Source organism: Oryza glaberrima, chromosome 12 (genome assembly GCF_000147395.1).
Source record: "Oryza glaberrima chromosome 12, OglaRS2, whole genome shotgun sequence".
Classification (NCBI taxonomy): Eukaryota; Viridiplantae; Streptophyta; class Magnoliopsida; order Poales; family Poaceae; genus Oryza; species Oryza glaberrima.
This window is the reverse complement of record NC_068337.1, coordinates 8,725,538-8,783,854: the sequence shown is the minus strand read 5'-3', so window position 1 is coordinate 8,783,854 and position 58,317 is coordinate 8,725,538. Positions and strand designations below refer to the sequence as shown.

The following is a 58,317-nucleotide window of genomic DNA, read 5'->3' as shown; positions in this document are numbered from 1 at the left end:
ACAACAGTTTATTCCAGATTTTCAACTAGACCCAATTCGCAACGAATAAAGATAAAAAATAAGTAATAGCATATAAAACGAGAAAACTCAAAAAATAGATTTATTTGATATTTTAGAGAAACTTTTATATAGAAAGTTTAACGCATCGTTTAGCTAGTTCATTGACAAAAATCAAGGCAAATATGTATTAATAAGAAAGGAAACTTTAGTCCTAATTCAGTAATCAACTATATCCCTCCGTCCCATAATATAAGGGATTTTAGAGGGATGTGACACATTTAGTACTACGTATGTCCATATACGTAGTACTAGAATGTGTCACATCCCTCCAAAATCCCTTATATTATGGGACAGATGGAGTAGTATCTAAGTCGTCCCATCTTACTACTCACTTGGTGAATATATATTGTGAATGGCCTAATGCGGCTATACTAGTGTCATTGTGTATGCAGATCCCTTTCTTCTACTAAAGTCATTCACTGTCGCGTCCCAAATCGACCCTAAAATACATCCTCTAAATCATGCCTAGAATGATTAAAATGCTTGTGAAAGCCTTCAAAAATTAAAATGTGCAAAGTTAAAAGTCAAATAGGGCTTGGAGGATTTTTGTATATTTCCTAAAAGCCTAAAATGTGTAAATAAATTTTAGTGGAATTTTCAGAGCACAAATAATAATTATTAAGAAATAAACAAAGTTAAAAAGGTTTTATAAAAAGAAAACCCTAAAAATCACCCTCTCCCCTCTGATGGGCCGAATTCGGCCCATCTCCCTCCCCCTCTCTCCTCTCCCCCGCGGCCCACTCGGCCCTCCCCGCGCGCGCGCCGCTGACGGGCCCGCCCGCCCGCCACCCTCGCTGACGGGTGGGGCCCACCCGTCATCCCCTTCCTCCCGCCGCTCCCGCCGCCTCCCTGCGCCCTAGCGCCGCCGCCGCCGCGAATCCCGCCGCCTCCCGCCGTCCCCGCAAGCAATAAAGTGGGGGGAATCACTCCCCGTGATCCCCTCTCCCTTTCCCCCCATTTTTCCCTCTCTCTCTCGCGTTCAAACGGGCGGATTTGCCCCCGCAAATCTCGCCGGCGCCATTGATGGCGGCCAGACCTCCCGCGCCGGTTTCCTTCCCCTCCGGCCGCCCTCTCTCACTCCTAACCCTATATAAACCCTCCCCGAGCTCCCCACCACCGTTTCCGCCACTCACCGCCCTCTCTCCTCGCCGGAATCGAGCTCGCGCCGTCGCTCTCTCTCTCCGCCGTCGCCGTCGAGCTCCGGTCCGCCGCCGTCGTCGCCCCGGACCACCTCCCATCTCGGCGCCGCCTCCTTCGGCCTCGCCGCATCCTCGCCGACCTCGTCCACCCCTCCGTTTCGCTCGCCGACCGCCGGAGCGCCGTCGACCCCGTCCACCCGAGCCGCGCCGCCGCCTTCCTCCGCTCCGGTTGCCGTTTCCGTCGTCGCCGTCGACCCGGGGTGAGCCATGGACCGCCGCTTCGTTTCCCCCTTTCCCTCCCCTCTCTCGGCCGCCGCTCCGCCATGCCTATGGCCGCCGCCGGCGACCGTAGGGGCGCGGGCGCGCCGCCTCCCGCCGGCCGCGCCGACGTGGCCGCCCCCGGGCGCGCCTAGCGGCTGCCGCGTGGGGCCCGGCCGTCAGCCGCCCGCGCCCTCGGGTGCGGCTGACGCGTGGGGCCCACGGCGCCGGCCGGTGTGAGCCGGGTGCACCCGGTCCACCGTGGACCGTGAGGCTGCCGCGTGGGTCCCACTCCCGTGGACCCGGTCCGCGTGCCCTCTCTCCCGGCTGACGCAATAAATATATTTTTAAATTAAAATTTAAATGAAGAAATTCGTAAATATTCATTTAAAGAGCATATAAACTTCAAATGGCCATAACTTGGCCATTTGAACTCGGAATTGGACCGTTCAAGTCTCTAATTTTTCCTTAAGAAGTCAAGAACCCATTTTTGTGCTTTGTTCCTGCTTGTTATATGGAGTTTATTAGAGTAAAAGCCCTTTTATTTTTCCGTTGGTCGTGTAGACGCTGCAGCTTCGGAGGATCCGCTCTTCGTGGAGGTCGAAGCCGACGTTTGGGAAAGCGAGCAAGGCAAGTCACATCATCCTTGAACATATTGAATCCCAGTTTATAAAGTTATTTTGATTTAAATTATTGCATTACCGCTTTATTTAAAATTCCCGCGTTATCACTGTTTTATTTAGCCATGCCTATTTACCTTTGTTATGAACTTATTATTGTTATTGTTATTATTATTACCTTGTTCACCCTAGGATAAACAAAACCCCAACTAGTGGACATTTTATTCATGGTTCCACCAGTATGAAGTTAGGTAGATGCTTCGCTGTTTAATAGGACAACATAGGGTGGTTTTATAACTCTAGACTTTGGGAATATTCATATCACTTGGACACCATGGAATAGTTGGATTATTGTGGAATTGGATTCACACCTCTCCCTCTATTCAAAACCCTCAAAATGGTTTTAGGCTGGGCTCGGGGTGCATGGTTTTGATGGTAGCACCTCGGCCATATAAGGACCGGTCTTCGGGCCTCTGTTGCAAAGCACTACCGTACTTCCACATGTCTAATGGGTAAGGCTTAGTTTGTGGCTCAGTCTGGTTATAAACAAAAGTACACGGATGGAGATGGACGAAGTCGGGGGTCGATGGACATCTCTAGGACAAATGAAGGCTACACGAGCCGCGGCCCGGTAGTCGAGATGTCATGGCACAGGACCGGTGTCCTGCTGCTAGGGGCTCAGTCCTGCCTACCTGTCCCGGGGGTTCCGGCCGTAGGTGGGGTTGGGTCGGTACTCTTGTCTATGGCTAGGATGGGTTGGAAACTATGTCATGTCTTCCGTCCATATGCCGTGGTGGTATGTGGCACGTGGTTGCACGTGAGGAAGATGTGTCTTGTGGGCAAAGATGTACACCTCTGATCAGAGTATAATCTATTCGAATAGCCGCGCCCTCGGTTATGGGCAAGCCGAGCAATGTACCCAAGTTAGTGTTTTAATTCTTAAAACCTGCTTAACAACTAAAATGTGGAATGGTTGGCCTGGGTTGGCTTGGGACGAGCTGGGACCCAGGGTCGGGTTGCCAGTTCGGTCTGAATCATCGTAGGCCTTGGGTTAAGGCAGGTTCGTGTGGGTTCACGGCCTTGTTTAATAATATTAAATAGTTCTAGGATCGTGTTTTAAATTTAGCTTTGAGCAACTAAGGGTTTTTTTTTAAATGCTGTTTATTGCAAAACCTAACCCCTATACTATAACTTCATTGTACTCCTTTGCACTTATGCTGCACTTGTGGGTGTGTCTTGTTGAGTACGGTGGTTATACTCAGTCTTGCTCAATTTTTCCCAAACCCAGAAGAGGAGCCCCTGGATGATGAAGGCTTTGGTGTCTAGCTCGTGCCTGCTGTCAAGCGCCTGTGGTCGTCGCCTTAGTCTTCCGCTGTTTTCCGTTGTCTTTGAGTGGGTTGGGCCGTCGCTGCCCATGTAATAATTAACTATTTACGCTTCCGCTTATTAAACTCTGAATTGTATCAACTTCTGGTGTACCTTGCCTCTTGGGACAAGGAATAATACACGCACGTAAGGAATGCCCGTTGGGTTATTTCCGGTCGTGACATTCACAGTGCTCCATTGTGCCGTTTGGCCAACCCTCGACATATCAGAGATTCGCGACCAACTAGGTGTCGCATGTGACCAAACGAGGTCTACAGAGTCTAGATTGGGCATTCGTTGTTCTGACAACCCAAGGGAGCACGGCGTGGGGGAGAATGGCGTAGCCGCGTTGTGGAGGTCATGGCCTTGCCGCTTCGAGCCTGCTCGCGCGTGTTCCCCTCCCCATCCCTCGAGCTGGCGGCGGAAGAAAAGGAAGAGACAACAGTGGAGGAAGAGGAGGCGGTAGATATTGTGCCTACCTTGTTGATGTCCCCCTCCCGCTCGTTATCATGCCTTGTTCTAAGTCGCCGAGCTTGTCATCTTCCTCTGATATGCACCACTGCTCGTTGTCGTCCTCCGCTCCAAGCATGGTGGCCTCCTCGACCCCTCTATAGCCTTGGTGGCCTCCATGACCCATCCAGATCGAGGGGCCACCGAGGAGAGGGTAGAGGTCGTGCCGCCACTCGTTATTGTTGCTCTAAACTGCGGGCACCGGCGAGGAGAGGGGAGAAGGGATTTGGCGCCGGCGAGGAGAGGAGAGAGGGAGATCTGGCGAGCCCCGGGTTGGATTTGGCCGCGCCACTGCTCCGCTTGGTGCCGTCGTTGCTTGGGTCACCGCTCCCCCATCGTGGCGCAGTGGAAGGAGGAGAGCGCGTGGATTGAGTGGAGAGAGGGGGTGAAGCGTCGGTTGAGGGGAGAGAGAGGGGAAAGCTGAGAAAAAGGGTTCCTTTATTTGTGTGGACCTCACTTAAAACCTTTTACAAAAGATGCGCCACTTAGTAGTTTGGGAAGCGTGCACGTAGAAAATGAGGAAGTTAAGTTGGGAATGCAAGGGAAGAAGTAGAACGCAGTAAAGTTTCGGCGTGTCACATCGGGTATTATATAAGAGTACATCGCATGGGATGTTTGGGCACTAATAAAAAAACTAATTACAGAATCCGTCAGTAAACCACGAGACGAATTTATTAAGCCTAATTAATCCGTCATTAGCAAATATTTACTGTAGCACCACATTATCAAATCATGGAGCAATTAGACTTAAAATATTTATCTCGCAAATTAGTCGTAATATGTGCAATTAGTTAGTTTTAAGCCTATATTTAATACTTTATGTATGTGTTCAAACGTTCGGTGTAACATAGTAAAAAAATTTAGTGTTGAATCTAAACAGGGCCTAACTCAATGGCTCCCCAGTCCATCCCGAATCTTCCCATTGCAGCAAGGCAACAAGCAACCAAAAGTTCACGCTAAAATTGGAAGTTTGGTTGAAATTGGAATGATGTGACGAAAAAGTTGAAAGTTTATGTGTGTAGGAAAGTTTTGATGTGATCGAAAAGTTGGAAGTTTGAAGAAAAAAAATATAACTAAACACGGCCCAAGAAGTCACTCATGGAGAAAATATGAGGAAAAGTCACAAAAGCTTGCTGCAAGCAACCAAGAAGTCACCCACGTGGAGAATATCAGGTACTACCGCACAGTGGCGTGCTACTATACTACCAACCTAAAAAAAATACATCAAAAAAGTCAAAAACAATATGAAAATAAATTCTGAGATGTGCAACACTATGACATTTGCCATCACACAAAACATCAACTCAAAATACAATGTGCACAATGAGAAAAAGAAACAAATTTGTTCTCCAATAGTGTTTAAACAAATCAGTTTTCTATTCCCCGAGATTTGTCATTTTTTCTGTGTATATGTCATATTTTGAGCTGATTTATTTTACATGTCATAGTGTTGCACCTCTCAAAATTTTTCTATTCTTTTTTGACTTTTTGACATTTTTTTTAAGATAATCCAATAAATACCATTGACAAGCGTCCAAATTCAAGAAATACCATCGTACAAACAACTTTATCTCTAAAATACTATCACTGTTAAGGTTCCGTCCATCCAGCGCCGTTAAATATACTGTTCATCCTATAGTAATTAACGTCAGCGATGATATTTTTGGGATAAAGTTATTTGTACGATGGTATTTCTTAAACTCACACTTGTCGATGACATTTCTTGAATTTAGACGCTTGTAATGGCATTTCTTGGATTATCTCTTTTTTTTGACGTTGGTAACACGCGAGAAAATGGACATTTAGCCACGTTCAGAACAGGGTTTCGCTATAATACCATCCCGAAAACGTGTTTCGCTAAAATGCCAATATGAAGCGTGTGCTCACCGCCACTTTGCCATTTTGGCCCTTTTCTGTATTTTCGAAATCATTTTCGCTTCTCCACCAGGTGATAAGACAAATTGCCCTTCGTGTCCTCCGTTCCTGTCATTGAGGAAGAGGAGCTCGTCCTCACCGGCCAATCTCCATGTCCACCACGAGCAGCTCACCGTCTTCCTCCCAGACGGCGAGGTGGCCGGTGAGTCCTTCGACATCTTTCCCTTCCTCGACCTCGTCACCTCCGCTGACTACCTTGCCGCGGTCAACGACGGTCTCCGACGAGGTCGCTTCGCCACGGTTGACGACGGCGGCTAGGGTTTCGAGGTGGCCCCATGGCCTTGCCGGCGACGGAGGGTTCGCCGGTGACGGAGGCGAAGGGGGACGTGGTGGAGAGGCAACAGCAGCTGCTGGCGAGCCTCACCGGCGACGGAGGCGGAGGGGCGATGGAGAAGCAACAACAGTTACTGGCGGAGATGGAGCGCAAGCCTCCGCCGCTGCGAGGCCTCCTCGACGACCTCACCTCCGCCTCCGCCTCATCGGTGCCGTCCGGTGGTGGTGAGCACCCGCGCACCCAAATGCCCTCGTCGGCAGCGGCGGTGGGCTCATCCGGCGGCACTGCCGGCCATCCTGCCCTCATCGACGGCAGCTTCTACGGGAAAGGATGGTGGATGGAAGGGCATTTTTGTCTCATAACACACTGAAGAAGCGAAAATGATTTCGAAAATACACAAAAGTGCTAAAATGGCAAAGTGGCGGTGAGCACGCGCTTCATATTGGTATTTTAACGAAACGCGTTTTCAATATAGTATTATAGCGAAACCCTGTTTTGAACATGGTTAAATGTACATTTTCTCGTAACATGGTAGCCCATGATAAATCCTCCTGAATCAACGCCTCGGAAATGGCGCCTTCGCTGTACAGCCTCTCGCCCTCTCCCGGTCTCCGCTCCCCCTTCTCCCTTCCATCCGCAAGACGGCGAGAGAGGAGAGGACCCCATCCACACACGGGCCGACGACCAGGGGGACTCATCTCCATTCTCCAGTGGACTCAAATGCACTGCTTCTCTTCATCTCTTCCCCCATCTCCGCCGGGCCGCCCGTACTGGTCCAACGTACAGTCCAACTCCGGCGGCCAACGACCCCTCAACTACCAGCTGCCCCAAAACTGGATCCGCCACTGAGAGTTAGTTACCACTTACCAAGGTATATCTCCCCCTCGTTCATATCGGCGGCCGGCGAGGGTGAGAAATTGAATGTGTCACCCTGTTCTTGGGCAGCTGCGGCCGGTAAAGAGAAGGCGCAGGTGGACGGAGCAGCAGTGAGCGTCGCCACCGGGGTGATGGGATCCCTCCTTGCCAAGCTCTCTGCGTTGCTGGGACAAGAACGCGGGCTTCTGAAAGGTGTCAAGGGTGACATCAGGTTCTTGAGAGATGAGCTGAGCACCATGAACGTCTTTCTGACGAAGATGGCCAGTGTGGAGGATAGCCTGGATGTGCAGGTGAAGGACTGGAGGAACAAGGTCCGGGAACTGAGCTATGATATCGAGGATTGCATCGATTTATTCATGCACAAATTGAATCGCGGGGATGATAAGGTCAACATTGTTCTCAAGATGGCAAAGAAGATTAGAATGTTATGGTCAAGGCATCAGATTGCTAACCAGATCCAAGAACTTAAGGCTCGTGTCAAGGAAGAGAGCGAGCGCCGTTTGAGGTACTACTTCAGCGAGTACAATGCACATGTCGACAGGACTAAAATTGATCCCCGCCTACCAGCGCTTTATGTTGAAGAAGAGAAGCTTGTTGGTATCCATGGCCCTGTGGAAGAGATCATTGAGTTGTTGAAGAAAGATGATGGTTCGGGGCAAAAACTCAAAGTGGTATCCATTGTGGGTTTTGGCGGACTCGGCAAAACTACTCTGGCTAACCAAGTATACAACAAAATCCAGGATCAATTTGATTGCTCAGCTTTTGTATCTGTTTCGCAGAGTCCTAACATAAAGAAAATTTTATTTGATATGCTTAAAGATGTGACCAGCCGAGACAACTCTGATGATTATAAGCAAATTAAAGTTGTTGGGGTCAAAGGAGATAAATCCGATGATGAGAGGCAACTCATTGATAAGCTCAGAGTATTCCTAGAGAATAAGAGGTACAAACAAATATCATTAGCTATCTCTTTGATTCATAGCACGTTAATCTTTAGATCCTAGAAATTAGTAAATGTAACCCTATCATTTGGTAATGTTGTCCTTTTATCTATGGCATAATTTTTGACATGCTAGTTTAAGACCTTGCAGTTATAAGTATTACCTGAATTTCCTGTGCAACAGCAAATTCTTTTTTGGTGCAACAGCAGATTTATATACTACTACATATGTTTGTTAGAGCCTATTTTGTTGTACAAATGAATAACTGTATTGAGTATACATCTTCATTTGCAGTGTTCTTTAAGTCCGAGCCAACAGAACAAGTTTTGTAACTCATACATATTTCCCTTTTTTTCCTCCAATTACTGAGGGAGCCAATATATATTAGCATGATTTTGTATTAAAATTTCTATAGATGCAACTCAGAATTAATTTATAGGATGCCAGTAATGGGAGAGTCAGTTGTGGATTAGAAGTGCTGTGGCCATGCAGCTTGAACAGTTGTCTTGGCTTGGTGTCACAGCATCCTCTGCTATTGGCTCTAATTAGCTTCATTGCAAATAAGCATTCCTTTTTGATGAGCATTATGGGCCTCGTCTGGTTTGAGGATGTAAATGACCTTTTGTTCTGATCTGACTAACAGAAAGGATAGAAATAAATAGTAGGGGGTATGGTCCAGAGTGTTATTTCACATATTCTTTTGATTCTAAATGGCATTCTCCTAACTGTACTGTTTTAAGTAGCATATACTACAAATACCTCATGTATGAGTATGAGTCCTAGGGATGCAAGCGGGGCGGGCTAGCGGGGTTTTTTAGCCCGCTTATGTCACGTCTAGTTCATTTTTTCTTCTAAATTTTGTACTACCATGTGGAAAATGAACTAGCAAGCGAGTTTTTATGCTGGTAGCGGGACTGCCCACTTGCATCCCTCAACATAGAATGTTCGACTGTGCTAGTTAAAATTTCTTGTTAAATCAAATTGACTGAGACCTGAGGGAGAGGCTCAAGACACATGACAGATAGTGATATAATTGGTTGGCACCCCACCGTGCTTTTTCCTTGCTTTATAACCCGAGTCAGCCTAGCTGCTGCCTGCTGCAACATTTCTTGAAATCCTGGCATATGCTACACATTTTGTAATTTTAACAACCCCAACAGCAGTGTACACCATCATTTCTAATACTAAGAATGCCAGTTTTACTCGAAATTTACAAAGAAAAATGGAGATCCATGCATAATAACCAAAAAACTGTGATAGCATCTGCAGTTTGGATGTAATGTAAAAGGAAAATACATGCAACATTGCAATTGAATGTAATGAAAAAGGAAAATACATGAAACATTGAAAATGTTTGCTGGCAGAGAAATCTAAATGTAGTGTACTAGTGTTTCATGAGAGTGAGAGGTACCAAGTGTTAGATATAGATGGCTGCCCTGCACATATTATATTTTCCTTTTAAAGTTTGAGGTGAAGAATACTTGATTAAAATTGAGCGATAAAATGTGGTAATATTGCATTTATAACACTATATATGTGTATTAAATTTGTCTTCCAGAAGCGTTCCGGACAATTAAAAGTGGCATAAATATCTAATATATACTTTTAGAGTGGCATAATATCTTCTGCAGTACTTCTCATGAGATGTATACTGCATTTTTAAGTTAAGGCAGACTAATAATCTCCTACATGTACATAGGTACTTCATCATTGTTGATGATATCTGGAGTGCATCTGCATGGGAACATGTGAGGTTAGCTTTGCCTGAGAACAGTCTTTGTAGTAGAATAATTACAACCACACGGAATGTCAATGTGGCAAAATCATGCTGCTCTGGTTTTCAAGGTTCTGTTTACAACATTCAACCTCTAAATGAGCAAGACTCTAAGAAGCTATTTCTGAAAAGGCTTTTCCACTCAGACTCCAATTTCCCTACTCACTTGGAAGAAGTTTCACACGCAATCATTAAAAAGTGCCATGGCTTTCCATTAGCGATTATCTGTTTAGCTAGTCTGCTAGCTAGTAAATCTGATACAAAAGACCAATGGGAGCAAGTGCACAATTCTATCAGTTCTGCGTTTAGTTCACAAGGGATGAGCGATATACTGCTGCTTAGCTATTATGATCTACCCTATCATCTGAAGACATGCTTGTTGTATCTTAGTGTATTTCCAGAGGATTATAAGATTGATAGAGATGAACTGATATGGAGATGGATAGCTGAAGGTTTCATCACTGAAGTGAAGGGTCAAACATTGGATCAAGTTGGAGGGCATTACTTTAATGAGCTTATCAACAGAAACATGATCCAACCAGTTGACGTCATATATGATGGTACAGCAAGTGCTTGTCGAGTGCATGATATGGTGCTTAACCTTATCATATCCATATCAGCTGAGGAAAATTTCCTCACCGTAGTTGACGGGCAAGGGTATAAATATTTGGGTAATAAGATTCGACGGCTCTCATTTCAGTCCAACTCTGTTGAGAATGACGTGAATGTGGTTCAAAAGATCATGGACAACTTGTCACAGGTTCGTTCGCTAAGCTTCTTTGAGGCCCCAGAGAAAATACTTCCTTTCTTAAAATTCCATTCATTGAATGTATTGTTTTTAGTGGATTATAATTTTTGTCTTGGTAATGAACACATTAAATATCTTGGAAGTTTTTTCCAATTGAAGTATTTGAGAGTCGCTTCTTATTGCATTACCCAGCTCCCAAATCAAGTTGGGAACCTCCATTACTTACAAACTCTGGATATACGTGGCAGTGGAATCAAAAAGTTTCCGCCAACCATAGTCCATTTGCATAACTTGGCTCGTCTACTTGTCGGCAATAATGTGCAATTGCCTGATGGTATTGGATATCTGCAATCCTTACAGGTGCTGTCTTCTGCTCGGTTGTATAAACCCCTAAAACTTGTGGAAGATCTCAGGAGATTGACCAAACTAAGGACGCTTGAGATAGTTCTTCATGGCAGTGACACACTTGGTGCTCATGAGATGGGAAGGTATGAGGAAGCTTTGGAGTCTTCTCTTACTGTGTTGGGCAAACACAAAATTCAGTCACTCGAAATTTCATGTTGTGATTACTTGAGAGATAAATTACTGGATTTGTTGTGCTGCACTGTTCCAAACATTCAGAAGCTTGTAATATCTGGCAATTGCATAAGTAGGCCTTCTCAGCAGATGCTATCTCTTGTTAATCTCGCTCACCTAGACATCTATTTCCAGAGGATTAAGCAGGAAGATCTCAGTGTCCTTGGAAGCATATCTACTCTGCTCTACCTCCGGTTGAAACTGCATTTTGTGCCTGACGAAAGGCTCTGTATCAGCAGCCAACGAAACTGCATTTTGTGCCTGACGAAAGGCTCTGTATCAGCAGCCAACAATTCCAGAGCCTGATGGAGTTCAGATTCATATATTATGAGGGGAGTGGCTTGAGGATGTTATTTCAACAGGAAGCAATGGCAAAGCTTCGACGGTTACAGATTCGGTTTAGAGCAGAGGAAATGGAGTCTAATGCAGGTTTCGAGTTCAGTTTTCATCACCTCTCAAGCCTGGAGGACCTTCATGCCACGATTAGTTGTTATAGAGCCACTAGAAGTAGCGTGGAGGCTGCAGAAGCTGCCATCAGGAATGCAGCTAGTATCCATCCTGGACATCTAAAAGTTTCAATCATAAGAGAGTGGGAAAGCCGCATGGTGGGGCTCAGAGAGATGAATCTTGAGTATAGAAATGATGTAAGGAGGATGTTCAGAAAGAGGACCAAATGGCAGTTTCTTCAGATTTTAGAAGTCCTTTCAGGTCCGTATTATCCCCCAGAACCGAAAATACATTGTTTTAGGGCCTATTATATTTTGATTTTGATCCACCCTACGATCTTTTTGGGAGATTAGTTCCACAAATGGTAGATCTGTACTGACATTTTTTTTTCTGTATGGAATTAACTTCCAATAAACTGCAGGACCAGCAGATTGGCCAACCACGTAATCTGATATATAGAGGATTAGAATCAGAGATCCATATCAGTGTCTGTCACAAGAATTAAGAAGCTATGCAAGGTATTGTTTTCCCTCTAGAGACAGGAATGGAATTCTTTTTAATGAATGAGTAGAGTCAAGGCGCGTGAGTTGCTAGTTCGATTGATTGAGCTTGCTACCTGGCTATTTGTATCTCCCTAAATATTTTTCCTCAAAATTACTTTTGGCACCCAATAAGGTGGAAAGCAGTTGTTACTTTCTCAGTTCCAGGCTATATCCAGATTCTGGTAACTGTTTTTCTTTTTATTGAGTGAAATGGCGGGAAGGTCCCTGCTGGAAGCTTTTATTAAGAATATTATATACAAACATAATTCCATATGCTGGCAGTTGTTCCAATGAACTGCATTTATTTATATATATCAGATGCCTTTCTCATCTTGTGATAAATTGCACCAGTACATAAATAGAACTTGAGATGTAGTTCATTTACATCACAACCATGGTTATAGCCTACTCGCGCTCTCCGTACTTTTTTTATCGATCTTACAAGTCACAGCCCAAAAATTCTTTAACTCAGGTAGACATGCCTCATTTATGCATTCTCCTTTTTCTTTTTTAATCATTTGTTGCATAAGTATGAAACTAGCTAGCCTAATTTAAAACCATACGATTCTGAATTGTGCACAATATGAGAGTCTGCAACAAATGCAAACAATGGAATATAGGAATCATTTTCAAGTTATTAGATTGTCTATAATTACTTAATATGATTCTTTTATGAAATTTTAGGTTTCATCTAGAACCTGTAAAAGTCCCAAAAATGCTAAAATTAACAATGGATTACTGTTCTCAAACAAAAAGCGATCGATATGCGAAACCTTAAAAAATGGAATCTGTACTCAAAAGTGTCCACGCATAAAATATTTTTAAATTTTCAGAAATATAAGCTATCCCTACTAGGCTGGTCATACTTGAGTCCACTTAAAACATCAAAATTTGAAGCTTGGAAAGCAGAATATGCCCTGCCCCATTCTTCACCCTATTCTCCACCACTGGAACTTACCTGAGTGCCAAAATCCCTGCTTTGCCCACCTGTTCCCTGGCCACCACAACCCAGCTAGCCACTTACCACAGCACCACATTATGTGACATGGTCCAGAATGTACTTCTCGGCAAAAGTGTTATATATGACAAATATGCGGCGCCTGAGGTGAATATGTGCACGCATGATATTGTGCATAAGTCGTTATAGAATGATTTACAAAACCGTCTCTGATAACCATGTCATAGAAGGAACCGTCTATACTGAGGTTTGTCAACAAAACCATCTGTGATCGTCTACTTTTACATATACTTCATCTATCCTGCATATATTAATCTTGCACCAGTCTACTGATGGTGGCTTTCACTTCTCAACCACCTTCTCTTTTGTAGTTTTAATCCTGGGTATCTTAAAAGTTTGTAGCAACTTGATACTTGGATGGGGAACAAGAAAAATCTTGGTGAATACCCATTGTGTTGTTGTTTTAAGCATTCTATATGGATAATAGTCTCTTCTTACTGACTATGCTTAACTATCTAGACTCTAAAGTATTTCATGACTGATGGAATTGACAGACTGACTCCTAAAAGGTAAGAATTTCAAAAACTGTAAGTCTACTGAAACTGGTGTTAATCTGGCATGACTTACAACCAAATGGAAAAATATATTCCCTTCCTGATGGAACAAAAATAATCTATGTTAAAAAATAAAAAAAATTCAAGTAAACCCCTTCTAGAAAAGTAGTAAATGACATGTATAATGTTTTTCCTCTGAGATTGGAGCTTTAATAGTGGTGAAACTGCTGATTGTAGTTAAGTGGGATCAGGTATTCTTGGCACCTAAGTACAGCTGGAGTATGTTGAAATTATATTACAGGCATGAATCATTAGAATAACAGAGCTACTCCAGTAAGAGATTTGTGAATAACCATTAACTGATTGAAAATCATTAATTAATTAATTAAGAACACCATGAACACCAGCACCATGATTCTAATCCACACCTTGTAACTTGAAGATAATGGAAGTAAAACCAATATATAGTTTAGTATATACTATGCAATGTAGATAACATATCACATGTATCCTTGTGACTTCTTTTTGGCAGAAGTGAACTATGCACATTTCAAAGCAGAGACAGCCCATGTTACAGTTATTTAAGGACAGCATGTTCTAACAAGATGCTATGTTTAAATAAAGCTATGGTGTGATGCATGCGGTCAACCTACTACTATTATATGTCAGGTGTGTACTTTGAGGCAAATAGTCAATTGTGGGCTGTTAACTTATTGTCGCGAGGAAGGGGTTGTGCAACACGATCCAACTTATTGTAGAACCAACACCGTTCTATCATCCACAGCCACTGCATCATTTCATTTCTGCGCTCCTCATCTACTATTGAGCCACTCAATTAGAGTTAGTCAGAGAGGGCAACATGGCTGGAGCTATAGTGAGTGTTTCAACTGGTGCCCTGAGCACCCTGCTTCCTAAGCTCTCCCTGTTGATCCAAGGGGAGTACAAGCTTCTCAAAGGCGTGAAGGGTGGGATCTCCTTTCTGAAGGATGAGCTGACCAGCATGCATACCCTTCTGGTGAAGCTGGCAAACAACGAGGAGAACTTGGATGAGCAGGTGAAGGATTGGAGGAACAAGGTGCGTGAGCTGAGCTATGCTATTGAAGACTGCATCGACCTTTTCCTGCACAAGGTGAGCAGTTCTAATGCTAAAGCGGGCCTTGTCCGGAAGACGGCAGCTAAAATTAGAAAGTTATGGTCGCGCCACAAAATCGCAAACCTAATTGAAGAACTTAAGGCTCGTGTTATAGAAGAAAGTGATCGCCGTTTGAGGTATAATTTTGAAGAAATTGCTGATAATTTTAGCCATGTTCAAATTGATCCTCGACTGCCAGCACTCTATGTGGAAGCAGAGAAGCTTGTTGGGATTGATGGTCCTAGAGAGAAGATTATCGAGTGGCTGGAAAAAGATGAATCTCAGAAACTCAAAGTAGTATGCATTGTGGGCTTTGGAGGTCTTGGAAAGACAACTCTTGCAAACCAAGTTTATCACAAAATGAAAGGTCAATTTGATTGTTCTTCTTTCATGCCAGTTTCACGGAATCCTAATATGACAAAGATACTAGCTGATTTGCTCAAAGAATTGGGAAGTCGTGTTGATACATCAGACGATGAGCGTCAGCTCATATGCAAGCTCAGAACATTCCTACAACGTAAGAGGTATGTAGAAAAACTGCGAATGGTGTTTTTCCATATATTTTGACCCTGCTTGCGTATATTTCCCATGTTAAAATAGCTATCAGTGTAAAGCTCTTGTAGAGTCTGACCTTCAATTTTTGCTAGATTGCAATATCTTTGCAAGAAAAAAAAAAGAAAAACTTGATGGGCACTCCGCTCATTGGTGCTTGCTTAACATTTGCATGACGAAATGTAAAATGAAAGGGGCAATCTGCACAGAAAAGGTAGAACCTTTAAGCAAAGGCTAAAAATAGTGATAGTGTGGCTTCTTCATTGGTCATAAAAATAAACCACCCATAGTTTCAGTGATTATGTTAAGGATTAGATATATAAGCAATGCAATACTGGAACGAATAACATGGCATTGAACTTAAGGTCTTGTATTTACATCTATGCCAAATATTACAAAAGTAGTTTGTTAAAGTTGAGAAGTGATTTGGCACAATTTATATAAAGTGCCGAGTTCATCGTAAAAATAATACTCCTTCCGTTTCATATTATAAGTCTTTTGATTTTCTTAGTCAAACTTCTTGAAAGTTTGACCAAATGTATCGAAAAATATAGCAACAATTGTAGCACTAAATCAGTTGAAAATATTGCTATATTTTTCCATAAACTTGGTCAAACATTCAAAAAGTTTGACTTGAAAAATGAAGACGACTTGTAATATGAAATAGAGGTAGTAATAGCAAGTCTGGTGTGTGGGCATCTCAGGCAGGGAATACATGCTGTAGCTGCAACAAATGACAAACTCCACCTTAGTTAAAAATTGGTTTCCTTTCACCTAAATGGCCAATCTATTAAACTTTTACAATCTAGTTCTCAAAAGGAATTGATGGTTTTTGGAGCAGGGCAGCATGGCATTTGCCAAAAATGACTGCACAATATATAGCTTGTTCATTTTAAACTCTATGATTTATTAACCAGATCACATTTTCTCAATGCTAACCAGGTACTTGGTCATTGTTGATGATATTTGGAGCGCAAAAGCATGGGAAGTTGTCAAATGTGCTCTCCCAGAGAACAATTTATGCAGTAGAGTAATTTCAACGACAAGAAATGCAGATGTTGCAACATCATGCTGCTCCTGTTTAGCAGGATATATCCATAACATGCAGCCCTTAAATGAGCAGGACTCTCAGAAGCTATTTTTTAAGAGTATTTTTGGGGACAAGTCAGCATGCCCTCCTTACCTTGAACAAGTCTCCCATGGAATCATTAGCAAGTGCCATGGATTGCCATTAGCTATTATCAGTATAGCTAGCCTGCTAGCTGGAAAATTACATATGAAGGAGCAATGGGAGCAAGTGCACAATTCTATTGGTTTTGTGTTTAGTCAACAAGGAATTAGAGATATACTGCTGCTTAGCTACTATGATCTTCCGATAAATCTGAAAACTTGCTTGCTATATCTTAGTGTGTTTCCAGAGGATTACAACATTGATAGAGAAGAGCTAATATGGAGATGGATAGCTGAAGAGTTCATCAGTGAAGTGAAGGGTCAAACACTGGATCAAATTGCTGAGAATTACTTCAATGATCTTGTAAACAGAAGCATGATCCAACCATTTGACATCAAGTACGATGGCAGGGCAGATGCTTGTAAACTGCATGATATGGTGCTCGACCTTATAATTTCCCTGTCAACACAGGAGAATTTCACAACCATAATGGAAGGGCAACAATATAAATGTTCTAATAAGATCCGTAGGCTGTCAGTACATTCAAAATATCTGGAAGATGAAGTAATGCAGGAGATTATGACGAATTGCTCGCAAGTTCGTTCCATCAGCTTCTACGAATTGCAAGATCAGGAAATTAGTCTTCTCTCAACTCTTAATTCTTTGAGAGTGCTAACTTTTAATAATTCCCACCATCTTGGTAACAAAAGCATTAAATATCTTGGAAGATTTTTCCAGCTGACATATTTGAGCATCGCTTCTCGTGGTATCACTGATCTTCCAGAGCAAATAGGAGGTCTGCAGAATCTACTGACACTAGACATTCGTGGCAGTAGTGTTGAAAAATTGCCATCAACAATAGGTTGTTTGAAAAATCTGGTGCGTCTACTTGTAAATGAAGCTGTGAAATTGCCCAATGAGGTTGGAGATCTACAAGCCTTGCAGCAGCTGTCATTTGCTGGTAACTATAATTCCATAGTATTTGTGGAACAGCTGAAGCGGTTGGCAAACCTAAGGGCGATTTCCATACGACTGCATGATAGCGCACGACTTGGTCATCATGATATGGCAAGGTATATGGAAGCTTTGAAGTCATCTCTTGCTGTGATGGATAAACAAGGGCTCCAATCATTGGACATATCCTGCTTTGATACAGTGATAGGAGAAAAACTCATGGATTTATTATGCTACACACCATGCCTCCAAAAGCTTGTCATACATGGTTGTTGTATCGGTCTGCTACCAAAGCAGATGGCGGTGCTTGTTAACCTCAGGCATCTTGAAATATGGGTTAGAAACATTAAGCAGGACGATCTCTGCGTTCTAGGAAGCATACCCACTCTGCTCTTCTTCAGGTTATTTGTAGTATGTGGACCTGATGAAAGGCTTGCCATCAGCAGCCATCAATTCCGATGCCTCAAGCAGTTCATCTTCGTAAGTTACGGAGGTGGGCTGGAGATGTTGTTTATGCAGGGAGCAATGCCTGAGCTCCGATGGTTGTCTCATGAATTCCGCGCACATGAATCAGACTGCAAGATGGGTTTTGAGTTCAGCTTAAAGCACCTTGCAAGCCTGGAGCACCTCAAAGTCACAATTTTTTGCCATGTTGCCACCAGAAGCCGGGTGGAGGCTGCAGAAGCTTCGGTCAGGAATGCAGCCAGTGCCCACCCAGGGTGTCCCATATTTGAAATCAATAGATGTGGGGAACAAAACATGGTAGATGATAAGGTCGACAAGGAGGAGATACTCAAGGATATAGATGCTCATGAAGTGGTTCGGCGTGACATGAATAACTGAAATTGCAGTTTGCAACACCCTATGTGAGATTCTACTTCTACTGCTGCTTATAATTTGCCTGAGACAGAGGCTAAACTGCTAGCCACATGATCACTATTGATGCATGGAAACTAAGTAATCAGACCTTCCAATTCAGAACCATCATCATTTGGTTTTGTCTAATTACTACCAGTAGTACTGGCAAGTAGACCTTCTAGCTTGATTTGTAAACACATTGAGCTTTAATATTTCAAAATGCGGGTAGCCGGACTGCCAATGAGCATCTCTTGCTTCAGTTGTACTTTACTCTATGTACGCCGAAAGTCTGCAAGCTTTGAGTAATCTCTTCTGCAATTACTTCTCCGAAAGGACCAAGATAAGAAAACATTATGTTTCTAAACGTTTGATGCTGTTGACTTTTTAAAACATGTTTAACCGTTCGTCTTATTCAAAAAATATAAGTAATTGTTAATTCTTTTCCTATCATTTAATTTATTTTATATATATATATATATATATATATATATATATATATATATATATATATATACACACACACACACATATATAGGGACGCGCTAAACCGCACCCAGGGTGCGTTATAACTAAACTACTCCCCTCACAATAACCCCTCCCCCCCACCCCCCCTCCTAGCGCCCCCCCCCCCCCCCCACCCAAATCCATCCCGCACAAACTCCCCCATCCCTCCCTCTTCAAAAAATTCTTCATTAAGTAAATCAATTACTATCAGCGGATTTAGTTCGATAAGTAAACTTGTTACTATCAAAATGTTTCCCACACCATCAATCCCATATAACTAGCCCGCACCTTTTTTCTTTCCTTTCGCACTTCTTTTGTGGTTAGCCCATTAGTAACAAGATTACTGAGTCTATCAGTAAATGGATTACTCCCAGGTTGTTTTCAGCCCTTCTCAATTTGGTTCCTACTCTCAGTAAATGAATTATTCTTAAGGTCGTTCTTAGCTCTTCTTTAGTAAATAAATTCCTTAGGATGGTAGTACTCCCAATTGGTTCGTATACCTTCTCTTAGTAAATAAATTACTTAAGAGTTACCGTATTGGTACCACCTCAAGATTTTTCTTAGTAAATAAATTACTATTACACTGATGGTTTTTAATATAACATATTGATCTTGCCACAAAGTTTCTCATAGTAATCAAGTCCACAAAATTTCTAGTATAGAACTGCAAAAGAGTCCACATTACCATGCATCAGCAAGCATACATATATATTGTAATGCATTCATTGAAGCCACTATTCAAATATCCGGAGGTTACATTTGAAGAATACAAGTCCAAGTATATCCTCGACTCACAATATCAACTGCACATCCAAAACAACGAAACATCTCCAAATAACCAGAAGGGGACATTTCATAAAGGGTCTCTCGTAGCTAATGTATTGGCCCAACTGATATAATGTTTTTAAGCTAACTAGCTAGTCAAGACTAAAGAACTAAAGTATCAATAAAACCCATCATATGTGAGAAATCAAAGGTTGCAGCTCGAAACCATCAAACGTTGTGAAGTATCTGCCATGAAAATTGAAAGAATCAGCATCAGTGTCCAATTAAACAAAATGTAGTATAAAGGAGTATCAGTCTTAAGTATAATACTGAACACACTCAGGTTTTAAGAAAAACCTTGTGACAGAGAGATTACAGTAGCATCACTCAGGTATTTTGTGGGGAAGTTTATGGCAGTGCCTATGCAAGAACTTGCCTCTTCAGATTTTGATCCTACAAAAAAGATATTAGCTGCTACTCTTTCCTGCAAGTCGCTCTTCTGCCACCACAAAAGCATGATAACCAAGGTGGATAACCAAGCAGCAAACAAAGCCAAGCACATGGACATGATAAGTAATAAAGATTGCCCTCTCAGTTAAGAATTAGTTCTTCTTGACTGAAACAACATGTACCCTAACAGAAGAAGTGCGAGTGAGATTACTGTTGACTGGGCCGGGTGGGCAGCTGCAGACCTGTAGTGCGCGGTCGTAGTGGCCTTGCTGAATCCAGCGGCCTTCCTCCTTCCCTTATCGTGCTGCCGCCGCACCCTCTCTCCTCCTCGGCATAAATGAGAGAAAGAGGTTGCTCCCCGAACAACGGCGCACAGGCAGCGGAGAGATTGCTCCCAGAATTCTTCAGTATGTATCATCCACAAATCTTTAATAACCTACGACAAGGAGGAGCAAAAATTCCAGCCAGGAATCAAGTATGTTTCCTCTGAATATAGTTAAAATTGACCAGTCATGCTACATGGCTGGCTATATACTAATTCTTGAACCAAGACAACACTAAAACAGATGTACAAGTCAGAATTTGCACTCGTAAATGAACTACAATATTGTTTCAATGCTAAGATCCAACCTAATTTTTACCCAGCTAGTGCGCAATTCACACACATGCTTCCTTGGTTCTTCCAAACATACAAATTCTTGAAGAAATCAATGCATAAATGACACATTACATACAAAAGAACAATAAGAAGTTAGAAATGAGAGGCTCACATTGGTCGCGTGCGCCCAGAGGCAGAGCTGTCCATAGCAGCGGATGATGTGCTTCTTGGACTAATCCTAGTCCCTCATCGCAAAAACAGCTATAGCAGCAGTCCTGCTCATGCATGAAAAAGAAAAATCAAATGAGAGTTATTCTTTTTTTTTTTTTTGCAAAAATTGCACAAGATCTAATGATTGAAAAAACGGAAATTTACATGAGTAGGAAATTGATGTACAGCTTGATTTCTGAACAATGCCCCACACACGAATCCATGACTGAACAGAAAAAAATTCAGATGAGTCTAGTTTTGCGAACATAACCCAAGATTTCATGACTGAACAAATTAAAATATAGCTGAGAGCAAGAGGAAAAGGTTGTACTGAATGAATAACAAAAACAGCACCCTAGCTGCAGGCTTGCCCATGCATGATCCCAGATCCCTGTAAAAACATCAATCATGAAAAAACAAATATAGAAAAGAAAAAACGAACAGAAAAACAGAATATCAGATCGGTGTGTACTGCTATCACTGAAGTTCATTTGCTTGGGGTGGATGAGTCTGTGGATGCTAGCCTCAACCTCACTGGTCGACGATGGGGAGGGGGTTGCAGGGTGACGACGACCTGTGGAGGAGCGGGAGGCAGCCACCGTGCCGATGATGGGGAGTTGGTTGCAGGGCTTCGAGGCGACCACGACTAGGGTGAGGAGGCATGGCATCCCGGCGTCGATCTGGCGATGGCATAAGGCAAGGCGGCGGCGGCGACTGGTTGAGGATTGGGCGAGGATGACTTTGACTGAGGATCGGCAGTGCCCGCGACGATGACTCTCCTCCCGCCGCCGCTGGTGGATCCGTGCAGGGCCGAGCGAGGGACGGCCACCGTCGCCCAACGCTGCCGTAGGCCATCGCCGTCGCCGTCGCCCGTCGCTGCCACAAGCCGAGATCCATAAAAATCGGAGGGGAAAAAAAGGTTGGACCCGTAACCGAATGTGTATATATATTGGATAAGGTGAATAGTAAACAAATTACTGAGTGAATGTGTTGTGGGGTGGATGGTGCTGGTTGTATGCGACTTGGGGGATGTTTTTATATATATATATATATTTAAAAAAGTCAAAGACGTCAAACATTTAGAAACGGAGAAAGTATGATTTATCGCTGCAGCAATGATAGCTGCAAAACAAGAGGATATCTTGCTGACATTGCCTTCTGATACTATAGATATATAAACCCTAGTTTACTAAATGTGAGAGTATTATCTCGTCCTAGTAGAATCTCAAGCATTTTCCCAGCAATATTTTTGAATTAAATTTAGAAATATACTGTTCATTCATTTTATTTTTAGAAATATTCAGAATTCAAAACTTTTTATAAAAATATACCGTCGATCTCGCACAACCATTGCGCGAAAGTGACGTGGACGTAACATCATGGGCAGTATCGCATTGGGAAAGAGCGAGACCGCGCGGTCTCGCGAAATGGAAGAGCGAGACCGTTCGGTCTCGCTTAACTAATCAGCGATACCGGATTTCAAAATGGTTAATTAGTGATTAATTACCATGATTAATGATTAATTAATTATTAATTAAACGCTAATTATTATTAGTTAAATAATTAATTAGGTCATTAGTCACTAACCTAATGCAGTTTAGGACGGTGTCGCTCTCTGCTTGAGCGAGACCGCTCGTCCTTCCCGCGCTCTCGCGCCGTCGCCGCGCGAGACCACGCGGTCTCGCGCCCTAGCAGCGCGAGTCCGCGGGGTCTCGCGCTTTCTCCGCGCGATACCGTCCTCAACGTCACCTCTGCGATATTTTCGCTTAACGGTAGAGCGAGATCGATGGTATATTTTTACAATAAAATTTACATCCCAAATATTTTTGAAAATAAATTGAATAAATAGTATATTTTCAAATTTAATTCCAATATTTTCAGTCAATGGAGAAGTGGGTAGCTGGTGTCTGGTGGTTGTTTGGAGTAAGCACCACAGCTGGCTCGAGTCAGAGAGATTTGTCAAGTGATTCTTTTCTTATTTATCGATCACATTTTTAAAACTATTATATATATCAACACTCAACAACTTAGGTGTCAATTTCTTAGGAGAATAGTGTTCTGACTTTTTTTTTTTGGAACTGTACTTCAGCGAGATCTTACTAATACGAAATAACAAATTTTAACCCATACAAGCATTGAAGTACATCTAGTCTAGATTAATAATGCAATAACTGAAAAACAAATATAAATTTACATTTGATTTTTACCAGAGTTGCCGTTTTTGGATTATGCGGTTATTACTGTCAAATAACAAAACAGCTTAAAAAGTGCATGCCTTTAAGCGCCTGAAAAATAATAAATTGCTCTATTGGGTAAAAAAAAAGTGTACATGCTGTGTATTTGCATTGTAAATAAAGTATTATCCACATTATTTTGCTTGTAAAAGAATTCCTATCTTCCTTTCCTACACAAAATTTGACAATTTGACCCTTTCCGAAAACTAATTTTGCAAATGAATTGCGGCCAAAACTTATTTAAAAAATGACCCTTTTGTTCAACGCCAAATCGTATGGCTCTTAACTTAGACACCTCAGCGCCACGTCAACTAGCGCTAAATGCCGTGTCACCGCAGATGAGAGGCTGAGTGGTCGGCATGCCAACGTGCATTCAGCGCCGTGCTATTTGGCGCTATTATGTCTAAGTTCAGCGCCATATGATTTGACGTTGAACAAAAGGGTCATTTTTCAAATAAGTTTTGGCCACGGTTCATTTGTAAAATTAGTTTTTGGAAAGGGTCAAATTGTTAAATTTTGTGTCCTTTCCTATATAGTTGGTACCAACCCTATTCTTTTCTCCAACAAGAATTGGATTAGGATTTAGATTTTCGTGGCATGCTTTTCAAACTTTTAAACGGTGCGTTTCGTGCGAAAATTTTTTATATAAAAGCTGCTCTAAAATGTCAGACTAATCCATTTTTCAAGTTTGTAATAACACTTAATCTTCATCTTCATCAATAAGCTACTTATTCATCCAATTCAATCATTTATTTTTTTCGAGGAACCGACGGCAGGAGTTTGTCCTGCCGGAATTTATAGAAGAGAATTGGCCCAGTTAATAAGGGAAACCGGGCCCAAAAACCGAACAAGCACGGTTAATTAAACGGGAAACCGGCAAAAACCTATACAGAAAAGGAAAAGAAAGCAACTATGGAGACCTCACAAAAGTCGTTGTTGCCGAGCTTGCCAAAGGCAAGCAGCTTCGACAACATAATGCACAAGGTCTCCAGAACCACCAAACATCCTCTAGTGGAGTAGAAACCTTCTGAGCGAAGCCTTCAACAGGGGAACAACATCAAGAATGCTGTCAACGCCCGTTCCAAGAGGAACCCGGTTTTCACCTGAAGGGAGAGAGAGCCATCATGATGATACCTCCAAGAGGAAACGGCACCCACAGGCGTCGATATCATCAACCTAGAAAAGCACTAGGCAAGGTTTTCACCCGAGACTCTCTCAAAATGCTCCACCTCCAAACCCTCATCGCGTTGCCTGGACGTCTGTTGAGGGTCATCGTTGCTGAGCTTGCAAGACAAGCAGCTCCGACTCTGCCTCAACAATCAATCACATTGCAGCTCGACCAGAGACCACCTCACACACAGGAACCCAACTGCAGCAAAACCTATGGCGCGGCCGACGCCGGAAACCAACTCTGCACACCACCCCTACCGCACCAAGGAGCTTCCCGGCAACGACTGGAAGCAGCCTAGCCTAAGGAGGGAGGAGCACCTAAGAAGAGGGGAGCGGGCGCCGCACCGCCGGTGAGCACTGGAAGAGGAACAACTAAGAAGAGGAGAACCGGATCTGGAGGAATAGGAGGGAGGGAGATGGAGGCGCCGTCCCCGTCGCCGGCAAAATCGCAGCAGGTCGGGAGCCCCCGGCCAGGTCAGCGGCAGCCGGCGCCGGAGCGCGCTCCACCGAGAGCCGGACTAGAGCCGCTGCCGACCCGATGCCGTCGTCGCCGATGAGCCCACGCCGGAGAAGCCCGTCGCCTACGCCATCCGCCTACGCCCGAGCAGCGTCGGCGTCGACCGAGCCCGTCGCCGGTCACCCTGGTCAGAGGGGCGACCGGATCTGGCGACGCCGTCGCCCGCCGCCGTCGCCGGAGCCGACCGCCGCGCCGCCGTCGCCGTGGAGAGCCCCACCGCCGCGCCGTCCCCATTGCCGCGACCTCGCCGTCCCGCCACCATCGTCACCACGCACGCGCCGGGGCGAGATGGAGCCGAGGAGGATGGCCCAGCCGCCGCCATCCCAGCGCGTCGCCCGGCTTTGCCGGCGGCAGCGAAGCACAGAGGAGGGAGGAGGAGGAGCGGCGGCGGCTAGGGTTTCGTCCCCGAGCCACCGCGCGAGGGCGACGCGAGGGCCTTCAATTCAATCATTTATTAGATATTCATTCAACTCCCTTTGCTTCACCTCATAATACTGTTATATATTTTGTGCATAACACCATATTTTCCGAATACAACTCAAATTATTGTTTAATATGTGTGTTTTGTTTTGTTTTATTATGCATGATAAGATAACATATAATTATTAGGTATCATTAGCTGAATCCATTTTTAGAAAAAAAACTTGAGTGAAGTAGAGAGATGCAAATTGTCTAACTATAACGATACTAGTATTACACATGAAAATAGTATTGATATATTATAACAATACACGATGACGCTTGAAAAAATAAAGCATGAATTATATTGTGATAACATAAGGCATATATAAATCCACATTATTATATATTTTTTATATACATAGAGTTGCACCTAACCATTTAAAATTATGATTTTGTTTGACGACAAAACGACAAAATCCATGGCAAAGACGCGGGGTGACAACCATTGATAGCATTTTTACTGAGCTCATGTCGAGAACCACTGTATAGGAAGATAGTGTAGGATCGAAACACAAGAACTAAGCCAACCAGGGGGGTGAATGGTTGGTATACCCAAAAACCGAAAACTTTTAGCGGAAATAAAAGTTACCCTCGAAATCGATGGAGATCGGTCTGACCGAGATTGATCTGCCGGTCTGGCCGAGTGGATGCCGCTGGTCTGACCGGTATTGAATCTCCGGTCTGACCGCCGAAGCTGCTTGCAGCGCCTGTCGTCGCCGCCGGTCTGACCGCCTGTACACCGCCGGTCTGACCGCCGCTATGTCGCTGGTCTGACCGCTGGTAGATCGCCGGTTAGACCGCCGAAACCCGGTAAACACAAATCGAAGAACTCTTAAAGTGGATGACGACTTTATTACTTCTCTCTGTGTTTACAAAGTGCACCAACAGCACTCCTTACAAAAATTTCGACTAAACTCGAAACCTTAATTCAAAACTCAACTCAATTGCTCTCTAAAGCAATACCGGGAAGCCTCACGCTCCCCCTCTATTTATACATGAGGTAGGCAGCCTAAAGCCACGAACCAAACTCATACTAGGAGTCCTAAACACCTTAGGAAACCCACTAGTACAAGAAAGAAACTTTACATAACCAATCATACCAAATTTGGACTCCTTCCAAATTCGACTCCGCATCCCATACGCACACAATAACTCCATCGTATGCCATATGGAAACTCCATCAACCACGTGCATCAACTCTAGCCTAAGTATCCCGCATGATCTCTGACCACCACGGACGTCATCTTATCCCCAAGCCGACTCCCAGTCCATCACCGCAAATACACTCCCGAGACATCGAGTCACCTACACATGGAACAAACAAAGAAACCATATTCCGAGACCAAGCTATCTCCAACTTGACTCATTAGCAGCAAACAATAGTATTACATACGTATAGTATCCATCTAGAAGTCATAATCATGGAATAAACTCGGATATCCAAATAAACAACCCGAAACCGAAACCGACACAGTGTCGGCCGGTCAGACCGCGGGCTGCGCCGGTCTGACCGCGCATTACACGCCAGTCTGACCGGCTACCAGAGCCCGGTCTGACCGGTCCACATAAAACCACAGTAGTACCTGTATATTCACCTGTGAAATACAATCATCTCCAAAACCACTTCGTGAATAAATTTCAAATAACAAAACCAATAATCTCCAATGCCCAATTGTTCATCACAGAATAATAATCAAAAACACCTTTGATTTTACAGATAGGATTGGATCAGTTGGTAATTTATTGACAACATTGCATTTGATATGGAATACTTGTATAGACGTGATAAAAAAATTATTGTTCATTATCCTCACCCTACTAAAAAAGGATTTTTCCGTGTGGTCAAAAAAGGTTTTCGTTGCGGGTGGACGAACCGCATGCACCCAAGGGCCCGGAAAAATCACTATTTTTGCGTGCGGGTGTTTACGTTGCCCGCACGGAAAAAAATCTGAAAAAAATATTTTTTTTAAAAAATGAAAACCCTAGAATCCGGCGGTGGCGGCGGCGCAGGCGCGTGTGCGTGCGGGGCTAGCGGAACCGCTCCCGGCCGCCGCCTCCTCCTCCTCGTCGTCAGTGCGGGCGGCGTGGATCCGGCCAGCGCGCGTGCGTGCGGGGCCGGTGGCACGGCTCCCGGCCGCACCACCGACACCCGACCGTGAGAGGAGATGAGAGAGGAGATAGAGTGAGAGAGTGAGGGAGAGGTGAGAGAGTGAGAGAGAAGATGAGAGGGTAAGGATGAGTGGATAAGTATGAAATTTTGAAGTGTTGAGGAAGGAAATGAGGACGAAAGATAAACTTGTATGCGGGGCCTTTAAGAGGCCCGCATGCAAAATTAGATTTTTCCGTGCGGACCTCTTAAGTGGCCCGCCTGTGAAAATAGAATATTTTTCCGTGCAGGCATGTTAAGAGGCCCGCCTGTGAAAATTGATTTTTATGTGCGGTCTTCTTATGAAGCTGCACATGAAAATGGAGGAGAGGATGAGAAAAAAAATGGAGGAGAGGACGATTTTCTCAGACAGACCAGCTATGGTCCGTCTGCAATCTAAAGATCCTTTCTGTAGTAGTATCAGTACAAAAAAAATTATTACTATACATGAGATGTACCAGCAAAAGTATTACTGATAGAATGCTATTACTACCGGTGGTGAGAGGAGAATAGAGTATCACACTATCACTGTATCACTAGCATTAAAAATGTTATAGTAGTGTTACTGGTAGTGGTGACTGAAAACGTACGGCTGAATTCTTTTTCCAACGTTTTCAACTCACCTCCCTCGTTTTTTACATACACGTTTTTCAAACTGCTAAACGATGTGCTTTTAGCAAAAAAACAAAAATCTATACAAAAGTTGCTTTAGAAAAATCATATTAATCTATTTCTTAATAAATAGTCATAAGAATTTGTGTCGCTTCATTTTACGTGCGCGGGAGGTGAGGTTCCATAACACAATAAACACGGCGGGAAGATAGTAATAGTTTTATTAACCGGATAAAACGGAAAATAAAAAAACAGAAACAAGGGGTGCAAACAGAAATAAAAAGAAAGAGAAAATTGAATATTTTAATAAGAAAGGAAAAACCCGCCGCCCCTTTCTGAGGCGCCTGAAATAAAGTACAACGCACAGAGCTTAAAGCATGCTTATCAGCGAAAACTTTAATTTGCAATCTTAAATGTGGAGTTGGTTTTGGGGTTTTTTCATCAAAGTTTATTATTCAGCCTTTGTTTTTAACTCACCGACGACCTATATTGATCCCACCCCTGCGCCCCCTCCCCTCACTCGCCACCCACGGGGGCTGCGCGCTACCAATCTAAATGGCGCAACTAACAGCGATCAGCCCCTGCCGTGTTTTCCGTTTTCTTGGCCCCATCCGATCCCCTCCCACCAGCCGCCTCAACCTCCCCTTCTCATCCTAAAAACGTGGTAAAAATTTTACTCTGCTTCACAGGCCATATGCTCTTTCGGTTTTTTTTTTCTCAATGTGCCATTATCTGTTCCTCGCTTTTTCCGTTTTGTTCGGTAAGCAAGCCTCCGCACGATATGATATTGAGTAGTAAAAAATTTACTAGCCTTGTTTCCTGCTCAATATGCATGGATCGGCCAGTAAAAAAATTGCTTCCGTGCTTCCGAATGCATCCATCGGCCAAAAGTAAAAAGTTCACTGCCGGATTGGTCATGTCTTTTTATCTTGGCCGGATTGATCATGTTGAAAAATTACCACGTCTTCTCTTTGGTAGTTTCATCCTTAGTAATTTATTTGCGCGACAAACAACGAGAAAATCCGACCCAAAAATCACGGCACCTCTGCACCCTCACACTAGTCCTCATCCTTAGCTTCGGTTAAAAAGTTAACTCGGAGTTAAAAAAATAACTCCTATTGCTAGTTATGTTAGGATAAATGGGCTAGGCCCGATTTTTCTATTAAATCTCAAGGGTCTATAATATTAAGGATAATAATACCACCCTGGGAATTAAACGAGGAGTATCTCAAATTAAATAGGGAGTTATTGGAGGCTCCCTGTTGACCGGTTGATGTGGGGATCGGAAAGCCACGCGCGCGCGCGCCGAGTCGGCTGAGGCGTTGCGGTTGTGACTCTCTCTCTCTCTCTCTATATCCTTTTGCAACGGATCGGAATCCTCGCGTTGCCTCTGCCTGTGCTGCTACTGTCTGCTTCCCTGGTTCTGATCACTTGCGCGTACGAGAGGTTCTGATCACTTGCGCGCACGAGAGATCGAGGCTGCTACTGTCTGCTTCCCCGGTTCTGATCGCTTGCGCGTACGAGAGATCGGAACGAGCAAGGGCTCTGGAACCACACCTTCGCCTGAGATCTGCACCGGATAGGCGGGTGATCAGGTTTTTGGGGAGTGCTTCTGCACAACTGCTCCTCGTTCTCTGTTCGTTTTCAACCCTTCGTCTGCATCACCCGGCCATGTATGCCACACCTAGAGATGGCACGCCGGGAGCGGGAGCCGGAGCTGACAACACCAACGGAGGCAGTTCTGCCTCACAATCCAGCGGAGGGACTTTTACAGGGTATAACCCTCTACTGTTATTTCGATTTTTGATATTTCTGTTAGTCGCAATGCTTTTGCGTTCTATATATGATGATGATGCTTATTCTACTTTAAGCATGCTCCTGTTTATGTTTGATTTTATCACTATATCATCTCACATTGTTCATGCCATGATTATTGTCTTAATATTTTGGATTAAAATATGCCGATATATAATTATATATCCAACAAGTGACTCGTAGGATCAGATTTTTAACTTGAATACAATTTCATGGTGGTTTGAGATGAGGTCTTTAAGTAGTAAAATTTTAACTAAAAAGCATGAGTTAACATTTTACTTCAGGGCAATTCGATGAATGTTTGACAGGATTTCTTTGACGAGTAAAAATTTAACTTAAAATTTAACTTAGGATGACAAGTTAAGTTGAATGCAATTTGATTATGGTTTGGCTGGATGTATTTGACGAGTAAAAATTTTGTTGCACCGGTCGCGTGTGATGAGTGAAATGTTTAATATAAAAATGATACTTGATAATGATTATGTCGATGGAAATTAACTTATGTTTAATTCATCGGATAGAAATCAACTCCATGTCTCATGGGTATCGTTGCATCGCTTAGTAATTGGGAGGATAAAAAAATCGTAATGGTTCAGAAATTGACTGCCAAAATTTGGGGGATGTGTTGAGCCGGGATTAGTGTGGGTGGAGTGCAGTTACACTATGGGTGGGGACGTGCAGCGTGTATCACGCGCCGTTTAATACGGAGCACCTTAAGGTGCCATATAGTAGTTCTATGTATATCCCTTCTCTATCTCTACCTCTATCTCTACTACTTAAACAATAAGAGGGGCTTCCATCGTCCGTAAAAAAACCGAGCGAAAAAAAATCTGTCCGATCCAAAACAAAACGGGCAAAAAAAAGAAAAGAAAAACCAAATATGTCTTATCAAAAAAGGGGCGAAAAAAAGGGAAAAGAAAACCCAATCCGATTCCGCGGTAAAAAAAAGGGCGAAAAGAAATAAAAAAGGAATCTGTCCGATTCAGAAAAATAGACGAAAAAAAAACCAGGTGAAAAGAAAGACCGGCCAAAAAAAAAACGAATCCACGTGGACGCGGTAAAAAAAGAGAAAAAAAATTAAAAAAACAAATCTGTCCGATCCAAAAAAAGAATTATATGTGATGCGGTAAAAAAAATCGAATCCTATTATATTTACTATATATCTCTATCTTCTCTATCTCTACTACTTAAAAAATTAAAAACGTTTCCGTTGTTCGTAATAACTAAAAAAGGGCCAAAAAAAACATTAAAACAAAAAAAAGTTCGATTCAAATTACTTAATCTCATCTTTCCGTGAAAATCTTATCTTATCTTAATCTCAATCTTTCCGAGGGGACGAGCGACACCCTCCGTCCATGCCTGCGCGATGAAACGCCAACCAAAGCAGAAAAGACGAAATTGAGCAAAGGGATAAACTAGATTAAAGTTCCCAAAATTAAAAGAGGATAAACGATATTGAAACTCCCCTAACTCAAAAAGAGGGAATAAAATAGATTGAAATTTCCCGACAAAATTCTCTAAATTTAATTTTGGGTAAGAACCATAAAATCACAAGTCCCTGAGCTCACCGGAGCTTTCCGGGAAGCAGCACCGCTGCACCATTAAGAAAATTAATGTTAGTGGTTTTCAGTAAATTGAAGTTCAACATTAAGATTCAGGTCAGTTGAGCGTGCGATGTAGTATTTGTGTGTCCTGATTAAGCTTATCCTGCGCGGTAATAAACAAGACATTTAATGGGAGTTGATTGCATCTTAATCTGCTATTTCTATGATAATGATGCACCATGAAGACTCATAGTTTTGCTTCCATTGACCTATAGACTGAAAAATATTTAGTCAGCAATCCATACCAGTTTATAAATACTTGTCGATTTTGACTACAGTTTAGTTAGGAGTAATTCATACCAGTTTATAAATACTTGTTGGTTTTGATTGGAGTAGATGGGTTAGGAGCGTTCGTAGGATATCGCGTGTCAACCTGAGAGCTTTTATAGCGAGTTTAATGGACATTTAGTATATAATGGATAGATTTCTGCATAATTGTATGACGGCCTGACTAATCTGATGGGCCTGCACTGCAAACCTTGCTAGAATGCCCCTATGACCTTTTCTTCCGTTTTAGACTGCGTTCGTGAGCATGGGTTGGGAACCCTCCCTCCCTTGCACACAAAATGGAGCAGTTGTGATGGATATGAAGTCAGGTATGAGTAATCCCTGTAGTTTTGCTTCTTTTTCTGGACATGCATGCTTATTTTCATCCGTTTAGCAGCAGTCAGTAGTTAGGTATTAGAAAGAATTATGCGTTACAAGTAACTGTCAGTGGTACACAAAGAGCTGTTCATTTACTCTTCTTTCCTGGTCATATTGATATAGGTTAGTTCATGCTCTTACTCCACAACAAACAAAATACTATTTGACTGTTTTGGCAAGGGGCTACCTAGACGACATCTTCAAGGAGAGAAGTGACGGAGCACCGCCACCGCCATCCATCGAGGTCTCCAAGAGAACCGAGATTGGGCTTTCGCCGGCCACCTGCTAGAGGGGATGAGATGGCACGACAACACCCTCAGGAGGGGAAGTGAAGCTCGAACGACAACGTTGCCGGCCCGGTCAAGGCTGGGCTGGGTTTTCACCCGCTGTCCACCGCATGCCTATCCACAACTGTCGCACTAGTGCTACACCACCATCTAAACCTCCGCCGGCGCGTAGGCACCACTGCACCGGCGCCCCCTGCCGGCCAGCCACCGCGTGCCGCCACCGGCCACACCTTGCTAGCCTCTGCTCCGCCGCCTGCACATTCGTGTCGCGCCGGCCACCGGTCTTCACCGCCGACACCGAGCCTATCCGCGCCTCCTTGCGCTACGATTGCGAGCCGCCCGCGCCTTGCCACGTTGCACCAGCCTTCGCACCGGCCACGCCCCGCTGGTCTCCTCGGTGGCCAGCACCCTCCTCCTGCTCCAGCCACCGGCCGCCAGCTTCTCCCAGCTTCGGCACGTTGCCTCCGCCCGGGATCCAACGCGGGGGTGCCATATTCAAGCACGGGACTATCGGATCCGGGTGCGCCGCCACCGGATCAATGGTCTCCGCCACCGCCACCGTAGCGTCGTCCCCATCTCTGCCATAGTCGTCGTCCCCGCGGCCATCCGCCACTGTCGCTCGGCGCAGAGCACCTGCCTGCCACGACCTCCCAGCAGAGTGACGTGAGGCCCCAACACCGTCGCCGTCACGATCCCCGCCGCCGTTCCCACTGTCAGCCGCCACCCCGCCAGATCCGACCAAGCGACGCGGATCTGGCGGTCACTGCCGCCTCCGCTGCCTTGCGGCTCCCTTGGCCACCCGAGCGCGAAGTTGGCAAGAAGCCCCGCCGCCGCTGTCCTTGCGGCCACGTGGCTTTGCCGGTTCCGCTCGGGCGGCGGTGAGGCGGAGGAGGAAGGAGGGGGAGAGGGGGCGGCGAGGTCATCGCCTCCCGAGCAACCCCTAGGGGAGAGCAACGTGGGAGGAGGATTCGCTTCGCACTTCTACTAGACTCAGTAACTCTGTTGTTATAGGGAACATGTAAAACAAATAAGGTGCTCCAGTAAAGTATAAAACACCCATGGATCAGTTGTTACCCTGTGGTCATGAAAACATACATAAGTTCAAATAAGGTGCTATTATTTTTGTTTAATCATGAAAGTGAAACAAATGCCTTCTGAAACCAGATCGAGCAAGCCAAATGGGACTGCATCATAGGTAAGATTAAAGTTTTCCCCTTTTTGACATCAACTGTTATCATCAACTGCATATTCTTTTGTCCATAGAGATTTGCATATTTGTTTTCATTGATAGAGATTAGATCAGATCCAAGAGAGTGCCAAATCTGTCCTGTAGCATTTGTCTACATTATTGTATGTCTATAAGTAGTACACTTATGTACCATAGATTTCATTTTTGGTAACATATAAGTTGCATTGTATACATGATTGATTCTTTTAGTACTCTTTTGGATCAAATAGCATTTGTGCAGTGACTAAATGTACTATTTTCTTTATTTACTTGCAGTCTCCCATTGTTTGCTGAGGCCATTAGTACTCTTGCATAGATGGTGGTTCAATTGAACAATTAGGAACTGCAGCACTGGACGAAAGAGGAATAGGCTTGTATGAGATTTCTTCTGTTCTATGCAAAACGTCATAACTCGTTAATTATGTCTTCAAACTTTTTCATATTCCGGGGAGCATGTCTGTATGGCACCAAACTGTTCACCTGAGCAAATGGTCCAGTAATGAATATATGATATGACTTTATGCTTTGTCATGGTATGTTGCTAACTGTTAGGGCCTGCTAGTGCAATTTTCTCACTAAGATATTTCGTGCAGTGATGAAATGCATGTTTGTATTGTACAATGCTTTTAAATTTATTATACAAATCTATCAACATGTCAAATAATAATGCCCTTTAAGTATTGATTAATATTTTTTATTTTAAAAGTTGAGCGTGTTAAATGAGGTTTCACAGATGCATTGAAATTTATTGTGTTACAATAAAACCTGCTGCTGCACAATCCTAGATATCAATATGCGTGTCATCTAGGTGATGAGTTGTGGCCTGTGGGAGTTGTCCATATCCTACAGGAAAATGTGTTGATGGGTTATGCGGGGGGCTCGGGCTCTGGGGCACTGAGACATGGGGATAGATTTGAAAATCTCATGGTAAATTTATGAAGATATTTGAGATTGATCAAATGTATCTATGTACAAATTGTGGATAAAAAAATTGTCAAATGTTCTCTTTTAGAGAAGAAATGAAACAATTCATGTTATAATATTGGTGCATATACCTTTTGTGCAAATATTTAATTAATTTACCTTTTGTGTATATATAAGATGTGATTAATTGCTCCATGTAAATTTACTACTCTCTTTGATAAAAAATTAAAACCTATATGATTTTTAAATTATTTTGTCTTGGGGTGCGTGACCACGATTTTATGTTTCAACAAGTTTATAAAACACTATGGGACTTATTATTTTAATGCTAAATATGGGTAGATCATTTAGCATTCGAATAAATACATGCATATCTTTGATTGGATATTTGTTTGGTTATTTTGATTTGTATTATCAAATATCACCCCAGAGGTAGTAAAAACAGATTACTAGTATTTATAATAGCAGTAATAATATCTACCCGTGCAACACGTGCCGATTTTTTTCAAGTACTAGTGAGCGTGCACGTGCAAGGCACGTTGACATATATTGACCATACATCCATCGCCTAAATCAATCTTGAGGGTTAGTATGTGGTAACATAAATCATAAAAAAACTATGTTCTGGTAATGTAATCTTATTGGAATAAATCAATCCTCATTGGTTATCTCCCTGCAAAAGAAAAATCCTCATTGGTTATCTTTCCACATGTTGGCGAGCTTACCATATCAATTTGAGATTCTGTATGTACTCAAAGATTTCTTGTTTGATCAAATTTATTTTGAATTTGTAAAAATAAACCCCTACCCCCATGCCTCTCTATGCCATTTTTCTTCCGTACATTGACATTTTTCCCTTTGCATATGTCTGAAGCAGCTACAAACACTGACTAAACATGTCAACGTGTGTAAGTTATTTTCAAGATGAGCCGACTCACAACTGTACTGGCTCCCCTGCACGTTCACGTCTTTCACCACCGGTTTGCTCCGCTCCCTGTGCCACCACAGCTCCTTGTACAACATGGCCACCAACGTCGCCTCCTCCTCCACGCCATCGTCGCCGGCCGCCGTGGCGCCAAAGTTGTGGAACCAGCGTTGGCCATTGCCGCCGCCGCGGCGGCAGCGCACGCCCCACGGGTTGTGTCACATGTCCACTCGGTATCGCAGCCACCACTCCTAGTCATCGTCATCGACCGCCGCCGCCATCCAAACTTCGTGGGTGGCCACGCTCGTGCGGACGCGATGCACGTAGTGCAGCTCACCGGCGAGGTCCGCGAGACGGTCGTCGTTGTCGCAGGCCGTGCAGCCCGGAGAGGACGGGACCACGTCGAACGCCTCGTCTCGCAGGCTGAACCACAGCAGCGCGCATGGCTGAGACTCGTTAATGAACCAGTAGAAGGAATTTAACCCCCACACGTGCAGGCGGCGGGTCTCCTCCCGCCGGGACTGATGGCATGCGAAGGGTCTTGCATGCGCTGCCATCCATCACTGGCGCCTGTGTCGAGCGTGAAGATCTCGTGTCCGATGTTGTAGACCAGCGGATCGTTTTGGGACTTGCGGTAGAAGCACTTGACGATGACGTACCTGTTCCGCCACGGGTCGAAGCCAACCGCCACTGTTGATTCTGTAGACCGTGGGCATGGGCCGCTGCCGCTGCCGAGCGGCAGCACAACGAGCTCCTGGGTGGTCGGGTTGCACACGAGCATGGCCCTGCTGTAGGTGGCGAAGGCGACAAGGCCGTCGCAGTGAGTGGCGATGATATGGCGGGTGATACGGCTGCCGTTAGAGATAGACTTGTGGAGCATCGGATCAGTCTCAGCGGTGATGTCTAGCGGCGGCGCCGCCACCGTTCTCGCTCCCGGTCTAGCCGCCGCTCGCAGGGTAAGCCTTAGCCGGTGAAGCTGACAACCTCGGAGTTGGAGAGTGTGCTTCGTCGTCCCATATATCTTCCGTGCTCGCGACGGCAAACAAGGATGACATTGGCAGCTGCCTCGTGCGCGGCCGCTCGAGGTGGCGGCAGACCAAGGCAGGGTCGTCGACAGCGGCGTGCCACGAGCGGCAAACTGCCCTGAAACATGCGAGGGATGTTACTGGGAGGTTCACGAAGATGTGGGAGAAGAACACGTCGTCGGGGATGGATGTGGCGGTGCCCGCATAATCTTCTGGGATCGTGACAGCGGCGGCGGCGGCCGGTGGATGCGGTGGATTGATTTGCCGGTGAGGTGAGGCGGGCGGAGCGGCGGCGTGGGTTCGTTCCGGTGGGCGGCGCGGCATGGGGATGGCGCGGTGTGGTGCGGTTTCTTTCTTTCGTAGCGATTCTTTTTTTTCGTGCGCGGTGCGGTTTCTTTCTTAGGGATGACAGGTGGGACCCACGTGAGAGTGGGTCTAAAAGATTGCAGGATTGGTAATGAACTGGTATTTTTTATATTAGTAGATTAGCATAGAGTATAGATATAGATTTAATCAAGAATTTGTGCAACCGGACCCACGTGTCAGTGAGATAATAACACAGGATTAAGAGGATGATTACTGTACAAGATTAATTAAAGGAACATGGGTCCCACCTGACAGTGTCCCTTTTCATCTCTTCTCGATTTCTCCTCTTCTCGTTCCTCTTTCTTCTTCACGTGCACACGAGCGGAGGAGGGCGAGGCGCGGCGAGGGGTGTGGGGCGCGGTTTTTTTCGATTTGGCGACGGTTAAGCGTTAATTGGAGGGTTAAGCGCTAATTGCAACTAAACAACTCGTGTTTTTTATATTAGTCTAGATACGGACACACATCATCTCCAGGAGACGGTAATTAACAGGTAACTGCTCTGGTTCTCCTCGTCTCTTCTGCTCCATCTCCAGCGGCCAGTGATTCTTGGTGTGCCACTACACTACTAGCTAGTGGTACTCCAAGAAGTCCTCCGACGGCCAACGCCGGCTCAATCGCTGCTTTTCCCCAAAGGCGAATCTATCTGCATCTGGATTACCAAGGTATTTTTGGGCTTCTGGCACATACGCACACCTCTTTTTTATACTCTGTTGTTCTACACCGGCGACCTGTTGTTAACTTGTTAATCTGTTCTTGTACAAGGACGGCTAGTGAATAGAAGGGGGAGAGAGAGAGATGGACGGCGCAGCAGTTAGTGCTGCCACTGGGGTGATGGGTTCCCTCCTTGCCAAGCTCTCTGCCTTGCTGGGAGAGGAATACAGGCTTCTGAAAGGTGTCAACTCTGACATTAGGTTCTTGAGAGATGAGCTGACTGCCATCAACAACTTTCTTATCAAGATGTCAAACATGGAGGAGCACCTGGGTGAGCAGGAGAAGGAGTGGAGGAACAGGGTCCGAGAACTGAGCTATGATATCGAGGATGGCATCGATTTATTCATGCGCAAATTCAATCATGGGGATGTGGATGCCAACATTGTCCGCAGGACAGCAAAAAAGATAAGAATGTTATGGTCACGCCATGAAATTGCTATCCAGATCCATCAACTTAAGGATCGTGTTAACGCAGAGAGTGCCCGTCGTTTGAGGTATAGATTTGGTGAAAGCAATGCCCGCATAGTTGAAATTGATCCTAGACTACCAGCACTCTATGTGGAAGCAGAGAAACTTGTTGGCATCCATGGCCCTATGGAGAAGATCATTGATCTGTTGACAAAACAGGATGGATCCTCACAACAGCTGAAAGTGGTTTCTATTGTGGGCTTTGGGGGCCTTGGCAAGACTACTCTTGCTAACCAAGTATTTAAAAAAATCAAGCATCAGTTTGATTGCACAGCTTTAGTATCTGTTTCACGGAGTCCTGACATAAAGAAGATCTTATTTGTTTTGCTTAAAGATATGATCAACGAAAACAATTCTAATGATGAGAAGCACAAAAAGGTTGTTGGGATCAAGGCAGAAAAATCAGATGATGAGAAACAACTAATCAATAAGCTCAGAGAATACCTAACAAGTAGAAGGTGGGCACAAAAATAATTGGTTCTCTTTCATTTACTTTCCTGTTAAAGTCTTCCATCTTAAAATGTTCAAGTCGTTTCCATTTGTTGAGGTCCCTTTTTCCTCTGCTGTACAATTTGATACAAGCCAATTCAAAACCCATGTAAATAAAATCATTACTCATATTTGTAATTAATTGTTAAACTTGATAATATAAGACTTTGATGCACTTGACCAAAATTTCTTATGAACTGTTTTTTCCTTGTACATATTTCTTACTACCATTAGAAATTCAACCCTCACAATGAAAATGTTCATGTTGTTTTGGCATCATTTGGATAATATATAGTACTTTTCTTTGAGAGGATTTGACAGGTGGCTACTTATACTTTTGCACATTTAGTATTGAATTTGTTCTCCAGAAGCAGTATACTATGTTTGCACGGTATCTCTTCAGTAAATTTCATGTTATTTTTACCAATATCTGCCTTGTTAAACTTGACTAATTCACTATAACATCTACATAGGTACTTAGTCGTTGTTGATGATATTTGGAGTGCATCTGCATGGGAACATGTGAAGTTAGCTTTCCCTGACAACAATCTTTGCAGCAGAATAATTGCAACCACGCGGAATGCTAATGTCGCAAAATCATGCTGCTCTGGTTTTCAACACTATATTTACAATATTCAACCTCTAGATGAGCAAGATTCCTATAAGCTATTTCTCAAAAGGCTCTCTCACACGGAGTCCGATTTTCCTTCTCACCTGGGGGAATTATCTCATGCAATCACAAAGAAGTGTCATGGTTTGCCATTAGCTATCATTTGTGTTGCTAGTCTGCTAGCTAATAAACCAGAGACAAAAGACCAATGGGAGCATGTTCACAATTCTATCAGTTCGGCATTTAGTTCACAGATAATGAAGGATATACTGCTGCTTAGCTATTATGACCTTCCATATCATCTGAAGACTTGCTTGCTGTATCTTAGTATATTTCCAGAGGATTACTGGATTAGTAAAGTAGATCTGTTATTGAGATGGATAGCTGAAGGATTCATTCCTGAAGTGAAGGATCAGGCATTGTATCAAGTTGCAGAAAATCTATTATATACTAAAAGTCCATTAAACTTCCTACAAACGCTCCTAAACCGCCAGGTGCCCCCCTACAAACGCTCCTACGCCTACGCCGTCACGTGGCACTCTAATAAATTAGAAGAATTAAGCAAAACATCTAGCCGTTGGTTTTCATTTAATCTGGTGGACCCACTGTTTTTAACCGTTAGATATAGCATAAAAAAATATCAATTAGATTTATTATTATCTTTAAAAATCCACACATGCCCCGTACGTGTATGTGCATGTACGTTACATATTTTGTACGTGGGCCCCACTCCCCCTTTTCTTTTTTCTTTTTCACTAACACATGAGAAAAAACAAAATTCATATTCCAGCCCATATGGTTCGGAGTATGTACTTGCATGTAGGGCCCCACGTCCCCACTTTTCTTGTCTTTTTCCTTTTTTTCATTCACATGAGATAAAAACCACGTTAATAATTCCAACCCATAGTCGTACAAATATAAGTTATTTTGAGTTGTATTGTACTATACGCACGTCATCGAAATATTCATAAAATATCTAAATAAATGAATAATATACATTATATAATATATCTATTATATACTAAAAGTCCATTAAACTTTCTACAAACGCTCTCAAACCGTCACGTAGCGCTCTGATAAATTAGAGAAAATCATAAAAATTCTAAGAAAAAAGAAAAACATCTACCCCTTGATTTTTCACTTAAATTGGTGGGTCCTATATTACACACCGTTAGATGAAATTGATCTTAAAACAAACCAAATACTATAGGGTCCCACCTCTCCTCCTTCTCCCGCACATGTGTGGGTATACGTACGTACCATGGTATGTATGCTTCCTTCCCTTCTTTTTTTTCCTTTTTTCTTATTTTCCCTATTTATATAATAGATATATATATATATATATATTTAAATAATCATAATTTTACAAACAAAGAATCTACCATCATACAACTCACAGGTAACTAAATTAGCTCTACAATTTTTGAAAATAAAATTTACACCATTATATGTTACCATTAAATTAATAATGTAATATATTTTCTACATAAACATGTGTACTCATTATTTTGTACTATTATTTTCAAATAATGCACTATTTTAAAATAAAGTTTACACAATTATATTATTTGTGTACCTATCAAATAAACAATTTTAGATCTGTATTAACTGATTTATATGTGCACTTAAACCGATGGACCCATTATTTAAATCATCGGAACTATTTTTTATTACATTGGACTATTATTCTCAAATAATGCACTAAAGTCTACATCATTATATTGTGTACCCATTAAATTAAAAATTCAAAATCTATAATAACTAATGTACACTTATACTAGAACCAGTGGACCCATCATTTAAATCATCTGATATATTATTTACTAATAAATAAAGCGTCCAAAGTTCTCTTTTTGGCCCGCTGCACAATGCACGTTAGCACCTTTGCCTTTTGCACGCGTGACAAAGCGTCGTGTCTGAGGCATCTAAGGTGATCACGACTGCCGCAGCACTAAAATTTTGCAGCGAGAGCAGATTAATTTATTAATAACATGAAAAGAAAATTAGAGGTGTGATGCAGCGAGAGCAGAATTAAGCAATATGGGTTGTGTTTTTTCTAACACTTAGCTCTATTTAAGTTGAAATCGAGAGTTAATTACAGAATAATTATAATGTATTGTGTTATGTCGTATTTGGATTTTGTACTATTTGTAGCTCTATTTAAGTTGGAATCGAGAGTTAATTACAGAATAATTATAATGTATTGTGTTATGTCATATTTGGATTTTGTACTATTTGTTTGTATAGATAAAAGAAATCATTATGTTATAAATGTGAGCACAATATTAACGAATATTAATAGAACTCTTACAAAGACAAGGGTGCTATAAGGAAGTTTAAGACTCTATTTTTTTCCCTGATTCTATAGTTGGATTTTCGTTTGCACGCTTTCCAAGTTTCTAAATGGTGTCATTTTTAAACAACATTTTAACTTTCTAGAAGTCAATTCATTCATTTATACCCTCAAATAGCTATTACATAGATCAGATAATTCATCAATTTCAGCTGTGTTAAACCCTAAGTAGTATATATTTTTTTTCATGCGAGTCATGGTGATCATTAAATTAGGGATCAACGGATAATCAAAGTCGTAAGATGAATATGTACGAACTACTATCAACGACTGTAAATTGGTGTCAAAATTAATTGCTACTAATTAGACATCTAATGGCTTGCTAGCCACATAATTAATTTCTCTCGACATGTATATAAACATGCACGAAGCTAGAACAAATATTACCATATGCCCCATACATATATATTAAGCGGTTAATATTCTAATTACATGTGTTAAGTCCTTTAAAATTTCTTAAAATGCTCTCAAGCTGTCACGTAGTGCTCTAATAAATTAGAGGAAATATTAGAAATTCTAAGGAAAGAAAAGCAAAGTATCCATTACTTGATTTTCGGTTAAATCGGTACGCCCAATATTATAAACCGTTATATTAAATTGATCTTAGAGCAAACTAAATACTACAAGGTCCCACCTCTCATCCCCTTGCATAGGTACGCACCTACGTACGTGGGTACGTACGCTTTCCGTCCCTTTTTTCATTTTTTCCTTTCTTTTTTTTTTCCATGCATACACTCCCCTCCCCCCTTTCCTACTATATCATGCGTCTTCATGAGACAATTTATCACAAGAATTTTGAGTATCTTGCTCTCGCATTTTTCATTTGTGGCCATACAACACGGTATGTATATGAATGGCATGTATGATATTTAACTAGCAATAGTTTATTATTTACTCGAGAAAAAAATGATTCAAAAGTCGTAAGTACTTAATCCATCTCCTACTCAAAGTTTGTGAATGGTTTTTTAAGGTATATTAAGAAAAATAGAACCCTTAAATTATCATAAAATGACATTATCCGAGCTTTAGTTTGCCCTTAATCTATGAGACAAAATTTTTGAACAACAATAATCTTAGCTTTCAATAATATAAGTGCCCGCGCATGCGCGCGGGCCACCTTCCTAGTTACTTTAATGAGCTTATAAACAGAAGCATGATTCAGCCAGTCAACATCGACTATGATGGTAGCGCAAATGCATGTCGAATGCATGATGTAATGCTTGAGCTGATCGTATCCCTGTCTGAAGATGAGAACTTCAATACATTAGTAGATGGGAAGGTGTATAAATGTTCTTCTAGCAATATTCGCAGACTCTCCCTCCAATCCAGCTGTGTGGAAAATGATGTGATGCAGGATTTAATGAACAAGTGCTCACATATTCGCTCTCTTAGCTTCTTTCGGGAAAATAAAGAAACACCTCATGTCCCAAAGTTCCGTTATCTGAGAGTATTGGTATTTGAGGATTGTGATAGCTTAGGAAACCAACATATTAAATATCTCAGATTCTTTTGCCAATTAAAGTATTTGAGAATCAATTCTGAAGGTATCACTGAGCTTCCGGATAAAATTGGCGACCTGAAAAATTTACAAACACTGGACATACATGGAAGTAAAATTGGAAAACTTCCAGCAGCCATAGGCCGTCTACAAAATTTGTTGTATCTACATGTTAATTCTGATGTTGAATTACCTGATGAGGTTGGAGATCTACAAGCTTTGCAGGTGCTGTCAGATGCTTTCTCTTATAACTCTATTAAGTTCGTGGAAGAGCTTAGGCGGCTTACTAAGCTAAGGTCGCTTCACATTGGACTACATTCCAGTTTAAAACTTTGTTATCATGACATGAGAAGGTATGAGGAAGCTTTGAAATCCTCTCTAACTGTGTTAGGTAAACACAGTCTGCGATCACTAGTAATTTCACGTGCTGATTGCCTGGGTAATTACCTGATGGATCTATTATGTGACACTGTCCCCTGTCTCCAAGTACTTGTAATGTATGGCCCCTGGAATGGCATGCTTTCTGAGAGGATAGCATCTCTTGATAATCTGTCTTTTCTTGCCATTTGTGTCAGAAGCATTAAACAGAAAGATCTTTGGGTGCTTGGGGGCTTGCCCTCACTGCTGAAGCTTGAGCTACATTTACTCTATGGCCCTGATGAAAGGCTGATTATCAGCAGTCAACTATTCCAGTGCTTGAAGAAGTTCAAATTGAAATATGAATTTGGTGGTGGACTAAGCATGGTGTGTGAAAAGGAAGCAATGCCAAAGCTCCAAATGTTACATCTTCGGTTTAAAGCAATGGAAACGAAGTCCAATACGGGTTTCGAGTTGAGGCTCGAGCACCTTTCAAGCCTGCGGCACCTCAGTGTCACAGTTGATTGTGATGATGCCACTAGAAGGAGAGTTGAGGCTGCCTAAGCCACCATCCGGAACACAGTGAGAATCCACCCTCGATGCCCCACACTAGAAATCAAAAGGAAGTGGGAAAGCGACATGGTAAAGGATGAGGATGAGATGGAGAGACGGGAGTGCACTATAGAAGAGGAGGAGGTTCAGCATCAGGATCCATAACAGTTTGTCTTGCAAGCATGCAGAAGTTCTGCAAGGTATTGGTTTGTCCTCTATGAACATCGTCTTTCTTTGACTGAATGTCTGGTGATGTCTACTACTCTTCCCGTTTCATATTATAAGTCGTTTTAACATTTATTTAGTCAAACTTCTTTAGGTTTGATTAAATTTATAAAAAAAATTAGCAACATCTATAACATCAAATTTGTTTCAAAACCATCTGTGATGGTCTACTTTTACATATACTCCATCTATCCCGCATATATTATTAATCTTGCACCAGTCAGTCTACTGATGGTGACTTTCACTTAACCACCTTCTCTTCATAGTTTTAATCCTGGGTATCTTAAAAGTTTGTAGCAACTTGATACTTGGATGGGGAAACAAGAAAAATCTTGGTTAATTATGTTGTTGTGTTAAGCATTCTATATGAATAATAGTCTCTCCTTACTGACTTTGCAGAACTGTCTACTACTCTGTCCCCAAAAAAGGCAAACTCTAGCTATGAATCTAGACACGTAGGTGTCCAGATTCGTAGCTAGAATTGGACTTCTTTTTTTTGGGACGGATGGGGTAGACTCTAGAGTATTTCATGACTGATGGAATTGACAGACTGACTCCTAAAAGGTAAGAATTTAAAAAACTGTTAGTCTGAAACTGAGTGTTGATCTAGCATGACTTACAACAAAATGGAAAAAGAAAATTCCCTGCCTGATGGAACAAAAATAATCTATGTTAAAAAACTAAAAAAAATCAAGTGAACCCCTTCTAGAAAAATAGTTAATGACATGTATAATGTTTATTCTTGGAAAGCAAATATTGTTTTTCTTCCGAAATTGGAGCTTTAATAGTGGTGAAACTGCTGATTGTGGTTAAGTGGGATCAGGTATTCTTGGCACCTAAGTACAGCTGGAGTATGTTGAAATTATATTATATATCATGATCAAGGATGCAGACTACCCTGTAGTTTGTTTAGCAAGGATATACCCTGCTTTTATTAATTGAAATCCATAATAAGAGAGTTTTACTTGGGGGGAGAAGGTAGGAGACCCAACTATATATCAGAATTTGAACAGAAACGAGGTAACAGAACACATATAGGCATGAATCATTAGAAGAACAGAGCTACTCCAGGAAGAGATTTGTGAATAACCATTTACGATTGAAAATCACTAATTAATTATTTAAGAACAACAGCACAATGATTCTAATCCCAGTACACACCTCGTAACTTGAAGATAATGGAAGTAAAACCAACATATAGTTAACTATGCAATAACATATCACATGTATCCATGTGACTTCTTTTTGGCAGAAGTGAACTACGCACATTTCAAAGCAGAGACAGCCATGTTACAGTTTTTCGAGGACAGCATATTCTAAATTAACAAGATGCCATGTTTAAACAAAGCTCTGGTGGGTACTACAATATGTTATATGTCAGGTGTGTGCTTTAAGGCAAATAATCAATTGTGGGCTGTTAACTTACTGTCGGGAGGAAGGGGATGTGCAAGATCCACCTTATGGGAGATCCAACACCATTCTATCATCCACAGCCACTGCATCTTCATTTCTTCCCCTCTCATTTACTAGTGAACCACATCTTGACTAGGGTTAGACAAAGAGCTCAACATGGCTGGAGCTATAGTGAGTGTTTCAACTGGTGCCCTGAGCACCCTGCTTCCTAAGCTCTCTCTGTTGATCCAAGGGGAGTACAAGCTTCTCAAAGGCGTGAAGGGTGGGATCTCCTTTCTGAAGGATGAGCTGACCAGCATGCATACCCTTCTGGTGAAGCTGGCGAACAACGAGGAGAAGTTGGATGAGCAGGTGAAGGATTGGAGGAACAAGGTGCGTGAGCTGAGCTATGATATTGAAGACTGCATCGACCTTTTCATCCACAAGGTGAGCAGTTCTAATGCTAAAGCGAGCCTTGTCCGGAAGATGGCAGCTAAAATTAGAAAGTTATGGTCGCGCCACAAAATCGCAAACCTAATTGAAGAACTTAAGGCTCGTGTTATAGAAGAAAGTGATCGCCGCTCGAGGTATAATTTTGATGAAGTTGCTGATAAATTTAGCCATATTCAAATTGATCCTCGACTCCCAGCGCTCTATGTGGAAGCAGAGAAGCTTGTGGGGATCGATGGTCCTAGAGAGAAGATTATCGAGTGGCTGGAAAAGGATGAATCTCATAAGCTCAAAGTAGTATGCATTGTGGGCTTTGGAGGTCTTGGAAAGACAACTCTTGCAAACCAAGTTTATCACAAAATGAAAGGTCAATTTGATTGTTCTTCTTTTATGCCAATTTCACGGAATCCTAATATAACAAAGATACTAACTGATTTGCTCAAAGAATTGGGAAGTAGTGTTGATACATCAGATGATGAGCGGCAGCTCATATGCAAGCTCAGAACATTCCTACAGCGTAAGAGGTATGTAGAAAAAACTGCAAATGGTGTTTTTCCATATATTTTAACCCTGTTTGAATATATTTCCCATGTTAAAATAGCTAGCACTGTAAAGCTCTTGTAGAGTCTGATCTTCAATTTTTGCTAGATTGCAATATCTTTGCAAGAAAAAAAAAAGAAGAAAAACTTGATGGGCACTCCGATCATTGGTGCTTGCTTAACATTGGCATGATGAAATGTAAAATGAAAGGGGCAATCTGCACAGGAAAGTTAGAACCTTTAAGTAAAGGCTAAAAATAGTGATACTGTGGCTTCTTCATAGATCATAAAAATAAACCATCCATAGTTTCAGTGATTATGTTAAGGATTAGCTATATAAGCAATGCAATTCTGGAACAAATAAGATGGCATTGAACTTAAGGTCTTGTATTTACATCTATGCCAAATATTACAAAGTAGTTCGTTAAATTTTAGAAGTGATTTGGCACGATTCATATAAAGTGCTGAGTTCATCACAAAAATAATACTTCTTCCATTTTATTTTAAGTAGTTTTGATTTTCTTAGTCAAACTTCTTGAAAGTTTGGCCAAGTGTATAGAAAAATATAGCAACACTTATAGCACTAAATCAGTTGAAAATATTTCTAGATTTTTCTATAAATTAGAAAAAATGCCCGTGCATTGCAACGGGTGAAGTCTATTTTAATTTTATTATTATATGGTTTAGTTAAGATGAAATTCACCGTGGGAGTTCGCTTGGATATATATATTTTTAGAAAATCATAAGCTGCAATTAGGAGTCCCATCATCTCAAGTTAGCATGCGAGTTTTTTTAAACATAGTTCTTACATGGTTCTTTCAGTATTATCAAAAGTGAACGATCTTAAAAACCGACTCAAATACGGATTTGTATTTTCAAAAGTAAACGAACTTAAAAACCGAATCATACATGGATGGCGTACCAAAATACCGGCAAAAACATCTTTAATTTTTATTATAGTAGAGACTTGGTCAAACTTTCAAAAAGTTTGACTTAAAAAATCAAAACGACATGTAATGAAATGGAGGTAGTAATAGCAAGTCTGGTGTGTGGCCGTCTCAGGCAGGGAATACATGCTGTAGCTGCAACAAATGACAAACTCCGCCTTAATTAAATATTGGTCTCCTTTCACCGAAATGGCCAATCTAGTAAACTTTTACAATGTAGTTCTCAAATGGGATTGACGGTTTTTGGAGCAGGGCAGCATGGCATTTGCCAAAAATGACTGCACAATATATAGCTTGTTCATTTTAAACTCTATGATTTATTAACCAGATCACGTTTTCTCAATGCTAACCAGGTACTTGGTCATTGTTGATGATATTTGGAGCGCAAAAGCATGGGAAGTTGTCAAGTGTGCTCTCCCAGAGAACAATTTATGCAGTAGAATAATTTCAACGACAAGGAATGCAGATGTTGCAACATCATGCTGCTCCAGTTTAGCAGGATATATCCATAACATGCAGCCCTTAAATGAGCAGGATTCTCAGAAGTTATTTTTTAAGAGGATTTTTGGGGACAAGTCAGCATGCCCTCCTTACCTTGAACAAGTCTCTCATGGAATCATTAGCAAGTGCCATGGATTGCCATTAGCTATTATCAGTATAGCTAGCCTGCTTGCTGGAAAATCACATCTGAAGGAGCAATGGGAGCAAGTGTACAATTCTATTGGTTTTGCATTTAGTCAACAAGGAATTAGAGATATACTGCTGCTTAGCTACTATGATCTTCCGATTCATCTGAAAACTTGCTTGCTATATCTTAGTGTGTTTCCAGAGGATTACAAGATTAATAGAGAGGAGCTAATATGGAGATGGATAGCTGAAGGTTTCATCAGTGAAGTGAAGGGTCAAACACTAGATCAAGTTGCTGAGAATTACTTCAATGATCTTGTAAACAGAAGCATGATCCAACCAGTTGACATCAAGTACGATGGCAGGGCAGATGCTTGTAAACTGCATGATATGGTGCTCGACCTTATAATTTCCCTGTCAACACAGGACAATTTCACCACCATAGTGGAAGGGGAACAATATAAATGTCCTCCTAATAAGATTCGTAGGCTCTCAATACATTCAAAATGTCTGGAAGATGAAGTAATGCAGGAGATTATGACAAATTGCTCACAAGTTCGTTCCATCAGCTTCTACGGATTGCAAGATCAGGAAATTAGTCTTCTCCCAACTCTTAATTCTTTGAGATTACTAGCTTTTGAAGACTATTGGCACCGTCATGGTAACAAAAACATTAAATATCTTGGAAGGTTTTTCCAGCTGACATATTTGAAGATCAAATCTATCACTGAGCTTCCAGAGCAAATCGGAGACCTGCGAAATCTACTGACACTAGACATACGTAGCAGTAGGGTTGAAAAATTGCCATCAACAATAGGTTGTTTGAAAAATCTGGTGCGTCTACTTGTAGATTCTGATGTGGAATTGCCCAATGAGATTGGAGATCTACAAGCCTTGCAGCAGCTGTCACGTGCTTTTAAATATAACTCCGTAGTATTTGTTGAACAGCTGAAGCGGTTGACAAACCTAAGGGCGATTGACATAGACCTGCATGGTAGCGAACAACTTGGTGATCATGATACGGCAAGGTATATGGAAGCTTTGAAGTCATCTCTTGCTGTGATGGGTAAGCTTCAAATATTGCAAATATCCTATGGTAATGATACGGTGATAGGAGAAAAACTCATGGATTTATTATGCTACTCACCATGCGTCCGAAAGCTTGTCATAGATAATGGAATATTCAGTCGGCTATCAAAGCAGCTGGGGTTGCTTGTTAACCTCAGGCATCTTGAAATAGGGGTTCGCAACATTAAGCAGGACGATCTCTGCGTTCTTGGAAGCATACCCACTCTGCTCTTCGTCAGGTTATTTGTAAAAAATGAACCTGATGAAAGGCTTGCCATCGGCAGCCATCAATTCCGATGCCTCAAGCAGTTCATCTTCAAAAACCACGGAGGTGGGCTGGAGATGTTGTTTATGCAGGAAGCAATGCCTGAGCTCCGATGGTTGTCTCTTGAATTCAGAGCGCGACTAACAGACTGCAAGATGGGTTTTGAGTTCGGCTTCAAGCACCTTGCAAGCCTGGAGCACCTCGAAGTTTCAATCAATTGCCATTTCGCCACCAGGAGTCGGGTGGAGGCTGCAGAAGCTGCGGTCAGGAATGCAGCCAGTGCCCACCCAGGATGTCCCACAGTAGAAATCAATAGAGTCTGGGAAAGTTACATGGTAGATGATGAGCAAGGAGGAGGCGTGACATATGATCAATAACTGAAATTGCAGTTTGCAACAACACCTTATGTGAGATTCCACTTCTACTGCTGCTTATAATTTGCCTGAGACTGAGGCTAAACTGCTAGCCACATGATCACTATTGATGCATGGTAACTAAGTAATCAGAGCTTCCAACTCAGAATCATCATCATTTGGTTTTGTCTAATTACTACTGGTATGTCAATACTGGAGTAGATCTTCCAGATTTTGATTTGTAAACACATTGAGCTTTAAGATTTCAAATGTGGGTAGCCTGACTGTCAATGAGCACATCTTGCTTGAGTTGCACTTTACTCAACGAGTCGACGTACACTGAAAGTCTGCAAGACATTATTAATCACTTCTACAATTACTAAACTTGTCTAAATGGATCAAGACAAGAAAATATGCACTATGATTTATTGCTGCAACAATTGTAACAGACAAAAAAGAAAAGATATATCTTAGAGCTTGCAATGGAACACTGGAGCAGTTGGTAACACTTTATATGACAATATCGATTATCAGGGCAGAATGAATATCTTGCCTGCAAATGGAGCGTCATGGGTGTTATCACAGTATTCAGTTGTGATGATTGTTGCTCAATGTTCTTTGTTTCTTATGTATGGTACAAGTCACGTTAAACTAGACCAAGGTTTAATTTAGTGCTTTCTACTTTTAATTGGTGCGCCACCTGTTGCATGTTCCTATTGTTGTCATTCAACAAAGACAAAAATGATAAAAATGATAATTATCTCCGTAGGTTCGTTTGGGTCCTAGGGGGCTGTTGAAGTCAATCTTACTGAAAGCTGTTCAACGTGTGACAAAGAGTGTAAAATTATGATCTTTAAAAATTTTCCTCCCTCCGTTCCTGTATACATCATATTTAAAATTTAACCACTTCTATTTTAAAAACAAATTTGGAGATATTTAAAAATATAACATATTATCCAAGTATGTTCGTGTTAATATAACTGTACAATTTTGGTTTAACGAACTACAATAATTTAAAATTAATTGTTGGTAAAAGTTCAGACCTAACTGGTTAATAGTTAATGGTGACAAGTAATGAGAGCCTTCCGCTGTGTTCAGAAAAAGGTTAACATTATTTTTCAGAACTTCTAAAGGAAAAACATGATGTTACGTGGAAAATAGGTGACAATGCCATGTGTGACTATGAGGTGAAGCAAAGGGAGGTGAATAGAGGACTAATAAATGATTGAATTGGATGGATAAGTAGTTTCTTGATCCAATGGTTGCTATCTTTATACCAATGTGATATGATGGTTTAAAATTGTTGATGATATGGGTTCTTGCATGTCTTTCTTTATATGAGTAAATGCGTTTTAGTGGGTATCAACTATGTAGTAAGATAGGATTCATCAGAGAAATATTTGTTTGAAAATACGTTTTCTAAAAAGAATTTCTTCTGTGGTAATACTTTTAAAACTTATTTGTTAAAATATTGAATTTATTCTTAAATAGATAATTCACGGTAATAATCCTTTCAATAATATGAATCAAACCACCCAAAACTGAATAGTCCGGATCCTTTTGTGTCGTTCAACCAGAAGAAACCTGGTTGGTTTGCGTTTCTTTTTTTAGTTATTATATTTGGACTTTCTTGCTCTAGTCAATCTAAAAAGAAAATAATCTCTACTACTTAAAAAATCCGGATTGGTGATGGTGAAGCCAACGTAGACGTGCGATCCAACCTGGAAAGGTACATCGACACGGAAAAAAAACGGCAGACGCTCCTCCGCAACGCGAGAAAAAGAAAGAAAAAACCCCGCACGCCTCCACACCATTGCCGCCCCCCAATCCGTCACCTACCGCTGCCGCCGCCGACTCCTCCCTACCAATGCCAAAACCCTAGCCCCGCGCCGCCCCCGCCCCCGCCCCCACCCCTCACCCCCACCGTCGCTGCCCCCCTCCCCACCCCCCAATCCATCCGCCGCCCCCCAATCCGTCACCCACCACCGCCACAGCCGCCGACTCCTCCCTACCAATGCCGAAACCCTAGCCCCGCGCTGCCCTCGACTGCCGTCATTGCACATCCCCCCACCGTCGCTGCTCCCCCAATCCGTCGCCCGCGCCGCCCTCCCGCCGTTGTCGCATTCCGCCACCCCCCGCCGTCGCCGCCCCACTAATCCATCCTCCGCCCTCCCCACATCGCCGCGCCGGCGCCCACATCGTCACCGTCGACCGTTCGACATCACGGCTCTCCTCTCTCTCGCACTCACCCTGTCACCCGACGCCGCCGACTCCTCCCTCCTCTCTCATCGCGCCTTCCCCTACTCGTACCACTGCCGAAACCCTAGACCCGCACCGCCCTCGACCGCCACCCCTCCACCGTCATCGCATCCTCCCCGAGTCCGGCGACAACTATTCCCAAGGTTGGTGTACTCCCCATCCTCTTGGTCCTAGGTCTCTAAATCTGCATATTCACATGTTAGTCTCATCCGTATGGTAGTTTTTTTTTTTTCGTTTCATTGCCGTCATTGGATGAAATACTTCACATCTTGTTGACATTTATAGTCAATCTTTCACTGTAAAATTGTGGGTAAGAAATGGTGTGCCTCTGATAATTCTTTGGTGTCAATTTTTCTATGTGATTGCTTATATCTACCAAACTGACTTAACCTTTTATTTCAAAAGATTTAATCTGTAGGACAAAAGTTCAGGGTGTCCAAGCAAAGCTGACAGGACACCATGCATAATCGAGATCAAATTATTATTTGCATGTGTGACAAAATACTTGCTCTTTAATTTTCTTTCCACCCACTATAGCATACATCAGTGATATAATTGAAATCAAATTTTTATGTGCATGTGTGACAAAAAGAAGTTATTATCTGCACGCGTTTCTCAATTTTAGATAGCAGGCCTAATCTTTTATCGAGCTAGGAGAAGCCTTGAGTGCCCTGGTTAGGAACAACCTGGAGCTATGGTTGATGAATCATGAATAAAGAGTTTTCGGTTCTGTTGTAGCTGCCAGAAAGGAAAATGCCTGACCATAGCTCTGAAGATGAGTACATCTTTTGCAAGTCTTGATCTGTGCACCTCTTCAACTGATGACCAGCATGAAAAAAAATATGATTATGATTAGGCTTTTTGCAAGTCTTGGATTTGTGCACTTTTTAATTAGGGATGGATGGCAATATGCCAATATGATTGCCGTAGCCTGAGGCTTTGAGGTTGATGAAGGGTACAGTGCTTCTTCCTGACTTTTTTTTTTTTTTGGTTTCAAAATAGCTTTCTCAGTGCCTTTTTGTTTGCTTATGAATTTATAGCATCTGTGTAGAGTTAATGATTTTATATGTCATAAACCAGTTCTTTCATGACCCAAATAAAAATCTAACTCTGAAGCTACAATTTTATCATCGTTTTTTGTGAACCTAAAGAGACAATTACCTACAGATTTGTATCAGGAGAAACAATCTCAGTATCCTTAAAATTAGCTAGGTATTCAGTATGAAATTTATATGTGAACAGGATCATATGTTCAGATTAATTTCGTTTTAAGTATACATACTGATATTAATTTGATGATCTACTAAGTTCGAATGCCTTAGAAGAAAATAATTATGCCTTTTATTTATTCTTCTGACACAGTCCAAGTCTGTTTGGAGAAGGAAACATGCTAGGAAACAAAGTGTGGTATGGTCCGCCGCAAGAAAAGAGGTGCATTTCGTACTATATATACTTCTTTTCTCTATTGGATCATTTAGTGTGAAAATCCAACATTTTTTTTGGCTCTAAGTGAACAGATGTTTTTTTGAAGGGCTCGGGTCATGAAAATTGAACTGTGATTATCCAATGGTTATTGTTATTACTGTTGCAACCGGACGCCATTTGATGTTATGCTTGGACGGATGAACACATTCAGATTTATTATTACTTGGAGACAAGATGTCAAATATATGTTCTGGTCATCCATGGGAACTGTTTGGGAGGGTTGTGTTTGCACACGCTTTTGCTTGTACATAAAGATTTATGTTCTAGAAACCAGTGGAAATCATTTTTGGTCTGCAATTGGCTGTCGTAAACTGAATCATTTTTGGCAATGGGAATGCGATCATTTGCCCACATTTAATTATAGGTATTTGTTGTGTACCACGCATTAGTTTGTACTTGTGCATTAATCTTGAAGTTCACTGGTCTACGAGGGAAACTTCGTTGGAGGGCGGCAGCTGTCATGGTTCATGGATGCATACGAGGTGACCCTCCTAATCCAGTGGATTGGCCACCATTATTGGTTAATATTTTTTTTGGTTCCTGATTTCCTTGCAGCACTACGCCATCTGGCGGCTGACAAGCCGGCAAGTACGAGCATGTTGATTAGTTGTGCATCTTCATTCCATGCCACCATCATATTTCTGTGCATTCTAGGCAGCATTGACCAGTAGCACTCTGCTAGGAAAGTGGCTAATAATGTATCTCGTTGCTACTTATCCAGATCTACATATAATCTCTTTGGTAGTAATCTTTGACTAATCCATGCTTCATCCTCGGTTTGTTGAATTGCATTTTAGGAAAAGCAACAATGGGAATCTGGAGCACAAGTCAGCAATGGCGATCTACAGAAGATAAATCAAACCTGCGATCTGAATGAAGCTCATAGTTTTTCCTAACTCCTTAGTACTACTACTTAGCTGATTCTGATTAGATATATATCTGTTGATGGTTTCGAATTAATTTCTACACAATATGATATTTTGAACTTTTCCTTCAAAATATTTGAAATATGACATTCATCAAATTAAAGCTCAATTGGACTAGATCTGTGAAAATTAGTTTGACTAACATTTCTTATGAAATTTCAGACTTCGGTGCGTCTTATAGTCACAATGTAGTAAGACTTGTTCATTCTGGATTGTAAACTCTGGAAAATGGTTGGGGTGGTCACCTGCTGTTAATGCATTCTATAATTAAAAAATTAATTATCTTCAATTTACTTTTTATGAGTCTTAAATCTATATCTCTTTCCATGCTGGCTTGCCAAAACATATAATGCCTTTTGTTTGTTTCATTTGGGCTACTATAAGGAGTGCATATTGTTAGCACCAGGTGTTACTTGGAGCTGTTCATGTTACTAACATCCAAAATCTGTAATTATTTTCCGTGCTATATTAAGTTTTCTATTCCAAGAAATTCACTCATTGATGACTTAACATCATTTGACCCATAGTGATTTTAAATTTATGTATAATTTTTTTCCCGTTGCAACGCACGGACACCCAACTAGTAATTAATATTTTGAAAAGATTGTTTATATAGCATAAGGAAAAGCGTGTCTAGTTTTGTACTATAGTAGACACTTTTCAAATTATTACCTCTATTTTTTAATATATGACGCCGTTGATTTTTTACATTATGTTTGACTATTCGCCTTATTAAAAAATTTAAGTAAATATCTTTTGTTGTGGTTTGATTAATTTATCACTAAAAGAACTTTATGCCTTATTTATCTCTACTAATTTAAAATTCTGTAGTGGTGACGGTGACTCACGATCACGAAATCCAATGGCCACATCGATCCCCTCGCGATTATACCCCTCTAAACGCGCTCCCACCCCCACCTCCACTCCCGCATCCGCCCGCTGCCCGCACTACCCCGCAACGGACGGGACGGGCCACCGCCGCCTGTGCAATCTGCCGCACGCCATCACCCGCACTCCACCCCAATGGTGGCATGTCTGTCGGCTGCTCATCCGTCGCCCTCCCGCCGTCGAACCCCTCCGCTGGCCGTCGCACGACTCCGGGGCGACGGTGGGAGGAGGCGAGCTTGGCGGCAGGCAGACGTCCCCCTCAGCATCTCCGCTCCGCTGCCTTTGCAGCGATCTTTCTCACGCTCAGCAACCCCACCAATCCTGCCGCTTTTACGGTACCGACGGTGACCTCCTGTGCCCATATCCTGGTACATCTGGTCCACCGATACCCTACTTTTTCCCCCGTTTTTCTTGAATGTGTGATGCCAAATTTTGAGAACGCTATGTCAATATTGTGGATTCATCAATCCCATCCATCTTGCATCGCGACGACCACAGGTATCCGCAAACAATGAATTTCTTCTGATTCGAGTTTCAGAGTTTACAAGCTGGCTGACAGGAAACTGTCCCAGGTGAATAGTGTCCGGTGAGAATTGTTCTATTGATGTATATATTTTCTATTTTCAACTTCTGCAAACCCACATGCTTTCACCTTACGAATTCTTCTTTTGCTTTTTTCTGTGCTCAGATTGATGCTTTAAGGATTGTAACTCCAATTATTCAGATTTTGTGAACCCACGTGCTATTATCTCTAGGTGAGAATCTTAACTCTTGAGTGCTATAGAATATAGGGTTAATTGGATACATGCCATTCGTGGTGGGTGCAGTGGTGCTGGGGATCGATGTGATCCAATTGTTGCAATCTCGGACTGAAATCAGGTTACTAATTAATCTCCAGTACGCTGACCAAACAAATTTGTGTTTTTGTATTGCTTGTGTTATTGAGTCTGTACAGGTCAAATAATGCTTTGTCATGCTTTGATTGCACCAAAGCGATGTCCCTGAGTTGTTTGTGAAATGTGTTTCATTTTTTGCTGTGATCTGGTGTGGAATATGGAAAAGGGAAAGAAACTGCTAATCTGAAGTGATAGAGCAAGCAAAAGGTGTGTCTATATACTTTGCTTTCAAGATGTTTTTGTGGGTAGTTTTTATTATACATGACTTAAATTTGCTGACAGGACAGAACAGCCAATATGAAGTCATTTTCCTTAACTTTCTGTAAATAAGCCACTCCATATGCCTTTTCTTTGGTTAAAATCATCTTACATGCTTGCCATCCAATTGAAATGCTTGACGAAGCATGCTTTTAGTTACTGGTTTTCTCAGTTTACAAAAAATCCATGGAGTACTGTTATGTGCTCGTTTCAATGCAATGCAATCTAAAATCTCTATTGCAAGGAAGGGATAACACCCTTACGGGCTTTTGAGAAGACATGAAAGTTCTCTTCTTGCTGTGTTAATTTTGTCCTGCACATTTCCTGCCTATTTTTATCCACATGTATTCCTCCACCTAGCATCCCTTACATAAACCTGGAAACCTCGAGTTTTCCACTATTTTATTTATAGAAATTAAGAGTTATGCAAGCGTCTCTTGATTAATCCCCATCTTTCCAACCATTCAAATCTTAAGCACATCTCTTTTTCAGAAACGGAAAGATCCCTAAACTGACAGTGAGTGTTATAATTCATTTTTTTTTAATTTTGTCCAAAACTTCGAAGATAGTTGCTCTGAACAAAATTTAATGTCTCGTTAGTTAAACTCTGGCGGCTTATAAGTTGAGTGAAGTAAACTAGCATTGTCATAGGATTAGACTTTTGTAGTTATACCCTTGCAATCTAAAATTTAAGGTGGGAAAGCAACGAGAAAACCTCTAAATTAATTCCAAAATTCAAATTTAGCTATGGCTTAGAAGCTGAAGGCCTGCCAATGGAATAGTCTTTAGCACCTAGCACCTAGCACTCTAGCAGAACAAATAGTGTGATCTATAAACAGGTGTTATGGACTTTCTTAGCCGCTATTCTGGACTAAGCCTTAGGATGAGAGAAATCCGAATCATTTAGAAATCTTGTTTACTTTTGAAAGTTACGTCTGCAACCGAAATTATTTATATTTTCATGCATTGTTTATGTCTGCACTAATGATGTCCCATTGCAGTTCACCTACATTGCAACAGGAAAATATTTTCATTATGTCAGAGCAAAATAGTGTACTTTTTTTGACCACCAAGAAATTAGTTTTTGATATATACATGTGGCAATAGAGAAAACGATGTTGAACTGACCAAAGTCTCCATCAACTAATAGCTGAGATGCAATGTACTTGTTGGTTTACTCTTGTTTGCTCATAATATTGAGGTTTGTTAGTCATACTATTCTTTTATCGCTGCTGTTATTTCAAAAAACTGGATGACAGGCTGACAAGGTGCCTTTGGAATTATTGGTTACCGCAGAGTATCAGCTGAGAGTCTCAGACAGGAGTATGTTTCACTGGTGATGAGATGACAAGACTGAATATCAAGTTGCTGATCAAGTCTCTCCGGGGGAATTGTTTCAAAAGGAGTTAAAGAGTTTGTCTTCAATGAAAAAAAAAAAGTAAAAACCCATATTGATGGGACTAACCGATCAGGTCCTTCGTAAAGAGGAGAGCAAAAGCGACATTTGGCAAGATTCCAGAGTAGAGTACAATTAGCATCCTGTTGTTTTAGGTAACATTTCTGCTTTCTTAATTATTCAGAGCGAAAAATAATACAAGGGGAACAAAAACTCTCCATGAATTCTTGTTGTTAGGCCAATCTTTGTTTGCGAGAAGTGATATTTCTATTTTTCATGGTCGACCAAGTGTAATAAACTGAAACTACATACATGAAAGCTTGACTCCCTTTGTGAGCCTGTCAGCCTGTTTTGACTGTAAACTCTATAGCAAGAGCAGAGTTCTCTGTAGAGGGGTTTCTTCTGTCCGCTCTAATGAAGAAGGAAGTTGAATGCTTGTTTAAATGAAGTTCGAACTCTGAGCTTTCATTTCTTTAAGATTTTAACTTGTCAGATTCTCTGAAAATTGGTCTATCGCCTTGGCCTCCTATAAACATAGCGAATGCAATTTTACTGTCTATAAATTAATATAAAT

General features: G+C 42.0%; 4 protein-coding genes across 10 annotated transcripts; 3 read left to right on the top strand and 1 right to left on the bottom strand.

Annotated features, from left to right (window-relative positions):
• The first annotated feature begins 6,162 nt into the window (after positions 1-6,162).
• On the top strand, positions 6,163-9,668 carry LOC127756253 (disease resistance protein RGA5-like). The gene is made up of 2 exons (XM_052281643.1): positions 6,163-6,426; positions 6,752-9,668. Exons 1-2 carry the CDS (start codon positions 6,163-6,165, stop codon positions 8,039-8,041), a joined length of 1,554 nt encoding a protein of 517 aa, XP_052137603.1. The 3' UTR covers positions 8,042-9,668.
• A 1,711-nt stretch (positions 9,669-11,379) lies between these two features.
• Positions 11,380-18,595, top strand: LOC127757607 (disease resistance protein RGA5-like). Of its 2 annotated transcripts, none has more exons than XM_052283156.1 (4): positions 11,380-11,784; positions 11,945-12,041; positions 14,247-15,233; positions 16,204-18,595. In XM_052283156.1, exons 3-4 carry the CDS (start codon positions 14,437-14,439, stop codon positions 18,227-18,229), a joined length of 2,823 nt encoding a protein of 940 aa, XP_052139116.1. In that variant the 5' UTR covers positions 11,380-11,784; positions 11,945-12,041; positions 14,247-14,436; the 3' UTR covers positions 18,230-18,595. The 2 variants fall into 2 exon arrangements, with proteins under 2 accessions (XP_052139116.1, XP_052139115.1); XM_052283155.1 differs by having other exon boundaries at positions 14,110-15,233.
• A 547-nt stretch (positions 18,596-19,142) lies between these two features.
• On the bottom strand, positions 19,143-21,713 carry LOC127757609 (uncharacterized). Of its 6 annotated transcripts, none has more exons than XR_008013499.1 (7): positions 21,244-21,708; positions 21,103-21,162; positions 20,937-20,997; positions 20,734-20,836; positions 20,206-20,399; positions 19,890-19,966; positions 19,143-19,759 (listed from the first exon to the last, which is right to left on the bottom strand). XR_008013499.1 is itself a non-coding variant. In XM_052283157.1 (5 exons), the coding sequence occupies exons 1-5, from the start codon at positions 21,437-21,439 to the stop codon at positions 20,392-20,394; spliced, it is 405 nt and encodes a 134-aa protein (XP_052139117.1). In that variant the 5' UTR covers positions 21,440-21,708; the 3' UTR covers positions 19,144-20,391. The 6 variants fall into 6 exon arrangements, 1 of the variants encoding a protein (XP_052139117.1); XR_008013497.1 differs by having other exon boundaries at positions 19,290-19,759; positions 19,871-19,966; positions 20,175-20,399; XR_008013496.1 differs by having other exon boundaries at positions 19,302-19,759; positions 19,871-19,966; positions 21,244-21,701.
• A 15,813-nt stretch (positions 21,714-37,526) lies between these two features.
• Positions 37,527-49,659, top strand: LOC127756251 (uncharacterized). Its single transcript, XM_052281641.1, has 5 exons — positions 37,527-38,368; positions 38,873-39,448; positions 42,488-43,743; positions 45,544-46,360; positions 47,676-49,659. The coding sequence occupies exons 1-5, from the start codon at positions 37,527-37,529 to the stop codon at positions 49,657-49,659; spliced, it is 5,475 nt and encodes a 1,824-aa protein (XP_052137601.1).
• The last annotated feature ends 8,658 nt before the right edge of the window (positions 49,660-58,317 follow it).

Coding starts and splice junctions, on each gene's coding strand:
- LOC127756251 (XM_052281641.1), top strand. CDS start 37,527: ATGGACGGCGCAGCAGTTAGTGCTGCCACTGGGGTGATGGGTTCCCTC. Junction 39,449..42,487: donor TTGTATCAAGTTGCAGAAAA/TCTATTATATAC, acceptor CCACCTTCCTAG/TTACTTTAATGAGCTTATAA. Junction 46,361..47,675: donor ACATTCCTACAGCGTAAGAG/GTATGTAGAAAA, acceptor AATGCTAACCAG/GTACTTGGTCATTGTTGATG.
- LOC127757607 (XM_052283156.1), top strand. CDS start 14,437: ATGGCTGGAGCTATAGTGAGTGTTTCAACTGGTGCCCTGAGCACCCTG. Junction 15,234..16,203: donor ACATTCCTACAACGTAAGAG/GTATGTAGAAAA, acceptor AATGCTAACCAG/GTACTTGGTCATTGTTGATG.
- LOC127756253 (XM_052281643.1), top strand. CDS start 6,163: ATGGCCTTGCCGGCGACGGAGGGTTCGCCGGTGACGGAGGCGAAGGGG. Junction 6,427..6,751: donor TGCCCTCGTCGGCAGCGGCG/GTGGGCTCATCC, acceptor TTCGCTGTACAG/CCTCTCGCCCTCTCCCGGTC.
- LOC127757609 (XM_052283157.1), bottom strand. CDS start 21,439: ATGCCATGCCTCCTCACCCTAGTCGTGGTCGCCTCGAAGCCCTGCAAC. Junction 21,163..21,243: donor AATGAACTTCAGTGATAGCA/GTACACACCGAT, acceptor ATGTTTTTACAG/GGATCTGGGATCATGCATGG. Junction 20,837..20,936: donor TACATCAATTTCCTACTCAT/GTAAATTTCCGT, acceptor ATGCATGAGCAG/GACTGCTGCTATAGCTGTTT.